Source organism: Amblyomma maculatum, chromosome 1 (genome assembly GCF_055883805.1).
Source record: "Amblyomma maculatum isolate TAMU_Amacu chromosome 1, ASM5588380v1, whole genome shotgun sequence".
Classification (NCBI taxonomy): Eukaryota; Metazoa; Arthropoda; class Arachnida; order Ixodida; family Ixodidae; genus Amblyomma; species Amblyomma maculatum.
The window spans coordinates 128,521,381-128,593,469 of NC_139344.1; the positions used below are offsets into that span (position 1 = coordinate 128,521,381).

The 72,089-nt window shown below is 46.4% G+C and overlaps 1 protein-coding gene across 1 annotated transcript; it reads left to right on the forward strand.

The window, feature by feature from the left end:
* The first annotated feature begins 30,139 nt into the window (after nucleotides 1–30,139).
* Nucleotides 30,140–59,461, forward strand: Pfdn1 (prefoldin subunit 1). The gene is made up of 4 exons (XM_084588978.1): nucleotides 30,140–30,275; nucleotides 30,444–30,610; nucleotides 33,682–33,766; nucleotides 59,067–59,461. Exons 1-4 carry the CDS (start codon nucleotides 30,240–30,242, stop codon nucleotides 59,151–59,153), a joined length of 375 nt encoding a protein of 124 aa, XP_084445104.1. The 5' UTR covers nucleotides 30,140–30,239; the 3' UTR covers nucleotides 59,154–59,461.
* Nucleotides 59,462–72,089: the final 12,628 nt, after the last annotated feature.

Here is a 72,089-nt window from a genome sequence, read left to right on the forward strand (position 1 = left end):
CGCGGGGGCATACTTTAGGGGGCGACACAGAACCAATCCAATAAATCAAATGGCACCAACCGGCAGCTATGCATGCGGTCCATGGAAGAAGAAAAAATGTCCATCCTCCATGCATGGTGTCGCCGCATAAGTTCGACAAGTTCGCCCACTGCACGCGTGTCGAACCTGGAAGGCGGAGAAGGGATCACATGTGTTGTTGTGCCGGTGAGGTTATCACACAGCAGCCCACCGTCAACAGGGTTGTGCCAAGGAGTTGGTTGCGTAGCGCTCGTCACCCGTTTCGCGAACGATGGCTATCAGCTCCCTGGCCGGTAGCGATGAATCCGAGTCGGCGCTGGTGAGATGAAGAAAAGGCTTTATACACTATTTACAGGCATTTACACAACGAGTTCGGCTCTGGGGCCGAAAGCTAACATAGCCATACGCGAATGTTCTCGCGCAGCGACGGCCGGGGAGATTCCGCCGCGTCCGCTCTCTCAGGAGGCGAACTGCTCCCGATGGACGCTAGTGACGAACTCACACACAGAGTCTGGAACGGAAGCACTTGAGTCTCCGTAACCGAGAACCGTTGGCGCTCAAATGGTCCAATCCGACGGCAGCACTTTCGCAGGGCCAATGGGAGAGCTTGCTGCGCTCTTGCTTCAAATATGCCGCGGGGCGAGAAGGGGTCCACCGCCAGGGCCACGGCGCCATGCTGTCTGGACGCTCAGCTCATGTTGAAACCAGTCGCTTCTCTCCCTTTGGCACGGCTCGCCTCCAGTGCACTGATGCTTTGCACAGAAGTATCCGGATTTTGTGAAGGAGGCGTTTGCCGGAGAAGTTTGGCGTCCGGCTGAATTTCTGTGCGGCTTTGGCCGGGCACAACAGTGTGCATGTGTGCGTGTGAATGACACCACGGTCAGGTCGAGGCGAAGAGGGTCGGATGAATTTTGTGGATTTATGAGGCAACATTTTGTGGCTTTACAGAAACTAAACAGGGAAGGGAAGATGACGGGATTTTATCCCCCTTCCATGGAAAGTGGACTACCTCAATCAACTCTCCCTCCACTCCACCGCACCCCTACTCTCAACTATACACGCCACCACAGGGTGACAAAGGCTTGTATCTTTCCCTTTCCTGCCTTGCTTCTACTGCAGAGTTAAGACAACGGACGGATATGGGGAAGGAAGTGAATTCTGAGGCCCCTTATAATGCTCTGTAAGGTTGGTTAAGCGAACCAGAAACCATGCCCGCTTGTACCGCTCGGTCGGGTCGGCGTGCGCGCGCGCGCGTGTGCGTGTGCGTGTGCGTGTGTGTGTGTGTGTGTGTGTGTGTGTGTGTGTGTGTGTGTGTGTGTGTGTGTGTGTGTGTGTGTGTGTGTGTGTGTGTGTGTGTGTGTGTGTGTGTGTGTGTGTGTGTGTGTGTGTGTGTGTGTGTGTGTGTGTGTGTGTGTGTGTGTGAGAGAGAGAGAGAGAGGGACCCAGAGTTTTCATGTCGAATGATCAAAAAATCACTATGGAGCTATTTATTGGACTGGCCTGCCCGGTGGCTTAGTGGTTAGGCCGGTGACTGCTGATCCCGAGGCCATGTGTTTGATCTCGGCTGGAGGCAGAAAACATGGCGTTCATGTACTGCGCGGTGTCGGTACACGTTAAGAACTTCTAGTGGCCGAAATTGTCATTGCCCTCCACAACGGCGTCCCCATAACCAGAGTCTCTTTGGGAAAGCCTTATCGTTGTCTTCAGCAAAAGTGTCACACTTTTGCGGCGGCTCTGATTGGTCAAGGCGGGATGACGTCATAGAGGACTAGACCAATCACAGAGCACCACCACAGTATGCGCGAATGCATGCCTTATATGGCCATATGTCAATCAATGATCAAATACTAATTAATTACTAATTAAATATTATTACTGATTTACTCAGCACTAATTACTAATTGCTAATCAGGTACTAATGAATGACTAAATAAATAATAATTACAAATTAGTAACAGTTAAGTAATCAATTCATTCATTACTAATCAATACCGCTTTTCCGGCGGCTGTGATCGGTCGAGACGGGATGACGTCATGGAGGACAGAGCACCACCACAGTATGCGCGAATAAGTGCCTTATATGGCCATGTGCCAATTAATGATCAATTACTAATTAATGACGCATACATGGATCACTGCCTTGTCGTGGCAGAGGGGCTTGCGAAACTCGATGAAGTCGTGAGCTCTGCTGTGTAGGGCCACCCAAGATAGACAGGTCACGGCAGAGAGTTCTGACAAAATGTGATTCACTGGAGAAGGTAATGGCAACCCACTCCAGTATTTCCTGCCAAGAAAACCCTATGGCCAGTCACAATACCATTATCGATATGGCGCCGGAAAATGAGCCCCCCAGGTTGGAAGGCGTCCCACATGTTACTGGGGATGAACAAAGGGCGATTCCTAGTAGCTCCAGGACGAATGAAGCGGCTGGGCTAAAGCCAAAAGGACGCTCAGTTGTGGATGTGTCGGGAAGCGACCGGAAAGTCCGATGTTGCAAGGAGATATATCACATAGCAACATGGAATGTAAGATCTATGACGCAAGGTAAACTGGATATCGTCAAGCGAGAAATGGACAGATTGAACATTGATATCTTGGGTATCAGCGAGCTCAAGTGGACCGGAATGGGAGAATTTAACTCCGGCGACCATTATGTCTTTTATTGTGGGCACGAATCCAAGAGAAGGAATGGGGTCGCTCTCATAGTAAACAGAAGAATGGGCAAAGCAGCGCTAGGGTACAACCCCAAAAACGACCGAATGATTTCACTTCGGATCCAAGGTCAGCCTTTCAACATAACAGTTATCCAAGTCTATGCACCGACCACTGCTGCTGAAGAAGCTGACGTTGAGAGATTTTATGCGGACCTACAATGCCTTTTAGACCGCACCCCATCATCAGACGTCGTTTTTCTCATAGGAGACTGGAATGCTAAGGTCGGGAGTGAAGAAATATCCGGAATTACAGGCAAGTTCGGTCTTGGTGAGCCAAATGAAGCTGGGCAGAGGCTAGTAGAGTTCTGTCAAGAAAACAACCTGACCATAGCGAATACTCATTTTCAACAGCACAAGAGGCGCCTGTACACATGGATTTCACCGGACGGTCTGTACAGGAATCAGATCGATTATATTATTTGCCGGCAGAGATGTGAAGCGCTATACAAGCAGTAAAAACAAGGCCTGGGGCCGATTGTGGCACCGATCATCAGCTTCTTGTTGCCAAAATTAAGCTTCGATTGAGGAAAACGCAGAAAACTAGAAGGCCTTTCAGGTATGATCTGGATCAGATTCCATTAGAATATGCTGTGGAAGTGAGCAATCGATTTCAAGAATTAGATCTAGAAGACAAAGAGCCCGAAGAGATGTGGACTGATGTTCGTGATATAATACAAGAAGTTGCTACTAAGGTAGTTCCAAAGCAAAAGGAAGCTTCTGTGCTAATTGCTGGGCGTGATAAAGGACAAACGAGGCAAGGACCTCACTGAAGCCTCAGAGATAAAGAAGAGGCGGCAGGAATACACAGAAGAACTGTACAAGAAGGACCCGGATGTGCAAACCCAACATAGGACGGTTGTGATTACTGATCTCGAGCCGGGCATCCTGAAGAGTGAAGTTGAATGGGCCTTAGCCAGCCTTGCTAAGAACAAAGCTAGCGGAATTGATGGTATTCCAGCTGAGTTGCTTCAAAACCTCAACCACGACGCTGTTAACACACTGCATACATTATGTCAAAAGATTTGGACAACCCTGCAGTGGCCACAGGATTGGAGGAGGTCAGTTTACATCCCCATTCCAAAGAAAGGCAGTGCCAAAGATTGTTCCAACTACCGCACGATCGCGCTTATTTCGCATGCTAGCAAGGTGATGTTAAAAATCCTGCAAGGTAGGCTGCAGCAGTATGTGGATCGGGAGCTTCCGGACGTGCAAGCTGGGTTTCGCAAGGGCAGAGGAACTAGAGACCAAATTGCCAACCTTCGCTGGATCATGGAAAAAGCAAGAGAGTTCCAGAAACCCATTTACTTCTGCTTTATTGATTATGCGAAAGCGTTTGACTGCGTAGATCACAGCAGATTGTGGCAAGCTCTCCAAGAGATGGGAGTTCCAATTCACCTCATCTGTCTCCTCAGGAACCTGTATGAAGGGCAAGAGGCCACAGTCAGAACTGGGCATGGTCTTACTGATTGGTTTCCGATTGAGAAAGGGGTGAGGCAAGGCTGCATACTGTCGCCCTGCCTATTTAACCTATATGCAGAGTGCAACATGAGGAAGGCCGGTCTGGACGAGTCTTCAGCTGGAGTGAAGATCGCTGGAAAACGCATCAACAACCTTAGCTATGCGGATGATACCACTTTAATGGCAGAAAGTGAAGTGGAACTCAAGAGACTTCTGATGCGCGTACAAGAAGAGAGTGAGAAGTTTGGGCTTAAACTGAACATTAAAAAGACGATCATGGCGTCTTGCCCTATCAAGTCCTGGAGCATCAATGGACAAGAAGTGGAAGCTGTGACAGATTTTCTGTTCTTGGGCGCCAAGATTACCTCGGAAGGAGACTGCAGCCATGAAATTAGGAGACGCCTGCTTCTGGGAAAGAGAGCAATGGTTAGCCTTGACCGCCCAGTAAAGAGCAGAGACATTAGTCTGCCAACCAAGATCCGTATAACCCGTGCTATGGTCTTTCCAGTTGTGATGTATGGATGCGAGAGTTGGACTGTGAAAAAGGCTGACCGCCGAAGAATTGACGCGTTTGAATTGTGGTGCTGGCGAAGACTTTTAAGAGTTCCTTGGACTGCCAGAAGATCAAATCAGTCGATATTGTCGACCATAAACCCTGACTGCTCATTGGAGGGTCAAATTCTAAAGTTAAAGCTCAGCTACTTTGGTCATCTGATGAGAAGAGAGGAGTCGCTGGAGAAAGATTTGATGTTGGGAAAGGTTGAGGGTCGCCGGAGAAGGGGTAGGCAGCGAACGCGATGGTTAGATGGCATTCTCGAGGCATTGCAGATGAAGCTATGTGATGTTAAAAAGATAGTGAGAGACCGGAAAGCGTGGCGTGACATGGTCCATAGGGTCACGAAGAGTCGGACACGACTGAACGCCTGAACTGAACTGAATTATTCATTTACATATTACTAATTAATGGCTAATTAATGCTAGTCAGTGACGGTTCCTTAAATTATTAATTAATTACTAATTAATACCGCGCACCCGGTAAACAGTAAATGTAGAGCAACTGCGAAGATACAAGGAGCGCAATCTCGTCGCTTCTAAGCAGAATTCGCTGAATAAGGCACTCGCAGAATGTGAGAGTAGTCGCTCGCTTTACTCGTAGCAGCATTCATCGCTACATGCAGAACAGTCATGTAGCAGAATGCAGCACTCAGGCTTTCGCCTTTCATCACTTTAGTCACCAGTGTCCTCGAATTTTGCTGTATACCCTGCTTTTGTAACAACATTTTCAGAAAAAGCTATTTTCTTTAACGACCATTAATTCCTTTTTACCGCAGCACAATAGCAGAATACAACTTCAAAAAAGAGCACAGTTGTTAACTATCGGCAATGGTTACCGTCGTGTGTGTTACTCCCCTGAACAGTAGACAATCAGTGTTTGATGTTTGAATACAGCAAACACACCAGAAGCATTGACATTCCTAGGGTTATAATTTGGTTGTGTGGTTAGCTTTTCTATTTAGATGACCAGAAAGGCTTTAACTGCGGACTACTTTTTGCTACGGAGAAATTGTGTGTGGCGGTTACTGCATACCTAAGTTGTATCCAACTACAGGGGTGGAAGCAAGCTCAAGCCTTTCGGAGCAGGCACGGGAGCAGCAATAGTCCGATTTCGGAGCATATTTGGAGATATTTGTGCATTATTTTGGAGCACTTTGGAGATGGTTACAGGATTAAATGCTACTAAGCGCATTTTTCCTCGTATCTAAAGAAAGCTCTATTTAATTTGGCCTCCAACAGAGCTGAAAAAAGGTTTGAATTAGCCTAAAGCTCGAATTATTTAATGGAATCAAAACAGATGCCGAAAACAGTTTGCATTACGGTAATCTGGCATGCATGACAACTGTCTGCATTTGAGATGAAACGCAAGCAAAAACGACAGTTATTCCCGGTTTCGTCAAGCACTTTGCTTTGGCCACGCACACGGTCGAGAAGGTTGAAGGACTGCTACAAAATCGCAAAAGCCTCCCTACCCTTTCATAGTGCTACTTGGTTGTATTGATACCTCTACACAGAGCAGTCCCTTCGCGTTTTGAGTATGTTTCACTGCAAAGCGCATGGTGAAGCACTGCGGCGAAGCACGCAATGCGGCGAAACTGCTCGTGATCAGCTGGAAGCAGAATGTGCACGCGCGCGCGGGACCTATGCGTTATGCGTCAGAACAGCCTGACGCCCTCCCAAAACAAAAATAAAAGGACAGTGACGCCCCGAGCAGCTTCCGATGTGCGCGCCCAATGGCGGTCGCGGGTTGGCATGAAGTCAAAGCGAATCCAAAACCGTGCGATTACGCGTTATTTAGGAAATGGCGAACTTGTGATCGTCGTCATACCTGCCACGGCACACAATGTACGCGGGAACAACAGTTACATGTCATTCGGGCTCGAGGAGGATGATCGCTGGCGGAGCGTGTCGTACCTCAACGTGTCGCCGGACGCCAGTGCGTTTGCAGCGCGATATCCACACTGTTGGACGCAGGCGAAGAGCTGCAATCGTCTTTCGCGCCGCGGCTAATCGCATTCGTTTTTAGCACATGTATCCCCTTTAAATGGGCATCGGTCACGACCGCGCTCCTAGTTCATTATCTGAACTTCCGAATTAACGAGGGTCGAAACAAAAAATTAAAGACCACTGCATAATCTGCATTGGAGTAATGTGAAAGCACGGATGCTTCTGTTGGTTGCTTCTGATTACCTTTAGTTGCTTAATTCACTTCTTGTTTAACCATTTCAGTCCTTGGTACTTTCAAATTGCGCGCCAATCCCTTCCTATGCCCTTTTTCGCCTCTACTTCCGGTTGCGTGACGTCACATCCCTGACGTCACCCTAATTGACTGCCTTAATTAACTATTTTAGCCTTTGGTACTTTCAAATTGTGCGCCAATCCCTTCCTATGCCCTTTTTTGGCTCGACTTCAGGTAGCGTGATGTCACATCCTTGACGTCACCTTAATTGACTTTAACTATTTTAGTATTTGATATATTCGAATGTAGAGCCAAGCCATTGGCTAATGAGACCATTTTCGCCTTTACTTTTATAATTTTTTCCTCTAATTAATTACCTACTTAGCTCATTGGTCTAATTAGTTTTTCGGGCACAACATTACGTCACCCTCTATCGACTGACACCACTCATTAGCCTCTGTCACTTCTCAATTACTCACAACTGCTGCGGACAAGATTTTGCGGACATGTTCTGCGGACGCGGTGTGCGGACGCAGTCTGCAGACAGAAATCTGTGAACATATCGAAGTAATGCTTTCGCATTAAAAACTTTAGTCCAAAAATTACATGGAAATTTATTCTGTATCCCACTTAGCAGAATTATGGTTCCAAGGACTTTTTCTCGAGCTCATGAAAGAAAAATAGACAAAAGACAGCTACTGTATTACCTGCTTAATATTAATTCAGAAAAGCTCGTGCCACCTGCCTTTCGCGAAAGCCGCGGCGATGACAAACACCTCGAGTAAACCAACTGTCGAGGATACCGATGCGACTGCATAATTTTGTATAGCGAGCACCCAGTGTTGCTCAACCGACGATAATAATCGGCTAAATTTGGCGTTGTACACTTGCGATGGTTAATTATCGTGTAAATTATCGTGGCGCAACAGGTCAGATTGGCACAGAATGGCTTGATTGTCCCAGCACTTCCGTACCTATGAAAATAAACGAAAAAGGACGTATTTGTTCTCAGACGCGTCGCGCCAAAACGAAAAAGGACGTATTTGTTCTCAGACGCGTCGCGCCATAAGCGTAGCACACCAAGCTCATCAGCAACAGAAGTAAAGGATGAAGTGCTCTGGTGCACACGACAGAACAAATTTACAAACTTCGAAATATTTGCTCAGTATTTTTTTTTTGCTTTCATTCAATTCCATGATCTTAAATCTTAGGATTTTTTGTTTAGTTGATAACTGATTTATTACACTAATTCGGTGTCTGCAGTACATTTGGCAGTCCCTGAACCCTGGTCTATCTCCCTTCGTGGGTATGTGCCAGTTATCAAGGTAGAAGAAGAAGAAGAATTACGACTAAGGACATCATCAGAACAGCCGCCTCAAAATCTCAAAATTTATTCAAATTGTTTAGCAACACTAATCCCTAATTAATAAGTTATTTGTAACAGTCTAAATCGGCATCATGAACTCTATTCTTGCACGTGCAATGAACTCTGGCCAGCCCCCACTGTATGTATGTGCCCTAAGCACCGAGGGAGAAGAAGCCACCAAGAGCGTTGGCCTGCAAGGCCTGCTGACGAGTTTTTCCCCACCGCGCGTAGTTACTACGTACGCTACTTGCGAGTGACAGCTACTGCGGTCCGTGGTCTTTCGGGAACGTCCAACTCTTATGTCGCTTCTTACGAGCCTCAGCCCCACCGATTACATGCACTGGACTTCGTTACTGCATGGAATGGTGAGATGCATGCTGCATGGAACGTCGTTCTCGGCGATGTGGTTGAACAGTCGCCATTTTCACCGCAAGTGATTCTCTCAGCAGACCTGCTGCTGTCTATCTTCGCTCGACATCTGCCTGTGTCGCATGTGCCTCTACTACTGCACACGTAACAGATGACCGTGCAGCACTGCAATGGCGGCAAAGGACGTCCTTCGTTCGATTTTCGGATTTCTTCGTATGGTTCTGACGATGCACGAGAAGGCAGCAAAGCAGACCGTGTGCAGCACAGCCACTTTGGCATTCGCCCTCTTCGCAAGTGCAGCTGGACTTTCTGTCTACGCTATGTACCTGCCTTTCCTCTGGCGGCCGCAGTGGTCACCGCTCTTTGGCTCAGTGATGTCTCCCACGCAAGCGCTCATCCTGCACGCCCCTGGATGGCTGACCGGACGCCCTGCGCGGTACCGTCTCGTCTTGGTCCATCCGCGTCATCTGTCCGTAATTTCGGATGGCCGTCTCTCAATCTCTCGTCAACACAGGGCTGGAGCATTTCAAGCGGTTTCTGATAGCGTACATTACCATGCCGTTGTTGTGCTTCCCATCCGTCAGAGTACCTTCGAACATGTACGGCACCATGTGCATCTGCCACCCCATCGCTTGGACGGCGCTGGAGATCACATCGAAATTCATTTTATAGGACCTCCTGGTGAACTACCTCAGCGCGTAGTCCTTCTAATAGAGACTGCAAACTAATGAACGTCTTCCCAGCCTGTCACCCACTGTCTTCTCGGTTTTGTTCTGTACATATGACCACAGTGATAGAAGTGTGAGGAGACTGGCTGCAATCCTGGCCCTGCCATGATTTTGACGCCATATATGGTGAAGCTGTATTTATACAAATACTAAGCTCAGTCACATTTCCCAGAGCACTAAGCTGCTACTAAGCTGATACGAAGCTGCTCATCCGCAGCAGCTTCAGCCAAAGAGTGTCATGAAAACCGTGGTACTTGCAGTACGCGGCCGAGGAAAGACAGCTGATTTGCAGTAAACTCTGCACCGTGAACCTGCGAGCGCATGTGAGGGGGACGTGATGGTGTGATGTTAGACTCTGCCGTGAAAAACAGTGACCAGATCAGTAATGACAAGCAGAAGACACAGACGTGAAACAATAAAGCTGCTTACGTAGCCAGACTGGTGTGGACCTTTGTGCTGGCTGCTACATGTGACCGACATGCTTCTGCTATCGTCAAGCTAGTGAGTTTCGCTGGGCCCGTAGAGCTGCCTACGAATCCATAAATGCAGAATGTGGCGGACGTTGCGCATTGAGTGAGTCTACCCAGCGTAGCCCACATTTTTAGCTCCCGTGCAAATACTAATATAAGCGACTGACGCGTGAGGCAGAGACGCGTACGATATATGCACAGATGACATCAAGAGGTCCACTCGCCTCTTTATATTGCCGCGAAACCTTCAAAACTGTATTTGTTTTTTGTTTTTTTGAACAGCCGCCGGCATGCGGCCTTATCACTGTGATTTTGGCACGCGTATCAATTCTGTTCTGCATCCCGTGTTTGTTCATACTCGTTGTCGCGATACGACGCGTTATCATTTTCTTTGTCACGAACGATGCGCCGAGATCTGTCTCGAAGATTCCGATCACTTGCGTATGTTTCTACAATGTTCCAGGTTGTGCTAGTATCAGTTTGCGACGTTGTTCTGAGCAACGTTGATGTGTGTGACGGGCATTCTTTGTTCGACATGCACGTTTGTTGCTATCGCCGCCGCCGAGTTGATTAGTTCTTTTGCGGGCGCAAGTCAGCCCAATAAAGAGTTTCTTCAGTGCAATCACCGACTCTTCATGTGTCATCGACCTTATCACCACCACGTGAGGTCTGGTGGAGGTGCTGCCCTTGATCCTTCAAGCGAAGACCTCAGCCTTGTTCTTGTCGCCCTGGAAAACCAGCCTACAGGTCATCGAGCCAGCCGCCGACACCAAGGCCTACAACCCGATCACGGTCTACTGCCTGACCCCGTTCGACTTCGGAAGGCATAAACTTTGGAAATGGCCCAGTCAACAGCACCAGTCGTCTTTGTGCAGCCCAGGGAGCCCCCGATCTTCCAAGGATTGTCCAGTGAAGATGCGGAAGACTGGATGGACCTTTTCGACCGTATGGCAGAATTCAACGGCTGGAACGACGCCGCGAAACTCAGGCAAGACTACTTTGTTCTTCAAGGACATGCCCGAGTTTGGTTCGAAAATCATGAGGCAGCTATGAAGGATTGGGATATTTTCAAGGAAGCGTTTTTGACTGCGTTTGCAAGCATCGTCCGAAAGGGAAAAGCCCAGGCCCTCCTTCAGTCAAGACTTCAACTCCCTAACGAGCCTGTCCTGGCGTACGTTGAGGAGATGAAGCGACTCTTTCGCCACGCCTATCCTAACATGACCATAGGTGAGAGAGTCAAATTTTTAATGCGAGGCGTTAAAGGATGCTTTTTGCAGGTCTTGTCCGAAATCCGCCAAAACCCGTGGCGGAATTTGAAACTGAAGCGTCTACCGTCGAGAAGACGTTGGAGACCCGGATGCGCCACTACGAGCGACCACCTCAACCGGACTACTCAAGCCACTACCCCAGCGCATCTGCAAGCGGGAATAATCTTCGGAACCTCATCCGGGAGATAGTACGAGAGGAGCTCCGCCGATTGCTGCCATCATCACAACAACCCCAGGTGGCGACGCTCGCGGACGTCGTACGTGAAGAAGTCCAGCAGGCACTGGGCGTTCCTCAAGCGACGACTCCGACGGCTCCAGTGCATGAATCAGCAGCGATTAACTATGCTGCTGCATTACGTCGTCCTGCACCCTAAAGGCTGGTTCACATGCAAGCGATTGAGCGAACTGAGCAGCGAGCGGCTGCGACAAGAGCGAAAAATTTCCAACGAGTTGGAACTACGTCGCTCTCGCCGCTCGAGCTGCTGCGAAAGCTCAGAACAGGTTTTTGCGTCGCCGCGGCAGAAATCGCTAGTGGTTTCGCTTGCATGCGAACCAGGCTTAACGCGACTTCTCAAGCCGACGCGACCTCCCATGCCGTCTTCGCTACCATCCTGCCCCCGAAAGCCGCCCATTGGCCAACGCCCGCCAAGTCTACCCCCCAGGAAATGCAACGCCTGGAGGACATTTAACAACCGACCGCTCTGCTTCCATTGTGGTGAGGAAGGACACATCTTCCGTCACTGCCCGTACAGGCGGATCGGCCTCCGCGATTTCGCTGTCGACACCCCACGACCCCGTCCTGGCGAGCGACCACAGGAAATCAACGACTTCCTGCGTAGCGGAGAGCACTCGTCGCCAAGGCGTCTGTTGCGCTCCCCATCGCCGTACAATGCACGATTTGCGTCGCCGGGCCGCGGTTACTTGCAAGGACGGTCTCCTAGCCCCCGTAGGGGAAACTAAAGGCAGCAACCTTTGGAGGTCAGGTTGCTCAACGGCGAAAAGACGAAGATCCTCCGCCGCCGACGACCACTAACGACGACGCAGCCTTTCATCGCCGCTCCACACGACGACATCGACGACAACACGACCAGAGTACAAGTCGACACCGCCGCCCAGCGAAATAACAACGGTATGCCCCGGCCATAACCTGAAGAAACGACGGAGCCGAGATTGGACACCAAGGCCCACGTACAATGCGAGGACACGAATAAGCGACCTTGAAGTTGATGTCGACGGTCGCAGAGTCACTGCCCTAGTAGACACTGGAGCTGACTTTTTAGTCATCAGTGGACCGTTAGCCTCTCACTTCAGGAAAGTTACCACCGCTTGGGATGGCCCGTTGATTCGCACCGCAGGTGGCAACCTGATTACTCCATAGGGACGATGCACTGCAAGAATAACCGTAAATGGGCGTACTTATTTATCCCACCAGCTTTGTGGTCTTGCAGAAGTGCACCCGAGACGTGATTTTAGGCGTGGACTTTCTAAATGAACATAGGGCTATCATCGACCTCCGATTCAAGCTCATCAAGCTCTCTGCAGACAAAGCCATACCTGCTACGACGACTTCGATGCAATACATCGCTCTAAACGTCCTCGGCGGAAAACTGACTGTGCCGCCCCGATCAAGCGTCGCAGTCAGCGTAGGTAGCGCAGACGTCGAAACCGCTGAAGGCATCGTCGAAGGAAATATCCAGTTGCTCTTGAAACGATCAAGAAGCATCGCGAAATTCCGGAGAGCACAAGCTCAGGTGCTGGTAACAAACTTCACCGAAGAATGCCGGCATCTCAGCAAGGGCACGACGATCGCTTTTCTCGACGAATTAGCGGGCCTCAAAGACGTATTCGCCCTCCACGACCAACCACTAGAAGATGCAACGGACCAATTCCGTCAGCCCACATTTGACATAAGCCCGGCATTGACCCACAGCAGGAAAGACCAGATTTGCAATGTTCTTCGAAGCTACAGGGAGTGCTTCTCGTCATCATCGAAGGTACGACAAACACCACTGGCCAAGCACCGCATTTTAACGGACGAACACGCCCAGCCTCTGCGGCCGCGAGAACGCCAGGCCATACGCGATCAAGTTGAGGAAATGCTGGGTGATGACGTAATCCATCCATCGAACAGCCCCTGAGTGACACCAGTCGTTTTGGCGAAGAAGAAAGACGGTACACTTCGCTTCTGCGTTGATTACCGCCGCTTGATTAGCATAGCTAAGAAGGATGTCTACCCGCCTCCCTGCATTGACGACACTCTCGACCGGCTCTGCAATGCAAGGTACTTCTCGTCGATGGTCCTGAAGAGTGGATATTGGTAAATTGAGGTCGGCGAAAGAGATCGCGAGAAGACCGCATTCATCACATCGGGCGGCCTTTTTGAGTTCAAGGTGACGCCATTTGACCTCTGCTCCGCACCAGCCACGTTTTAACGAGTAATGGACACAGTCCTGGCAGGCTTGAAGTGGCAAATTTGTTTGGTATATTTGGACGACGTTGTCTTCCTGTCAAACTTGGAAGACCACTTAAAACGACTGCAGACAGTGCTGGAAGCCATCAAGTCATCGGTACTAACGCTAAAAGCAGAGAAGTGCCACTTCACCTACGAAGAACTGCGGTTCCTAGGTCACATCGTTAGTAAGGATGGTGTTCGCCCAGACCCGGAGAAAACACCTGCGATCACACAATTCCCACCGCCTGTCGACAAGAAAGCTGTGCGCCGATTCCTTGGTTTGTGCGCTTATTATCAACGTTTTGTCAGAAACTTTTCGCGCATCGCCGAACCGTTGACGCAGCTTACAAAGGCTGACGTACCTTTTAAATGGGAAGTGCCTCAAGGAGAAGCTTTTGACGAACTCAAGCGCCGTCTACAGTGCCCTCCTGTACTTGGCCACTTTGATGAAAACGCCGAGACCGAAATTCACACCGACGCGAGCAGTGTGGGCCTAGGAGCCGTTCTCGTCCAGAAGAGTGCCGGACAGGAGAAAGTAGTCGCCTACGCTAGCAGGTCCCTCACAAAAGCCGAAGTCAATTACTCGACGACCGAGAAGGAGTGCCTCGCGAACATCTGGGCCACTTCTAAGTTGCGTCCATACCTGTAAGGCCGACCATTCAATGTTGTAAGTGACCATCACGCGCTCTGCTGGCTGGCTAGTTTGAAAGATCCCTCCGGCCGCCTTGCCAGATGGAGCCTACGACTTCAAGAATTTGACTTGACTGTAGTCTATAAGTCGGACCGGAAGCATTCCGACGCAGACTGCTTATCCCGCACTCCCGTCGACGCTCCCCCGAAGGACGATGACGACGACTCCTTTTTGGGACCGGTAAGCGCTAGCAGTTTCGCAGAACAACAGCGATCAGACCCTGAGCTGAAAGCACTAGCCGAATACCTAGAAGGAAAGACCACTTCCTCTCCTGGTATGCTCAGTCGACATTTATCATCGTTCGCGTTAAGCAATGGCCTCCTCGTTAAGAACAGCTTCGCACCCAACAAGACCGCGCAGCGTATGTAGTGCCTAAAAACCTCCGGCAGGAAATTCTGCAGGCGTTGCACGATGAGCCCACAGCAGGCCATCTCGGATTTGCGCGCACGTTGCATCGAATCCAGGATAAGTACTACTGGCCGCGACTGCCTGCCGAAGTTGCTCATATACGCGAAGACATATGTCGTGAGTGCCAATGACGCAAGACGCCACCTATCAGACTAGCAGGACTACTAAACCCGATTCCGCCCCCAGACCTGCCCTTTCAACAAATTGGAATGAATCTCCTCGGCCCCTTTCCGGCTTCGTCTATTTTGATCATCGTGGTCATGACTAACCCGTTACGCCAAAGTAAAAGCACTGCCCAATGGTACCGCGGCAGAAGTTGCCAAATTTTTTGTCGAACAAATTCTCTTGCGACACGGCGCCCCACAAGTGCTCATCACGGACAGGGGAACGGCGTTTACGGCAGAGTTGACGCAAGCCATCCTGGAATGCAGTCATACAAGCCATCGACGAACAACTGCGTGCCATCCCCAGACCAATGGCCTTACGGAGCGCCTGAACAAAACGATCGCGGACATGATCGCCATGTACGTCGACGCTGAACACAAGACCTGAGACGCTATCTTTCTGTACGTGATCTTCGCGTATAACACTGCAGTCCAGGAGACGACCAATGTGACCCCGTTCAAGCTTGTGTACGGCAGGGAGCCCACGACGACGCTCAGCGCAATGCTGCCGCACGTAACCAACGAGGATAACCATGACGTCGCCGCCTACCTGAAGCGCGGGATCCCGGCGACTCGCGCACCGACAGCCGACGATACAACTTACGACGACGCCACGCAGAGTACAATCCAGGAGACCAAGTGTGGGTTTGGACACCAATTCACTGTCGCGGACTAAGTGAAAAGTTATTGCGTCGATACTTTAGGCCGTAAAAAATCATTTGCCGCGTCGGACCACTGGACTATGAAGTCATTCCATATGGAATGTCAGCATCACAACGGCAACGCGCACGCCCAGAAATCGTACATGTTATAAGTCTGAAGCCTTATTACGCGCGTTAATGAATCCGTGGTGTTTAAACTTTGTAATGTTTCTATTTAAGTTGCTTTGTTTATTTTGGAACATCGAAGCGATGTTTTTTAAGGGGGGGGAGTAATGACGCGAAACCTTCAAAACCTTATTTGTTTTTTTGTTTTTAACAGCCGCCGGCATGCGGCCTTATCAGTGTGATTCTGGCACGCGTATCAATTCTGTATCCCGTGTTTGTTCATACTCGTTGTCGCGATAAGGCGCGTTATTTTCTTTGTCACGAACGATGCGCCGAGATCTGTCTCGAAGATCCCGATCACTTGCGTGTTTCCACAATGTTCCAGGTTGTGCTAGTACCAGTTTGCGACGTTATCTAGATTGTTCTGAGCAGCCTTTAAATTGAGCTTTGACGATCTGTGACGAGCATTCTTTGTTCGACGATCGACGAGCACGTTTGTTGCTATCGCCGCCGCCGAGTTGATTAGTTCTTTTGCGGGCGCAAGTCAGCCCAATAAATAGTTTCTTCAGTGCAATCACCGACTATTCATGTGTCATCGACCTTGTCACCACCACGTGACAATATACGAAGTACCACCATTCGCGCTCATCTAGAACCTGGGGCCCTATTCTCGACACACATCGCTGCCGTCCGGCGCCATTTTTTTTTCTCTGATTGGTTCTCAGAACAGTCACGTGTTTCAAAGTTGTGGCGCGAAATATCGGTGTGTCGAAATGGTTGTTGTTGTTGTTGTTGTTATGAACTTTATTTTTCCACCGATGTAGGCCCCCTACTTCCCGCCCCCGGCACGCAGGCCTATGGGACGGAGGCCGGGGCCTCCGCGACTAAAGACAGGCGAAGCGACAGTTTCTTCGCGGCTTCAGCCGCCAGGCGGACAGCTTGCTGCTGGTTGGCGGGGGACTCGCTCCGCAGTAGCAGTTCCCAGGCTTCTCCACTATTTATGTTTTCCTTGGCGCCAGGGGAATCAAGGCATTGCCAGATTATGTGATCCAGAGTACCCCTTTCTCCGCAGATTTCGCATTTATCGTCCGCCTTTTCCTCCACTTGCGTGTGGAAAAGCCAGACGAGACTTGGGAAATTCCCAGCTTGCAGGCGCCGCCAAGCGACGGCCTCCTTGTTAGCGTTCGGTCCGGTGGTGGCAGGGACCTTCTGGTAAGTCTGTAGTGTTCTAAAATTTCTTTATAAGTTTGCAGCCTCTCGTCCATCCCATCGCAATCAGGCGGCTCTACTGCTGCCCGGAAGTAGAGAGCTCGGGCTAGCTCGTGCGCCGCCTCGTTGCCGGGGACGGACTCGTGCGCGGGGGTCCAAATAATTCGAATCTTTCTTTCAAGTTTTCCTTTCTCTAAAATTTTGGCTGCCTCCGTCGAGACCCTCCCTTTTCCAAAGTTCCAGACAGCTGTTTTGCTGTCACTAATAACTATGCTGGCTTCCGTTCCAACGCAAGCGAGCGCTATTGCAACTTCTTCAGCCGTGTCTACATTTCGGCTTCTAACGGACGCGGCGGCGGCGGGCACGCCGCGGCCGTTGACGACCACAGCCACCGCCGCCCCCGACTTCCCGCTAGCCGCGTCCACGTAGGCGACCTCCCCCGGCTTCATTTTCCCCGCTTTCTTTGCGAGAGTCTCGGCCCTCTTTTGTCTCCTCTCCTTGTTGTACGTAGGGTGCATGTTTTTAGGTGGGGGGGGGGGGGGGGGCACTATTATATATTCGCGACACTCTCGTGGAAAGTCTACTTTGTGGCTTGTTCCTCTATCTGACTGCAGTCCCACCCAGCCGAGGATGGTTCTGCCCGTGGTGGTTCTGCTCAATCTTTCTAGTTGCGCCATGCGCACAGCCTCCGCTAGTTCCGTCCAATTGTTGTGCACCCCCATTTCGAGGAGGCGTTCAGTCGAGGTCGAGATGGGTAGTCCCAGAGCCCTCTTCGCGCATCGTCTGATGAGTGCGTCTATTCTCTGCTTTTCGTCTGATCTAATGTTTAGGAATGGTGTGGCGTAACATATGCGGCTAGTGATGTAAGCCTGCATTAGTTTCAGGAGGCTTCGTTCCTTAAGGCCCCGACCCTTGTGTGCGATTCTCCTGAACATACCCGTGACTTGCGTTGCGCACTCGTTCAGTTTCTTTACCGTTGTATCGTTGTACCCATCTGCTTGTAGAAACAGCCCCAAGATCCTAATTTGTTCGACTTTTGGCACTATTTGGCCGTCTACTGTTACGCTGATGTTTATCTGGCGTTTACACCTTAGCGCCTTCGGGTTGTAGATAAACAGTTCCGATTTTTGTGGAGAGCACGAGAGGCCCTTTTCGGTCATGTAGGACACCACGGTGTCCGCCGCCGCTTGCAAGCGCTCCTCGATGCTCGCGTCACTCCCCTGGGTGACCCACAGGTTGACGTCGTCCGCGTACATGCTGAATTTCAAGTTTTCCACTTTCCTCAGTTCTGCCGGGAGGTTTCGCATGTCAACATTAAAGAGGAACGGGGACAGCGCCGAACCCTGCGGCTTACCCCTGCTTCCTAGTTTGGCGGTGGAGGATTCAATGTCCTGAAACTTTATCTTTACCGTTCTACCCGACAGGAAGTCTTTTACGTAGTCGTACGTTTTCTTTCGGACCCCCAATTCTTGGAGGCCAGAAAGAATTGCCGCGTGTTTTACGTTATCGAACGCCTTTGTCAGGTCTAGACCTAGTAGTACCCTCGCGTCCCTGGTTTCGCTTTCTATGATGTCGTGTCTCAAGCGGAGCATTACGTCCTGTGTGCACAGGCCGGGCCGGAACCCAACCATTTCGTGCGGCCACAGGTCGTTAAGCTCCATGAAACGCGTTAGTCGCGTTTGGAATACCCGCTCCATCAATTTCCCTATACAGGATGTTAGAGAGATTGGTCGTAAGTTCTCTAGTTTAGGGGGTTTGCCTGGCTTCGGTATCAAAATTACGTTTGCCGTCTTCCACTTGCAAGAGTGGAAGCGTGGGCGAGTTGGTGATGGTTCGATTGGTGCATAGCGCTAAAAAGACAAGGACACAGCGAGACACACAGGACACATAGCGCCCGTCCTGTGTCTCGCTGTGTCCTTGTCTTTTTAGCGCTATGCACCAATCGTCTTCCACTGTTGTGGGAGGCGGCCTCTGTCCCATACGATTCTCATGTGTCGAAATGGGTTTTTGCGGTGACGTAAAAATGACGTGAGCGTGAAAATGAATTTTTAGCAGCGGTATTCATGATGCATGGAGGGTGTATATAAGTAACTGTGGAAGGAAAACAGAGGTATATATGATAGAAAGGGAAGCACTTACGCTTGCATTACGAACGGGCTGAAATGAACCGCCCACTGTCAAGAGCCGACTCCTGAAATCTGATTGGCTGACGTTGTATGGCGGGAAATACGTCATGCATAAACATTTAATGATGACGTCAAAATGACGTTTCATTACGTAAAGGATGTTCTGCCACTGCTGTAAATGGCCTAGGTTGGGCGCCGCATTGTAAACCGCTTGAGGCGGCCACGAAAAAAACTTTGCGAATTCGACGTGCCGTGTAGGCGGCTGTTAGCTCACCGCAGTTTGGTACAGAGTTTAGTGGTTGGTGAAGTAAGCTGACACATCTTGTTGTAATTGCAGAAAGCACTGAAACTACATTATCAGCTGCGTCATCTTTTAGAGGATTAATAATGACGCAGATTTGCAGCCGCACGAGGGTCGTACCTACCCTCCCGTTGCAAATGCTTTGCGCTCTCATAAAGAAACCATCGATCCGCGCCGTCGTTGCCAAGCGCAGCAATGCGCCGCAACTGAAGCGCTTGACCTGCGCGAGACGAGGCATTTCAGAGAGCTACAGAAGGGGACCCAGTCAAAAAAAGTCAATGGGTCCAATTGGGAATTTCCCAATTGAAATGAATGGGTCAAAAACCAATTGTGTTTTCGCCACCCATTGGGCCTGGCCATTTGATATGAATTGGTGCTCCCAATTGAAAATAATAGGTCACCCATGAAGACCAAATGGTTCATCGAACTCAAATGGCATACCCATTGAGCCCAAACGGTTTGAACTCACATAGCTGAAAAAAAAAAAGGAATGGAAATGCAATTTCAATGTTTTGTGTCCAGAAGTTATAGGGGAGCGACTTCTATACAAGTGGAATGAAATACAATTCTTTACAGAAATCATATATGAGACAAGCAAGCATTACACACACGGAACTAATACAGATTCAATGTATATGTCCACAGGTTGCAGACTTATATACTCCATTCTTTGAACAGTGCTGCTGGGACCAGTGACACATTTTTGTTATTCAGAGTTAACTTATTTAATTATGCCTGCACTTAGAGTGAACATTATATAATCAATTAATAAGATTAAGCGGCATATACTTTTTATAAGGACTTAAATTTTTCACTGTTGTCTCTTAATAGAGGTATGTATATCTGTGCACATCTCAGTCAAGGATATCACTGACTTGACTTTCCCAATTGGGAATGTTTGCTTAGAACCAATGGGAAGCCCAATTCGTTTCAAATGGGCGTCCCAATTGGGAGCGAAGGAATCCCAATTGGGACTGAAGTAACCCATTGGGCTTCCCAATGGGTTTATTCAATCCCAATTGGGACCCCCAAATGGTTTCTTCATTCCCAATTGGGAGTCATGAAACCAACTGGGCGTCCCAATTGGGAGTGAGGAAACCAACTGGGCTTCCCAATTGGGAGTGGAGAAACCATTTGGGTTGGACAGTACCCATTGGACAAACCATTTGGGATTGGCAGAACCAATTCAATCTGACTGGTCTTCCCAATTGGACCCATTGATTTTAAGTTGGGCGAGTTGTAGGTTGTTCAGGATGGTTTCGTGGGCGCTTTTTAACACAGACAAAAAAAAAAGGCACCAGTTCTGTGTTTTCTTCCCTTTGTCTCTGCGTTAAACAGCATCTACCAAACCATCATGAATTTCAGAGAGCACCGCGATGCTTTCTAATTATCTGTCTGATCGGTTCGTGAGTGCAACCTGAGGGGTCATATGATTCGATGGTTGTGCAGGAACTTCGCGCGACAGGCAGCGAGGGATCACCAAAGACTTTCTTTAACGTTGGGCCTAAACAGTGCCTTTTTTGCCTTACACTATGCACTCACTGCAATATTAATGAGTTGAACAGCCTTTCCACTATGGGCAAAGCAAGCAAAAATACTCACAGCTTCTATTTTAATAAAGGAATGTATGTTTCATGTATATGGCACATGTTTACTTGCCACATGTGATGTGTTTTATATATAAAGTTTTCTTTTAATATGCATGCGGGCTCACCATTTGCTTATTTTTTAGAAAAAAAAATAAGTACTCCGGAGCACGTTATGACGGTACGCTCTAATCATATGATGTAGTTGAGTGACATTTTGTGTTGATTCCTTTTTTTAATACAACCTGAAAATAATCTCCCTTTATTATTTGCATTTCACTGTTTCGACTGCAAGGAATACGCGCGCGCGGCGCCGCCCTAGATTCATACTATGATTTCCTCAGTCATCTTTCGCTTTCTTTCCTTATTGGATCCGTTTATCCCCCTCTGCACGTGTACGGTAACCGGAGAATCGCCTAATTAACCTTCCTGCTATTCTGTTTCTATTTTTCGGTCATCTTTTTGTGTTTCGCTGAGCTTATCGCACGCCAGCGCATGAAAATTTAACCGACTAGGTGTCAGACCCAGCGTATGCCTTTCACTTCGTGTGTTGTGTGTGTGTGGAAGACTCTCTCTCTCTCTCCCTCCATCTCTCTCTCTGCGCTGCTTTCCGTGCTCTAAACAACTCATGCCGACACAATATGTTAGAAACTTAAGCAGACTTGGTGACCTGACGCTAGCTGGTCATAAAGTGGCTTTTCGAAAAAGGTGGGTAGCACAGCCAGTACCTAACAGTAATTGATACTTTGAGACTGCTATCGTTGCCCTCAGAGATGGACATTACCGGCTGCGCCGGCGCCTCTTCATCAGTGCTGGAGCAACTTTGAAAATCTGTCGATTCCTTCTGTTTACGACCAAGTCCTTAAACGTTTTAGTCCCTGCATTTGAAAACCGCTAAGTGAATGTGGGAGGTCATCGGTGCCAATGAACAGCAATGCTACTTTCCGCTCCCATGTTGCACCAACCCACTGCGAATATTCCATTGCCGTTCGTGCTCTTCAGCTGAAACTCGCGCAGCCTTACCGTGCGTAGCTGATGCCGAATGTTCGACCGCAAGTATCTCATGAGCATGACACACTAATACCGCAACGCTACAACATACTTCACTCGCCTCACTGCAACCTGAGGCTTCCGAATCACGGAATGCACTGCAGAGTATCGGTTCCTGCAGGAGCACCGTCATTTTTCATACTTGGCGCTAATATATAGAGCAGACGACAACGCGCTTTTTTTTCTGTCACTTTATTTCTGTTTTTCTTCAGAATGCGTAACCCGATTGTGTGCTTACGTAACCTGGCACCGTCCTGATGCACACGTCACGCGTACGTCACAATTTGAACAAAATGGCGAATTGCCGAGAATAGGACCGGCCTCTTCCGCTTGCTTCCTTGCGAAAGTAGCTCAAGCGCTACATGGCGTTGTGCAGCATGCAAGGTACAAGTGAATGACTAAAATTATTGCTCGCTCATTGCATTCCACATTAACGTTTGTTTTTACGTTTTAGCCCTCTTTGTTATTCCTGACTTATTTTTTTTTTTTCAGCCTACTTCGTCTTCTATCGTGTATTTCAGGCAGTACAAATTGAATAAACGGAGTCTGGTTATTGTGACATATCGCTTGTGTATTTGTCATGACGCTGGGGCTAGCTCGACCCGGTCTTCCCTTAGTAGCGTGTTGAGACTTCGGGTATTCAGAAGACTGATGATTCCAAATTTGTAAAACGAAAACAAGCAAGTTTAACTGCCCTAGAAAACTTATTTACGTGGTGAAAAAAAAAAAAAGTTCGAACATCAAAATGGCAAGTTAATAGTTCATCAAGACAAGCATCCGGATGAGCTGTTCACCCAATGCCCAGGGCGTCATCGCCATTAAATTCCCTCACGTCCACTCCCTCTGATGACGCTAACCCAGCTAACCAATCAAATTCAAGGCACATCCCTCAGATATCGGCAGCCAGTCACAACACATCACTGCACAGATCGCTATGCACAGTCTGGTCGAGTATTGTTCTAGGGGTGGGGTCCTTTGTTTGGTAGGCTGTGGGAACGGCGAAGAGGCAACAAGATCCCCTTCTTTCGAAAATAGCTGCCATGGGAGTTCAAGCTGGTTCTTCTCCTGAAATAACTGGCTGCAACATTGAAACTAGCGTGGAAAGACAAAGAGCAGTTACAGAAGGCAACCGACGGGAGAACACGCTAGCAGCGCCGGCTCCCATGCAACATCGGCGTGCTTCCCTCTTTTCCATGCGGCATAATGGATGCTTATGATCGTTCTGGTCCCCGTGATCATTTCCTCGCAAACGGCTGCAGTCCGTTCATTAAGAAAGTCCGAATTTCGCCGAGTAGGGTCAACCGTCGAACTAAGCTGTTGAAGACGCCTCGGACACGAGCAAATGTAATGTCATTCGAATCGAATGGCATTAAAATAAAATTTCATTATTCGGACACTACACGAGCACATGACATTCGCCATCTAGTAAGTTCGGGAAACTTTCGTATTCGATCTCAAACCAAGCGTATACTCTAGATATCAGATATACAGCAGAGACAAGCAGCGCGAAAAACAAAATGTGCGCACTACCAAATTTAACAGTTCTATTTCTCGAGTGTTGGTAAAAAAAAAAAAATAATAAATCGCATTGCAGGCTGCCGTGGGATGCCGTTCGTCACAGTAGCGCGGCCCTGTCATGGCTGCGAATGTTAACTATTTTGGGCTTTGTGCCTCTTGCTGGCCGCTTCTTGCGTTTATCTCGGAAGTATTTAAAGCTGAAAATGAGCACTTGACCCATTGAATGTCATTTGCATGTCTCCGTGCGTCCCGCAACATGTCCATTCTCCGCCGTGTTTGCCATATTGTTTGATTACATTTGTCAGATTATAGTGTATTCTAGTACACTGTAGTCAGATTCATTTATGACTTTGTACTTGGCTTGGCTTTTGATGGTTAAAGCAGTTAAAGCGTTGGTCGGCAGTTAAAGCATTGGTATTAGTTTTAATGGTTTTAATCAGCTTTAAAACGCCACACAATGATTTCAAATATCTTCTATGCGCGCACTGATGTCTTCTACCTGTGGTAATTTTTCCCCTCTTTGTGCTTCCATTCCCCGCCGGGGTGGTGCAGTGGTAAGACTAGTAAGACGTCCGACTACTGTGCCGGAGTTCCCGGGTGCGAACCCGACTACTGCGGCTGCGTTTCGATGGAGGCGAAACTAAGTGGCGTCTGTGTGCTGTGCGATGTCAGCGCACGTTAAAGATTCCCAGGTGGTCGAAATTACTCCGTAGCCCTCCACTACGGCTCCCCTTTCTCTCTTTCCACTTTCACTCCCACCTTCTCCCTTTCCTTACGGCGCGGTTCAGGTGTCCACAGAGCAAGTGTGACAGATACTGCTCCTTTCCCTTCTGTGAACCAATTATTATTATTATTATTATTATTATTATTATTATTATTATTATTATTATTATTATTATTATTATTATTATTATTATTGTGCTGCCATCACTTGCGAATGATATTATAAACCATTGGGGTAGATGTCAATGGTCGATGCATCGAATGCCATTTGATTCAAATGAGTGTTGCTAGGCGCGTACGCATGCATACGCCGCGCGCCAGCTGCCTTGGAAAGAAAGACAGGAAGGGTGGGGAGAGTAAGCTAAGGGCCTCCAAACGAACGTCGTTCCTAGGGTGGTACAAAGGAAAGGCCTCTGCCACTGTGCGCACACCTAAACCACGCCATAGGGGAAAGGAGGAAGGAGGGAAGAAGAAAGAGAGATAGAGCTGCCGTAACGTGGATCGGACTCCGGAATAATTCGACCACCTGGGAACTTTAACCTGCACTGACATCACACATACCATCAGCACCCGCGCTGGAAGCCTAGATGCAAACGCGCTGTTCTTAGGGTGGTGCCAATTGAAACAGAGTGGCACCACCAAGCTCCCTCAAACGAGTGCCCATAGCCACTGAGCCACCGCGGCGGGGTAGGAGAGCATGGTGATTGCGGCCCGATAGTACCGGCGTCGTTATGGACCACTGGACCCTGTTTCTGTAACAGTCACGAAAGAAAAATACGGCCCGGCCGAACCTTGTGTCAGTTTTTATTTATTTATTTTTAACAATACTGCAGTGTCATTACTCCAAGCAGGAGTTAGCACAAAGAAAATTACACCATAAAATATTCATTTGAACTTGTTTGAAGAATACAAGAAAAGTTAAGGACAAATTTGACTTGTTTAGAATAATTCATGCATTATTGATTTATTTGAATAGTCGAATAGGAGGATTCGCGGTTCAGGTGTGCACATAAACAAGTGTGACAGATACTGCACCTTTTCCTACCTGTGAACCAATTATTATTACTATTATTATTATTATTATATTATTGGGTTCACCATTTCTCATTTTCGAATATTCGCACACCCTTTTTGCACCATATACAGGCACAAATCGGCAACATTCTACAGATGACAAGATTGTTGTTTATTCTTATAGAATATATCTATGCAAAAAAACATTTTGATTAACCCGCACACATTAAGAAGTGGTGAGAGAAAAATATACCGGGTACTTTAGTGAAAAATTTAAAAAATTGCAAGATAGAAGTCTGAAAATATATTCCGAAAAACACTTTCAGTTGTTTCGAATATAGATTACTTTTCTCATTAATAACCTATATATTAATTAAAAGTAACTAATTACTTTAGTTAGCAACTCTAGGTTGTTAGTTTGAAGCCGTGGATAGACTATATGTTATATATCAGTTTTTTTGTCAGCGAACAAAGCAGAAGAAACTGAAGGAATGGTGTTGCACCTTTTTTGGCTGACTCCTGAATCAAGTAGCACCGAAAATTATAGCAATGTTATGACATTGTTGTACGAGTTTCAGTAACGTTAACAATAAAATGTGACTGTAGGCTGCATTATGAACATACGTTTAATATTAAAAGCAGACATTGTTCTAGTAATAGTGTGTTCCAAATGTTGTTACGTTGCCCCATCAGTGACAATGTCTCAATCATTACAGTTCCTAGATTAAAAATGTCCTTCACTTAGCTATACTTTGCAATAAATTCCTTGGTTTATGCCTGTCATAATTTGCTTGTAAAGTGGAAACTTTTTGTTAAAGAATGTAACTTACTACTCATTCACAACTATCATTCATGGGACCACATGTGAAAATTAAGATTCATGGGTTATTGAACTGGAAACCATGCTTTTCCTGCAGGTTTGGTTTGGTTTATAGCAAAGGAAATGTGCAGTGTCTGTCATACTTCCTGGTGGACATCTGAACCGCCCACTGTAATGGATGGATGGAGGATAAAAGCGAAATAAGAAAGGGGTGCAGTAGTAGAGGGCTTCGGAATAATTTCAATCAACAGGGGATATTTAACGTGCACTAATATCACACAAAACCTGGACACCTTTGTTTCCCTCCTCCATCGACATGCGGCCGCCGCGGTTCGGTTTGAGCTCAGGTACTCTGGCTTAGTAGCTAGCCGAGCGTCTTAATGAACACTCAGCCACCACGGCAAGTAACTTTTACAGCTAGAAACTTTCTAGTTAAACGCCAGCTGCAATCTCATTCCTTTATAGCTGCAAAACAGTAGTCAATTTGGAAATTCAACAGAGAAAGTGTTTTCTAGCCTAAAAGTTACCCTTGATGACAGTCTGCCAAGTGTCCATTTTCATCTTGGAATCCCTAAATAACTGTAGATGCTGGTTTCCATAGTATCTGTTCACAAGTGAATGAACTACATGCAGAACTGTGTCATTGTCATGGCTGGTTGGTGAGTGAGAAAGCTATAAAATATGTCCAGTAGTACTCTCTGCTGGACGAGTTGGTTCGTATCACTGTTGGAAGTTCATGTAGCACAACAGGAAAGACAAAGGATAACAGACAAACAGGAGCACTTGTCTCATTCATCTACTGCCCTTATCCTTTCACACCTCTAGCACTCTAAAAAGGTTTTAAAGTATTTTTTGGTTTTGTACTCATGCTTTCCTTGCCTTTTTTCTTGCAGTACTATATGCAGTACGTTAATTTAGCAATATGCTCATATTTTAATCTTGGCATGAAACAGTAGAATGTTAACAGCATGTGTCCCCCTTTGTGTGCTTGCTGATGCGTATTTCCTTTTCATCTTCCACCTTTTATTATTCAATTTCAGCTTATTTTTCAGTTTTTTCAGTTCCCCTTTAAACAAAGAACCGGGGCTGAAAGCTGTATTGAACAGCTTGATGAGAGCCCTAGCACCTAGGCAAAATGTGGCAATGCTGCAAACTCAAAGGACATATCAGCCTTTACAAAACGTCCCTTAGCATCACAGTGCACCATATACAATGAAATGAACAAAATGCAACTCTCTTGCACATGAAAAGAGAAGTAACATATTTTGTACTACACATTGCACTAGAAAGCAGTATTGATCACAGGAATAATTTTTCACAACAGAAACACTTAACAGGCTTGGTAGGTTGATGACTCGAGTCAAAGCATCCCGTTATCAATCTATTTAATGAAGCAAGCAAAGTATAACATAAAGATTGTGTATTCTGTGTCCCCGAAGAGTAGGGATTTACCATTTTACTCAACGTCATGTTTGTCAGGCAGAATTTTCCTGTAGCTTCTTATAGCTTTGCAAGAGATATTATTACATTGTTATTGATTTTTAAAAAGGTTTTGTAGTGCATGATCAATAATTATATATAAATAAAACAGAGGAAGATTATTGTAGTTCAAAAACAAGTTAAAGCACTATATAGTAGGATGACTGGAGCACATCAGACTACCCTCTTTTGCAGTAAATGTAATTTGAACAAGTACAGCAGATAATAGAGAAACTGCAAACGCTAAGCCATTAATGGATTATACAAAAAATTTCAACCTTTGCCAGCAACATATACCTCGTTTTGTTTATATAGTGCCAACAATTATTATGATATCTTTGATGCAAGGCACTCCACATGCTCATTCCAAGTCAAGATCTCGGAAAACATCATACCAAGCACTAGTTTACACAGCCAACCATTCAGTAAGTTCCGTTCCCCATGTATGGTAATACTTCCAAATTGTTAGTTTTCTCTTGGTACATATGAACATCCTTCGATTTATTTGAAGTAATTCTCAAACGACAGCCTTTACACAAAGACAATCAGTTCAGAACTAAATTCGTATTGCTCAATGTGGATTCATTATCTTCTTTCATAAAGATGCGTATTGCAATCAGCATGAGAAACCAATCACTTCCCTACTGCACAATGCACACTACCATTCACTTAAATGATGAATAAAGTGGCCCAAGAATACTGCTGTTTGTGGCACACCCTTAAACAGCTTGTTCTGAAGATCTGTACCATCAAAATATCAATATATATACTGCACCATATTTTCCTAATATGATTTAAGTAGTTCTAAAGCTGTCAGACACGTACATATTTCTTTAACTTTGAAACAATAGTTTTAGGATCAATGAAATCAAATGCTTTAAAAAAGTCTAAATATGTCTCCAGCCCCATTTTCTCCTTTATTGCTAAAGGCTCCTATAATATATGATTTATTTTTGTGTTGCGAGAGCAGTCTCTATTGAATGGCAGCTTATAGAAGCTATGCTGAAAGTTATGAAACAAATAATGCCTTGTGAAACATTACATAATTCTAGAGTGTACCATTTTTTAAATACATACCTTTGGAAGATGAGAAGAATCGAGATTGTACTATAGTTGGCGAGATTGTTTCATTCTCCATGTTCGAAAACAAGTGTAACGTGGACAATTTGCATCTACTTCGGGAATATAGTACTGTTTGTTGTACACATATGCGATGATAGCTATAGGATATTTTATACCAATTAGAGCATGACATCGTGATCTTCAGAATTACAATTTTTAATGTGAAAAAGAAACATGGAGTGACCAGTGATATTTCCTAGTGCATGAATGCATGCATGGCGTCACGTCACATATGCAATCAACATAATTGTCATCTATGAGTATTGTAAAACATTTATTAGTCTGATAAACGAAATCTATGAAAGGCATCTGCGCGTGAATTAAGCTCCATATGCAGCAGCTGTCCTTTATATCTAATTTGATTTATGTTGTTTACTGCCTTTTTTTTATATATATACTTGTATTGCATGCATGATAATGGAAATCATACACAGATATTATCAAGTAGAGCAGCGACAAAAAAAAAAGAAAGAAAAAAAAAGCCCTGTATGAACTAAAAAAACTACTCCCTTCGAACTTCACAGCTTTCCCGCTCCGAGAAGGAAGACTTGGGTTCGACCACTGTCCACCCTCCGGTCGAAAATATTTTCTTCCCCGGTGACTGTGAGACTTCGCCCCTATTAGAACGCAAGGCAGCAAAATGTTTTTGAAAAGAATAACTAATAACGCAGTTACATCCACCGCAATCACCCGATTCTGTCATGCTTCTCTCCTTCCGTTCCCTCGCAAAGGTTTTTCATTCTCCTGCCCGAGGTCGTCTAGCCTCTGCAAGACGAATTCCCCTTCCTCCTCCGCGTTTGGCGGGAGGTGGGGCGTGGCACTCCGCGTCCGCGTGCGCGAAAGAAAAGAAATAAAAAAACGACCGAGAGAGCGCGCGCCGCTGGATTCAGTCTGGCCGTGGCGAAGGAAAAGCGCGCAGCAAGCGATAGACACTCATCCCTCTCCCGTCAGTCAGCGAGACGAACCAATGGATGCCGTTCGCGACACGTACGTCATTACTGTGGCTCGGGGCTCCACGTGCCAGCGCAGGAAACGGGGAAGGTGGCTTCCCGAAGGAGAACATGAAAGAGCTTTGAATTGTATTTTCGATGCTTTGTGGCGCGCATGCACAGACTATCTCCGGTACCTGATGGAAACACTGGGCTCCTTTGCTTAAAAGGGCCTTCTCTGGACAGTGGCCCTTTAATACCTCGGCGGCCAGAAGAAACGCAAGCTTAATTGGCGCTCGTGTATTACGCGATGTCAGTGAAGAACCCAAATTAAGTGGTCTAAATTATCTCTGCGCCCTTCCTTACCGCAGTAAAAAAGAAAAAAAAAAAGGACTGCAAAATTATTTATAATTGTATTCCTTTCCTCGTCTGTTTCGGTTTCATTTCAACCGCCGAGCGCTGGCTATGAGCTATGACGCTCGCTCAAGGCTCGGTCGCATAAGCGGTAAAAAAAAATCGCGGTATAATCACTCTTTGTCATTACACTGCTAAATCCAGTGCCCCTGTCCCAAGCAGCTAGCTCGCCCTCTCTGCCGCCTTCTACCAACACCATTTTTTACTCACAAAAATAATGTAATCGTCCCTCGACCGCGCTCTGGTGGCCTCGAGCTTCCGAGAAATTCTTGTAGCAGACGATGTAGTCTTCGCAACCCTCGGCTGGTTTGCAGAACCGCATCGCCAACTGCATTAGCAAAATGGCTGCGACTCCAGTTGACATGGAGCTAAAAAAGGTAGGGAATTAAATCCAATTTTTCCTGAAATTCTGGCACTTCTTTTGGCAAGAGATCACATTATAACTCAAATTATTGCCACGCAGTTACTCAGCTCACTAAAACGTAGGAAATTTCTCGAGATTGTTTGCTTGTGTCGAGTGGGCCGGAACCATGTGTCATTCGCAGGCTTTTCAAGAGCTGCAGATGAAAATGATCGACACAACGAGGCGTCTGCGGATAGCCGACATGCAGATCGAGACTCTCAGGAAGTCGGTCAGGTACTCCTATTGCACAGGCGAAGTGATCTCCGAGGCCCCACCCGGGACAAAAATGTATCAAGCTGTCGGAAGAATGTAGGTGTGCCTTTATGTGTTTTTAAGCACCTCGTGAGATGGTGCTTTTCTTTGCGGCGTATGTATGGGTGCAGTCAATGGTGGTCACCTGTGTAAGCTTACCATTGTAATTGTACACACTTAATTGGTAACCCGGAAAAAAGAAATAATCTTAGATGCTCCAAATCAATTTGTGCAACACGCCTTGTCTCCGCACTGTGAGTACCGTTGTGGCGAGAGTAACGAGCATGTAAAGAAGAAAAAGGGCAGACCGCACGAAAGTGCATTGCACCATTACTTTTATGATCTGAAACCGAATCCCAGCTTGTGGCTAGAAATTTAGCATCTTGTACCCTTTGCACGGTCTCCTGTTTGGATTGCCAGCCTATCATCACCTCTTCAAGGTACACGGGTAATCAGCTCAGTTCTTGCATCTTGAGAGAGCTGACCGAGTGTGAGAGAAATGTGTTATAAAAAACACTCGCTGAGTGCCCGCTTGATCAATGTTTGTGCAAAAATACTATAATGGGGGCAGATGAGCTCAGGAGAAGAGACGCAGGCATGGAACACCTGGAGTGTGCTTGTATCATGGCTTTATGACTTTAGTATCAATTTTTACCATAAAAATTTTGCACTAGTTTCATACAAAAGTACAAAATTTGTAACTTCTTTTGTGTTAAGATTTCTTGACTTGGCACTGTTCCATTAAAATATTAGGTCAAGTTGAAACTGTGGCTGGTTTTGTGACATTTTTATGGTATGCCTTGCAGCCATGATGGTGTCATACCGAAGGTTATATTGTAAAAGTTCAGCTTGCTCACGTGGCGGCAAGCAATAACCTTGTATCTGTGGCACATTTATGACACCAAAATGGCATTGCCAGATATGCCACTTACCCAACGGGCCAGTGCTACTTGCAGTGCGCAAATTGTAGTCTCCACTCAAGTTCTGAATGCTCATTTCATTGTGCCTCGCTGCAAGCTGACTGGGAAGGGAAGCGTCACTTTGAAGAAGTGGAGCGGGAGCACCAGCCAGCAGCATGTGTTTTCCACCTCTCGAGCTTCCCTCAGAACAGTCTGATTTAATTACTTTCCTGTGCTGTTGTCACATTAGTCAATGGGCACAGATGGTAGCATCACAATCCTGGTTTAGTTGGCTTGTGATGCTACCATGGTCCTTGCACAGTTAACAGGATATTAGTACTTGTTTAAAATGTGCTTGTTTAATACCCGTGTCACACGAGCAAGCAAAAACTCTTTCACCTAAGCGGTCTTTTATCGAGTTTAAAGACTATAATTCGAAAGAAGTTGCGTAGCAGACACTGGCGCTGGCAATCTCTTTTTAGCGTTTCCTACCGAGGACGCTATCGAAAGCTTGGCACTAGATCTTGAAACAAAACCACTCAGAATAAACCGACTTATCGAAACGTATAAATCAAATACATGTGTTATTTCACTTTGTGTATAGTAAATTTATCTACAGTATGTCCACAAACGTTAAATTGAAGAAGATGGCGCGCATACGCATCAGCGGTTTGCGTCACCACGTGATATCCTGAACTGGTTACGAGAGTGCTGCAGAAAAACTACATTATTGTGTCTAGTTAACCCTCTGCAAAGCATAAAACTCTTATTTATTATGTGTAAACGCGACATGAAAATTCGCTTTTGCTCTGTTTATTTATTAAAATTATTATCATTGGTGTCCACTGGGCTGGAGGGTACTCCTTTCTAGCTGTAAAAGAGATCGGCTATCTCTGCTTACAGAAAAGACCGCTTCTGGAAAGGCGATTAACTCTGTCGTGTGTTTGCGGATGAAACTCTTTTTGGGAAGGTGTCTTTTTATTCAAGTGCCTTTACAATGCCCGTATGACACGGGTATAACATGATGGTAAATAGCAATGCAGCCATGCTCTGAGCCTGTCCACTGCAGACTTGCTGGCTTGCATTGCACGAGACAAAGTGCAGGGTGTCTGTAAACAGTACGATTATGTATACACTAGGATTGCAGAGAGGCATTCTTGGCTCATCAATGTGGGAAGCTGAATAAGCTGGTAATATGTTGTGGAATGGCAGCTCATTAGAGTGCAGCATGGCTTTCGTGTGCCTTGCATTTACTTTGCATGTTTGGTCTTTTGCTGTGCCATTTCACAATTTGTTTTTTACCTCCATTCCACATTCACTGCATTGGCATTCATAATCTGAGCTTGCTGATTGCTTTCCTGCTAGTCTGTCCCAAGTCATCTGAGGTGATAACCCTACCGTATTGCTTCTCCGATGTAGAGGGCTGCATTATTGCTGCAGTGGGAACAGTTTTAAGTGTGCATGCCGAGATTTCATACTGTACTGCTGCCAGGCATGGAAGCTTTAGTTAAGGTATAACTTTTGGAACTTTGTGCACACACAGTAGCTCTGTATGGTATGTGGCTTCCATTAGCCAGAGGTTGCTCTTCCCTGAGATCAGATGACCAGCCTGTCGCAAGCATCTCGTGCAACCTTCATTGTCATTGGATGGGACGCGTGGCTGTAAAAGGCTGTCAAACCCATTGAAATCCATTGTGGATGCTCAGTATGCATGTGTGACTGTGTGTCAGATGGTGAAAGGAAACTGAACAGTGAGACTGAGACTCCCCTTGAGTCCTAATTTGGTTTCCTTTGCCTTTCTATGCCCATCTTCTACACCTCGCTCGACCCTGTGTGTTTAATAGGCAGTGTTACAGTGGGTGGATACCTGGATCACACCATGTGAAAGGGAAACAGGAAGGGGGGAAAATTGACAGAGGTAAAAAAAAGGAGTAACATCTATCGCTTGCCCTATGCTAAAAGTCACACACTGTAGTGCAAAATGTCACTGCTATCTATTTTCGCATGTGTAGGTTTCAGTGTAGCGAAGATCTGCTTTCCTTTCTTTTTTGGCAAGAAATGGGTGCTAAAGAAAGCATGCAGATTGGAATGATGTTTTTTGGAGGAGCTTAGGGAATGTTTTGTGTTGCAGCGGTCACACTACGGTACTCCCAGTACTCCAAACTTCTTGACTGAGTGTTGCCAGCAATTATGCGAACATCAATTTCATTACTTTATTCATTGTTGCAGGTTCGTGGCAGCCGATTTTGATGAAGTCATGGGCCTTTTAGATGAGCAGATGACGACCTGCAATGAAAAGATCAAGAGCCTTGAGGTAGGTTGAAGCGTACTAACTTGTTGACATCAGCATAATTGCTAAGTTATTGAAAAATGTCGCAAGGTTTTGTTTGTTTTTGGCTTCTGTGAGGGATACGTAACTTGCCTGAAAGGGATGCACTTAATTTTGCAGAATAAAGACAGGTATTCAGAATCTTCACAGTTTTTGCTTTAGACACCCCCTAGTGTAAGTTTTAATACAAAACTGATGGTATTTTTTCTTGGCACCTGATAGGTGGAGAATGTGGTGTAAATTTGGTGAGCCCTGACTGAATGCTGAGCTGGGTTTACAGAATGTTAAAGGTCCACGGAAATGGCCCCCAAGAAGGCACTGACAAACGTGTTGAGTGTGTAGAATACATCCTTTTGAGCCTTAACGCAAAGTAAACAAAGCCAGCGATTTATTATTAATTTTTAAAAACAGCGTTTTTTGAAATTCGCGGGCAGAGAGAATGTCGCTTGGCAGTGTTGCATGGAACTATTTCTTTGACCCGTGACGTCACGGGTAAGTTGACTGGCAAGGCTTGCTAGAAGCTGCCATTCGCTGCGGCCACTGCAGCCATAACGTCACGGACACACTTCCAGTAGCTGCGAAAGTCGTCTGCTCGTGCGCTGCTCGAACAACTCTGTGCGGGCTGTTACACAGCTCGCCGCCCTTATCGGTTAGATGGCCATTGCCCATTAAGTACAAGAACCGAAGCGGCGCAGGGATCGGCAGAACGAAGCTGCATTTACAAATATCTTATTTATATAGCGTAGTTTCAGGAGTACCGGAGTGTTGTCCGACGAGGCGTCAACAGCACGGTCAAGCACCGCACGATGGCAGCACCTCCTCGACCGCCGTAAACACCGCCGCTGTGGCCCCTCCTCCCGCATACCGTTCGCGAACGACACGGCGGATCGTTAGCACCGATGTCCGAAATAAAGCATGCTAAAATTGGTTGGCGTATGGAATACTGAGCCGAATATCAAGTATGAAGCCCTCGTGAGGATCGCTGACCAGCAGCAAATTGCTGGTAAGAGCGATAGCCGTGATACAAGCTAGTTTCTGCTCAAGCCAGCTGCCGCTGGTGCATTTCGGCTGATCCGATCTGCTCGTACTAGCTATGCGTCGGCAGAGTTAATCCTATAATTATTTTACTATGGCAGGAAATGATTCGCTATAAGGCGCTATAAGGGTTTCATAAGTAGACGATTTACGACAGCGTTGATCATGTTCCAAAGCGTCAACCGCCGCGGCTTCGAAGCGAAACAATTTAGGCCTAGCGACGACTAGGGACGGTCACGGACGGCGCAGTCGTTCGCCGCGCTCGCGCGCCCCACCCCCGCGGTAATTGTGTAATGTACCTCAGCCTGCTCGCGGCATCCCGTGCTGCAAGCGTTGCAAACTCGTGTACTTTCATAGCTAAGGCCGCGCATTTTGTGACGTTCTGCTCAGTAACAAGTCGTTCAAACGATACTGCAGGCACGACAAGGCTTCAGTACGCAGTCGTAGCGCTGTCGGCCGTAATCGAAGACGTCGGGCGGCACCATAATCTATACATCGATCTTTAAACGTGATACAGTGGGCAAATTAATAACTTTGTGAAGCAGACCCGCTCGTACGTTTCGCGCACTCGGGCGCCGACGAGTAGCTTCCGTCAACAGACGCCGTCATAACCTCGGTTAACGACGCAAACCGAGGTCGTCAAGCTCGGTTTGCGATAACCGCGGTTAGTGGTGTAACCATGGTTTGGTCCGCCGTGTAACATAGGGTAACCACGGGTTCGCGGTTACACTAACCGTCACTGTGCGAACTGGCGAACTCAGGCGTGTGCGAGCGAGGACGGGTTGACGCGAGTACGCCAGCGAGTGAGCGCACGGCAACCGGAAGTTTGTCGAAGTGACGTATGTCTGGGCGGAGCTTTGAACTTGCTTGTATTCTTTATTTTTTTATGGCTCCCTTCGGCGTACGAGTTGAGAGGGAAAATTGGAAGGGTCATTTTTAATCGCCGATATCTCTGGTGTTGCAGAAGCTAGATCGAAAATTTTTGCGGGAGAATGATGGTTGGTTCAATAACTAACAGTGTTATGGCGTTGTTTATCCTCCTTGGTGACCCCTTTCAGGGGACCTTTAATCTGCATGTACGATTCAGTAACTCCCACACGCACGCAGTTATATAAATGAGGTGGTGTCAGAAAGTCAAGACAAGTTTTGTGACATGCCAACTGTGGGTAGCACAAGGCTGCATGCAGTGCTACAGGAATCGCCAGCCTTCATAAGTCCCCCCTCTCTCCCTCTCTCTCCTCCCACACACACAGTGACTTAGTAGTTAGGGTGCTCAACTTAGAAAGCCGAGCGACTCTGATTCATTCGTGGCGGCCACATTTCTATGGAGGAAAAGGAGTAGGTTCCTGTGTACCATACTATGTTAGTGCACGTTAAAAAATGTAGGTGATAAAAATTATCTAGTGTTTCTGCAATTTTTCTTATAACTTAGTCACTTTGGGATGTTAGACTAATAAACCTTAAGTCAATGCATCAGAAAACACCATCTTGTGTACATCAGGAGCTCTGCATTTGTTGCTGACTTAGCTTGCACTGACATCACAGCAGCCACCTTGCTGATGAACCAAAAGCATTGGAAGACGATGCACATTTCTGTGTTCTACTTATCGAAACCTGTCCTACCCCGCTGCAGTGGATGAGTGGTTAGGGCACTTGACGGCTGATCTGGAGGACACTGGTTCGAGCCTGGCTGCGGCAGCCGCTTTTCGATGGCGGCAAAATGCACGGTTTCCACATACTATTAGAACCCCAAGTGGTTAAAATTTTCCGGATAGACATTGTTGCTTATTATGTTAAAACCCTATGAACCAAACCAAATCTGTTTTGGCTTCCACTGCCAAAGCTATGTTTGGTTCAAGTAACCGTGGCGTCGGGTGCAAGCTATATGTTCTGACCATGTGCACTACCACTTCTGCGGTTTTACCTTCGCATGCGAGTTCATAGTCCAAAACGTCATCTCACTTCCGCAGCCATCCTAACCGCGGGATTTAGCTTTTGCAGGTTTTAACCTCTTCCCAAAGACATGCCTCCCAACTCTTCTGAATTCTAATTGGCTTTTAGGAAAAAAAAGGCACAGTATCTGTCACACTTCTCCATGGACACCTGAAGGGAAGGGATGAAAGTGGGATTGAAAGTTAAAAAGTAAAAGAAGTGCTGTAGTGGATGGCTGTGGAATAATTTCAATCCTGAAATTGCTCTATAGCCATCCACTACGGCACTTCTTTCACTTTTTACATTTTCAATCCCACTTTCTTCCCTTCTCTTCAGGTGTCACCTGGGGATCTGCAACTCTTTCATTATCGCGAGAAAATGGCTGTTTTTCATAGATCCAGGAATATATTATTTGCCAGTGCAAATAATACTGCAGCACTCATTGCAGCATACAAAAATGTATATAATGGAATACTCTTTCCAAAAAAATCAGTTACAAAGCAAACAATTTACTAGAGAACACACAAAAAATCAGCAAATTGCCATTTTTATTGTGAGTTGATAAAAATGAGATAGAGAAGGCACTATATCTACAGACGCATTATTAACAAAGAAAATATAGAATATACATTTTGAAAATCAATGACCCAGGAGCACTGTGTAAAAAATAAACTATCTGTACAATGCCGTTCTTCAGCTACGTAAAAGAAAAACTGCAGGTGAAAACAGCCTTAGTTCTCATGCCATGCGGTGAAGCAGTTCCTGGTTTTTCGTGAGGCAGCAAACCAAAACTTCTGAAATCTGGCTGTAAAGGGCGGGTATACATATTGGACATGTGGCAGACCTTCAAAAATGTGTTTTAGTAGAACCACCCGGACTCAGAGTCAAAGCTCACCAGTGAATAGCTGGGGCCATTTTCGTGTCAATATCACCACTCAACACCGTCAGATTACAAAGTCAACAAAATGATTCGATATTTGACTTGTTGGAAGTTTCTTCATCATAAAAAGTTGATGTAAATGCTACATTACCACGAGTGGCAGGATTTTTTTATTCAAGCGCAGCCGCCATGCCCTCTTTCGCAACAACCCATGCACATTAGTTCTCAAAAAGATCCATAAAAAATCATAACATCGCCGAAGTGGGAAACTAATTCGTCAAGTGCACTGCCTAGACTAACCACTGGGAGCGAGCGCTAGGTGAACGAGACGCTATTCCAACATGTCGAAATCGGCAATTTAAAGCATCGATGACCGGTGTCAGATTTCAATAGGCATGGTAACGAAAGAGTTAACATGCACTGTCAGCGCACCGCATATGAATGCCATTCTTTTTTTTTTTTTTTTTTTGCCTCCATTCAAATGCAGTCAGCGGCGGTCGGATTCGAATTCGTGTACTCTGGAATAGTTGTCGGGCGTCTTAACCACTGTGCACCGTGGTGGGGCATTAGAATTTTTCTAAATTGTATGAATTCGGACCTGTATTATGATTCTATTAATCTTGCATTTAGTTTTATGGGAAAGGTTTATTTGTGAAAAAGTTTGTAATTCTGTCAAAAGGGCAGAGTTACTGGCTGTATCTTGTTCAACCATTGAAAGGACAACAATGTGTATCAACATAAATTAGTTTGGGCAGAAAAAGAGAAATATAACAACAATATTGCCCAGCCCACACCGCATGGAGCAAAACGAGCTTAATATCAATAATAATGCTTAATTAATATCAAAATTGGGATGGCTGTCAGCAGCTACAATGTTCTGATTAATTCCATCGTCTTATCCAAGGAGCAACAGATAAATATCCACAACTTTATAGCTGCCCGAAAGGCTGTAGAAGTATTGGTATTACTCTATGCCTGTCGCCATGTTTATTTCTTTTGCTACAAAACATAGCAAAGACGAATTCAGCCTTTCGAGTAGGCCTCACTCTGCTTTTTTACATGATCAGCTACCTTGTCTGACGCAGTATGATTTCAGTACTTCATAGTATAGCAGCTTTGCAGTCTGCTGGCATGCTCGAAGTCTAGTGTTTTTGAAACCTTGCACTTGAAATTTACAGTGCTTCATTTGTCAAAAAAAGAAAAACAAAGGAGGTGGGACCTGTTTAGCTTAGGCACTGCATGTACCTTTAGTGGGAATTTTCACATGGCAGTGCTAACGTCAAGGTCTGCATCTCTTCTCAAGGTCATGTGTGCTGATGGGAAAACATCGAGCAAACTTTACAAAGACTATTTTGAAGCAGGCAGAGCTGGCAAAGCATCACGCTTACTATTTTTTTACCACCGCAAAGGAAATCTTGACAGAGATTGATGAGATTGAGACTATGAGGGTTCAAAATTCATTTTTGCAGTGGTTTTGCAAACATAAACCACTTCAAACTGGAAAAAAAAAAAAAAAAATGTGCAGCTGTATTAGATATTTGAAGGCATTTTTTCCCCATATTCGTATACGATTCATATTAAACAATTTTAATATTTGCACACCCTTTACTAATTTTTTAAAGTGCTACATTACCTTCTCCACACAGTGTGTGCTGTGAACGGTATGGCATGTGTACCATTGCTTGACGCTGCTCGGGAGGGGGCTTAGAGTGCATATTTAAAAAAGTGTGCCTTTAGTGGCGAATGTGCTTTTACAGCATATTACATCTTCTATTTGTCGTTTTCTCTCTATGCCAATAAGATGAATTGCTCCAGTTTTATTAGGCTAATTGGCTTGTTACTGATGACCTTTTATATTGGTCTGACAGAACTACTCATAGTCAATTCTTTTTGCTAATACTGATTATCCGTACTCTGTGATTAACCCCGATATGAAAACCAACAGTAGTCTTTCTTACTGTTGCACTAAAGGTCTCATAAAGCTTGTACATTGCAGTTAGGGGTTGGTCTTTTCGCTTAAGCTAATAAAAAGTAGGCCTGTTGTGTTTCTTAAATTCAGCTTTAACCGATAAAGGTCCGTATTCTTGGCGTGCAAGGCATAGCTAGCAGGCTGTGAGTAGGAGCTATGCTCACTCAGGTTAGGAGATTAAAGGGGCTGATACACCAAAATTTGAGGCTTTCCTGTATGCAAGGGCACTCAACAGTCAAGTGTTGGGCACAACAAATGTGTGAAATAAATTTTAATTGGCTTGCAAAGAGAGCCTAAAAACTTGTTCTCGTGATCGAGACGCATCGCTGTTGACGTCACTGTGTTGGGAGCGCAACAAAAGTTCTAGTGATGTCATACCACAGTAAAGTGACATACGAAGAGCAGCAAGCCTGGGCAAGCCTACAAAACCTAGAAAGCAGCTGACACATCAGCGAGCCTTATTGGCCGTGCACCATCGCTCATTTGCTAGTTTTTCTCAGCGTATTGCCGAACTCGCCAAGCATGCTGGCATTGTGCAAAGTGCTTCGCATTGTCATGCCAAGCTGTAAAGGAGACATTCAGCCTGGGTCAAGCTTGAGTGTTGAAGGCATCCGGACTTTGCTCATACAGTGACCACCATGCCTTTGTACTGGTACTAGCGTGCGCTGGACTTCTGCCCAGCAGATTCTGAGATCCAGTAAATTTCCTTAGGTTCCCTTAGTCCGACGCTTAAAGCACTTACTGGATAGACTTTGTTTGGGCTATTGGCCAGAACTACTAGACTTGGGAGAAGTTGAGCATGCTCCGCTTGATGCACTTCAGCTCAGACTCATGCCAGACTGTTGATCTTACCCTCTCTTCAACTTCATTGTTGTTGACGACCTCTGGCATGGCATTTGCCTCTTCTTTCTGCTGCCTAGCTGATCAAATATGAGATGATTGTCAGGGTTGTGAATAGAGCCGCGCTCTTCATCGTCCTCGCTGCTGCCGTAAAAAATTAAAAAATCAGAGTCAACGTCCTCATTGGAGTCGGATGAAGATGGTTTATAGTTGGAATCCTAGCTGTTGCAGCTAACCATTCCCCTTTTTGTCGTTGCTTGTTTGCCTGCAATTGGACATCACAAGTGTGCGAGAGCAGATGGTGCAGCAGTATGTGTGTCACATATTTGTGAGCCCACATTCCAGGCTGAATTGTCAAGCTTCCTATACAGTGGCTGTCCGACTCGGCATCCCGAAACCAAAAATTGTTCACAGAAATAATGAAATATTAAATTACTCACTGTACATATAAATCTTCGAGCATGAATCATGTTCCTGAGTAATAAGAAATATTATAAACAAGGAACCGGCAAACCATAATATTGGTGTCTCCACCCCTTTAACAACATAGGGAAGCGAGGCATGATGCTGTGGTGGAAACTGTTGAATAAGTAGTACTTGACTTTTAAATACTGCATCACTAGTTTACTAGCCTCTGCATACCAGGAAACAACCTGTCCTTTCTGCCTTCTAGATAAGCATTATTTGTTCACTGCCATCGCCATATCAGAGCACTTAATCAGTTATTTAGGTTTGTCAACTGAATGCAAGTCAGTGACATGAAACCATGTACGGGTTTTGTGAAAAAGTACCATGACCTGACTACCGTGATGATTGAGTGGCAGTGTCATTGCAGATTACATGGTGCCTTGTTCTGTTTCCAGTGTGACAACCTAAGGATAACAAACAAGTAGGATCCTACAAGTAGCAGCCTATACTCCGTTTCATACATCAGGTGCAACGCAGCGACAGCTACGCAGGTAGTCCGCATGAAAACAAAAGGGGGCGTATCACTACGCGTTCATTATGTGGCCGAGTGGTTCCTGCTGAAACGGGCTCTATTCCGAGCACACACGTTTGCAATAACTTGCTTCGCATGCCTAGACATCTTCGCAATGCGGATCTTATAGAAAAAATGCGCACCGAAGAACCATTTTCTCAAAAAGAGATTCGCAGCGCGGAGGGCACAGTCAGCGCCATCTAGTGACACAGCTGGCAAGGTTACGGGGCAGCAAAAATGCGACACGAACGAAAACGACATAAAGAACAATCAAATTCACTGAATCTGATCCTTTCTCCCTAAAAAAGGTGCTCTTTATTAAATTTATGGCAAATGTAAGATGTATTATGCTTGCAGACAAAATAAGTATTATTTCCTCGCGTAAAGAGTAGGCACTATTTTTCATAGCGGATTCGGAGAGCGCAAACAAAAGCTGTAGCTTTGGCAGTGTTGCATGTGTTGCACATGATGTATGAAACGGAGTATAGGTCTTGAAGAAAACTTGTGAGCGAATCCTCTGCCCGAGGGATGCGCACGACAAATACACTGCGGGCCGTGTAACAATCATCTTTAATCTCACAGGGGGCCGTCCAAGGCGGTGCGGGGTCGTCGTACGGGAGGGCAGGGGGTCGTCTCCGTGGAGAAGCGCCAGGAACGTAGAAGCAGGAACGAAGAGCAGGAGCGAAGAGCGCGAGACGACGGCGCGTGCCTTCCTTTATAGCCCCCTCGCGCGGGACCGGTTATTCCCGAACGAGCGGGGAGAGGGAAACAGGCAGCGCGCAGGGAGCATTGGGAAGTGGCGCGGCTTTCGAATGCGCGGCGCGCCACGGGCCCTACAGATATGTGGCGCAGGGCCCCACATCTTCTCCCCCCTCAGCGTCCGACCCGGGCTTCGCCAACAGCCGAGCCATGTCCATGTCTGAGCCCGGGTCGGCGTAAAATATGAAGGCTTGTCGCCTGGCTCTGGCGGGATGCCATCTCAGCTGGTCCGTGGGACGGGAGAAGCAGCAGGCATGGCGGGACTGTTCCGGCTGGCCCCTCTCTGGCAGCGGCCACATCCTCGAGGTCACAGCGCAGCTGGGCTCGGCCACGGATACGCCTGGCAGCGGCCCTGAGCTGCTACTCTACATTGCTGACCCCTTTCCACGTGGCGCCGTGCTGGATGCACTGGGGTACCCCTTTGCAGCAGGCGTTTCCGCCCCGGGCACACCTGGCTTCCTGAGGCCTGTACTCCAGGCCTGGGCAACGGGCTCCAATCCAGACTCGTTGAAGACGGCCAGCATGGCCGCACTGGTCACAATGATGGGCCATAAACCACTACAAACTAGGGGGTACCCCCTGTTTAAGTGGCCCCTCCTTGAACCATGCGCTGGGTGCGGTTTCCCGCCCCAGCGACGGTGGTTCATCTGGCTGCTGCAAAATCTTATCAGAATGCATTCTGAAAGAAGCAAAGACGTTAGACAAAGTAGTGCACTACCTTGGCCTTAGATTATAGCGTCGGTTGTGAACCGGGTTGCTACCTGTACGGCTTACTTTGGGGGAGATTGCTGCATCGCTTTGAGCTTTCCCCGCTTCGCAGTTATCGTCCTTGTGAAGGTGGTAAGCTTTCAAGTCTGTGATGTGCACCGGACCAGCGGTTTCACCGCTCGCCAACAACCGCAGCTGGTAGGTGAGTGGCGTGGTCCGTGCCGTAACTTCGAACGGTCCAACCCACTTATGCTCTAGCGACGCGGCGAAACCATGCGCTGCGTTACTAAGCGGGTGCGTTCTTTTCAGTACCAAGTCGTCCGTGTTGAAAACGACGTGACGACGACCTTTGTTGTACTGATCCGCTTGCTCCATGCGCGCGACATCGAGGTTTTCACGAGCCGCGCGCTACGCTGCCTCAAGGCGCTCACGGAGCTTTGCCGCATACTGCGTAAGCGGAGGGGGCGCAGGCCCCGCCGCGTCAAGTAGGGCGTTCTCTAGCGGAAAAGCGATCTCTTTCCCAAAATTCAAGTAAGCAGGTGTCATACCCACCGACCTGTTCACGGTTGTTCTAGTGGCGAAAGCCAGTTCGGACAGCCGTGCGTCCCAATCTCTATGCTGCTCGGTCGTCGCAACCAGCATACTCTTAACATTCCGATTCACTCCCTCGGTTATGTTGCTCTGAGCGGGGTAGGGACTCGTTTTCCTGTGGCGGATTTGAAGCGCCCGACAGGAATCAACAAAGGCTTTGCTTGTGAAATATGAAGCATTGTCTGTTATCAGGTCGGAAGGGAGACTGAAACGATTGAATGTCTCGAACAGTTTCTCCCAAATCCGTTCTGACACAAGCTTCCTAAGGGGGAAAACATCAACCCACTTGGAATAATGGTCCGTTATTACCAGGATATATTGGTGTCCGCGCGCGGAGCGAGGGAGGGGTCCCATGATATCGCACGCGACCACTTGCCACGGATAGTTGCTAACTACCGGCTTCATCATGCCAGCGGGTTTCCCCGCCCGAGGCTTGGCTACCTGGCAAACAGGACATGTACGGGCATAACCCAGCACATCCTTTCTCATACCTGGCCAGGTCGCGACACGGCATAACTTGTTGTAAGTCTTACTGCCGCTGCCATGGCCTGCCAGCGCTGAGTCATGAAAGTACCGGAGAAATCGTTTCCGCAACTTCCTCGGGACCACGACTCGGAAGGGGGATGCAATCGCCTCTTCCTCGTCAAGTTGGGGGATGTAGCGGAGCAGTAAGCCATCATCGCCCAGCAGATACGCGTCGTACTTGCTCTCAGCGTTTCCGGTGCAAGCTGCACTACTCGCAAGTTCTGTCAGCACCCGCTGGCATAGACCGTCTGCTTTCTGGGCCTCAATTAGCTCTTCCCTACTGACCGCTACTCCCCAATACAGATTTCTCTCTGCCTCGCTTCTTGGCAGGCGAGTAGTCGCCGCCACCAGCTGCTGCGCCTTCTCCCTCTCGCAGCACAGCGCGGAGCCTCTGTCCACTTCCTTTCTCTCTTTAACTACGCAGGGCGCGACACTCGCGTCCGCCCTTTCCTCCTCTTCACTAGCGGCGACGCCGCTTTCAGCAATGCTGGTCTGCGCCTCTTCTGCGCTTCTGCCATCCTTCAACGGTGCGCGCGATAAAGCATTGGCCACCTTATTCATGCTTCCGCGGCGGTACTCAATGGCGTACGCGTAACGTTGCAACGTCAGCGCCCATCTCGCAAGTCTGCCTGCAGGGTTTTTCAGCCTCTTTAACCACGAAAGTGCCTGGTGATCTGTCTGCACGGTGAAAACCGCTCCGTCTAGGTACAGGGGGGGGTCAAAAAATCCCAGGCCGCTCCGAACTGCCGCGGAGCAACTGCTCTCTGCTATCGCGGCGCTGTTATCGCACGCATGCCTCGCCGCGCTCGGGTTGCCAGGGTATGCTGTGAAAGGGGGTGAGGCCTCCCTCTTTTTCGCTCTCCTCGATAACGAAGATGGTAAAAAGATAGTGCGGCGTGCGCCTTTGTGTTTCGCTCTTCGCTCTTCGAGTACGGCTGTGATGCAGCGCTTCGCGGAGCAGGCGGCTGTTTGCCCAAAAGAAAGCTCAATGCTAGCGGCTATAAAATTTAGCGTCTGCTTCATCCTACTTTTCTGTTTACGATATCTTGCGTTTGCTTTCACATAAGCTCTTTTGTGGCTCATTGAGCCAATACTTTGGCTTTTCATGGACTATAGGACTGGTATTGTTGTTTTATGTTCTTATTTTCTCGTTATTTACTACATTCAAATTGTACCGGAGGTCGCATAGTTGGATTGCATGTCCAACTGGTTTTAGTGCTCCGTTACTTCGAGGTTGCTGTCGCAATTCTTGTATTATAGAATGAGTTTAGTGCTTCAGCGCAAATAAAGCAAATGAATTCGCTTGTGTCTGCGCAGTTAGGACGTGTCGCGGATGGTTCTGTGGGTATTTCTTGCATTGCTATCCGGTTTATATGTCTGGCCCTAGCACTCATCCGCCCGTACTGAAATGCCGAGAAGAAGAGTATTTTACTATTATGCCAGAAATAAAGCGCTAACGTCTAGATTTAAAACAAGCTGTCATATAACCAGTAAAATTTGTTCAGATTAACCGAGTTGCTCGTACGCCGTTCCCTCGAAATCAGGTGCCGCGCTTTTCTTAGAGCCACTGATATAAAGCGTTAACTCCGGAGAGGTATAAAGATAGAATGTGGGATTGCCTACTTGAGCCAGGATGTGTTTTCGGTTGGCGTTGCCCCCAGTTTTGTCCCCATCTCGGCGTTCAAGCTTGTTGCATTCGGCTCAGCAATGGGAGGGACTCATATCGCACTTTGACAGCAATACGTGTCTCTACAGTACACGCGCTGCTGCCCAGTCAGAGAACTTTAGTAGCGAGAGCTACATTGGCCACCGTCTCGCCATTTCGCCGGGCATGTCCGATGAGCGAAGAAAAAAGAATAAGACGTCGTGGGAGGGGGTAGGTGGCAGCTGACATGGCCAAGCGCTTGCTGGACGTAGAGCTTCCTGACATTACGTTAGGCAAAGGTGCCAACTCGGGCCTCTCCTTTCATATGGGAGGATGATATTACAATCAGCCTGCCAAGACCCCTTCATTCACATTATCCCTAGGCTACGCAGGCAACTTAATACGGCTTGGTTAAAGTGGGGCTGTATACGTTGATTGGTAGCTTACGTTATCGCGCCATCGCGAAGGTGGGAGTGAAAAGAGAAAGAGGTGCCGTATTGGAGGGTTTCGGACCACCGCGCGATAGAGGCTTTCGCCTCATCGCGCTTTAGTGGCAAAAAGTTCCCTCTGCAAAAAATAATGTCCTGTTAAAGTGCGGTGTGTCCCTCCAATTGCTAGAATGTAGGCACAAGCCCACATTCTATCTTTATACCAATCCGAAGTTAACGATGTATAACGGTGCTTCTAAGAGAAACGCGGCACCTGATTTCGAGGGAAGGGCATACGAGCATTTCGTTTAAACTCAACAAATTTGACTGGTCATATGACGGCTTGTCCTAAAACCTAGACGTTAGCGCTTGTTTTCTGGCATAATAGTAGAATACTCCTATTCTCGGTATCTTCAGTATGGGCGGATGAGTGCTAGGGCCCGAGATGTAAACATGAAAGCTGCATAATATTAATAGCAAAGCGTGAAGTACCCACAGAACCATCCGCGACACGTCCTAACTGCGCAGACACAAGCGAATTCATTTGCTTTACCTGCGCTGAAGCACTTAACTCATTCAATAATACAAGACTTGCGACAACAACCTCGAAGTAAGGAGCATAAAAAACCAGTTGGACATGCAATCTAACTATGCGTCCTCCGGTGCGATTTTAATGTAGTAAATTCCGAGAACATAAAGCAACAGTACCAGTCCTATATCCCATGGAAAGCCAAAGTACTGGCTCAGAGAGCCGCAAAAGAGCTTATCTGAAAGTAAACGCAAGATATCGTAAGCAGAAAAGTAGGATGAAGCAGACGCTAAATTTTATAGCCGCTAGCATTGCGCTTTCTTTTGGGCAAACAGCCGCCTGCTCCGCGAAGCGCTGCATCACAGCCGTGCTCGAAGAGCGAAACGTAAAGGCGCACTCCGCACTATCTATTTGTCATCTTCGTTATCGAGGAGAGCGAAAAGAGGGAGGCCTCACCCCCTCTCACAGTATACCCTGGCAACCCGAGCGCGGCGAGGCATGCGTGCGATAACAGCGCCGCGATAACGGCGAGCAGCTGCTCCGCGACAGTTCGGAGCGGCCTGGGATTTTTTTACCCCCCCTGTACATGTCGAACTTTGACAATGCGAACATTATCGCCAGGCATTCCTTTTCGATCACGGAGCAATTCCGCTCCGCCGATGTGAGCGTGCGGCTAGTGAACGCGACAGGGCGCAGCTTGCCCTCGTGTTCCTGCAACAAAACAGCTCCTACACCGGCATCACTAGCATCTGTCTGCACGACAAACTGCTTGTTCAGGTCGGGGAGGCACAAACTAGCGGTATTCGCTATCGCGCGAGCCAAGGCAACAAAAGCGTCGTTCTGTTCCTTGCCCCAGACCCACTTCGAGCCTTTCCACAACAGCTGGTTCAACGGCCTAGCGAGCTCTGAACAACTAGGGATGTATAGTCTGTAGAAGGCAACCATTCCCAAAAACCTCTGCAAGCTTTTCACGTCCGGCGGGCAGGGGTAGTTCAGGATTGCCTGCAGTTTGTCATCGTTTGGTCTCAAAGTGCCATCATCAACCACAAATCCCAAAAGGTTCACTCTCTTTGATGCCAACTGCACTTTCTTTGGGTTGATCGTTATACCCGCACGTCTCATTCTATCAAAAACGGAATTCAGGTGAATGAGATGCTCTTCAAACGACTGTGAGAATATCATGACGTCGTCGAGGTACGCCATCGCGTAGTTGAACCTTGCATCGCCCAGCACGATGTCCATCAATCGCATGAACATGATCGGAGTATCAGACAAACCAAACGGGAGTTGAGTAAATTCGAAGAGCCCACGGTGACAGGTGAATGCGGTTTTCTGAATGTCACCTTCCGCCACCTCAATCTGCAGGTACCCTCTGCTTGCATCCAGGACTGTGAAGAACCTTGCGTTCCCTAACGCGTACATCACAGCCTCGATCGACTGGAAAGGGTACGCAACCGTAGGCGTCAGTGAGTTGAGCTTTCGATAATCAACACACAGCCTGACCGAACCATCTTTCTTTGGCGCTAGAACCGCTGGGGACGCCCAGGGACTTTGTGAGGTTCTCACCGCGCCGGTATCAATCATCTCGTCAAGGGCGCTGTCGAGAAGCTGTCTCTTATGCGCGTTAACGGCCGCGGGTTACATCTGAAAAGGCGCGCATCACCCGTTTCGATCTCGTGCTGAAGCAAGTCGGTTCTGCCTGGTTTCTCTGTGAAGCAATCCGAAAATGGGACTAAAGTCTCCACGAGCCTTCGGCGCTGACTACCGGTTCCTGAGAAGGACGCAATAATTGCTTCTAATGGGCTACCATTCAGTGTCGCGGGGGAGCCGTCTGCCACACAAGCGTGGATGCTAGCTCGCTGGGCGACGCATTCCTGTTTGGGTGCGCTAACAAAGGGAATGAGAGGGGTGAAGGGGCTGTAGTGATAGCCGTTCTCCTCCACGTCAAGCACAATGCCTTCGCTCGAAAGAAAATCTCTTCCCAGAATAACTGGTATGGCTAAGCCGGGCAGATAGACGAAGCGATGCCTCCGCTTCCTGCCGTCAAAATGCAGGACCAGACGTACCGCTCCCTCCGCTTTTGCCGTCCTTGCTGCTAAGCTCAAAGGGGTTTCGGCTGGCCTGACACGGATGTTACATCTACGGCAGGCCTCGAACACATCATCACCGACCAGTGACAGAGTTGAGCCCGTGTCAACGAGTGCCGAGTAGCTTTGACCAGCTAACCGCACTAGCATAAAAGGGCTCGAGCGCGACAACATTCCTTGCGCTCTACAGGCGAGGGGGACAAAAGCCTCTGCGCCCCCGGGGCGGTCACCCGGTGACGCGGCGTGGGAGTACATTTCCCATTTTCCGCCATGGCTACCACGAAATTCTCCCGCCGACGGCGACAGGCTGGTGTTACCAATTATGGCCGCCAGCGGTCCGCGTTTCCCTGCATACGCCTTGCTTGACAATCTCGTGCCACGTGGCACGGCTGGTTGCAATTCCAGCAAAGCCGATCGTTCACCTGCCGCGCGGTCGGGGGATGCCGCGTTCCACGAAGCGGTTGGGGACGTCTTTCCCCTCTTTCCGCGCCTATGCGGACGTCGCTGGTGAGCCCAGCTCGACACCTCTGCTCGAACGCGTACGGGTCAAGAGCGCGAGGAATAGCGGAGCCTTCCGCTGGCCTTTCCTGCCCTACCGTCATTACGGCTGCGCCTCTGGCGCGCGGTGCGGAGTCTTGGCCTCCGGCCCAGGCGCATCGCGGCTCTAGCGATTCGGCTGGCCTGGGGGGTGGCTGGTAGCGCAATTCAGCGAGTAAATCCGCCTGTACTACCTTCACTTCCTGTGCTAGGGCCTCGTGGTTTGCAAAACCACGTCTCCGCAAATACGGCTTGAAGCCCGGATGGCATTGCCTGATCACGCGCACGACCTGTTCAAGATCGGTTGCCGTGGGATCTGCCCTCTTGTAGAGCTCCTGCATTGCGCGTACATACTCGAGGAGGCTCTCCTCTGGGTGCTGTGTGTGCAACGCTAGCTCCTCTAGCATCCGGCGTTCGTAATCGGGCGGCAAGAACTCGGCGTGGAAGTGATCTGTGAAGTCTGCCATCGACTGGAAGGCCGGCTGACAGCGTCTCCATCGCGCCACGCTCTCAACAAGTGCCACGGGGATTACCTGCACTAGCACCACGTCGTCTGGGGAACCCAGTGCCCTCTGATAATCCTCGAGTTTTTGCAAGAACTCGTGGACTGACTTCACGTCCGTGTAGCCGGAAAAGGAGCGAACCTCTACATCTATCCGCGGACTCGGGACTGTCGCCGCAGCTGTGGCTTGGTTGGCGCTAGCCACCGAACTGAGCTGACGGGTGAACACCGACAACATTTCGTTCATCTGCGTCATCAGGGCGGCCGCATCGGTAACCTGCCTAGACTCTACTGCATCCCTCACCTCACTTCCGGACGCACTGGCGTCCGAAGCGGCGGCCCTATCTGGCACGTCTTTTCTCGGAGGCATTGCACTCAACAACTAAGGCCAGCCGGGAGCCGCAGAACTGCTGCACGCGCACGACTACCACCTAGCCCGCGTCAGAAGGCTATTCACAAAGGCTAAACACTAAACACTTCATAAAACTAACATATGCATAAAAACAAAATTAAAACACAAACCGCCGGACACTTAAAAACACTCACATAACCCAAAACAAAATTAAAACACTGTACAAGCACCACTATACTACACTCCGCCTCATATGCACTCACGCTAGCCCTAAACTCAAAATGGCGTCGCGCCTATCAATGCAAAGGACCGGCCCGTCGTGTTGCCGTGCGCTGCCACGTCGGCAGAGAAATCGTCCACATGGGTGCTAATTCAGCCCCACATTGGGCGCCAGTTGTGGGCGATTTCTCTGCCCGAGGGATGCGCACGACAAATACACAGCGGGCCGTGTAACAATCATTTTTAATCTCACATGGGGTCGTCCAAGGCGGTGCGGGGTCGTCTCCGTGGAGAAACGCCAGGAGCGAAGAGCGCGAGATGGCGGTGTGTGCTTTCCTTTATAGCCCCCTTGCACGGGACCAGTTATCCCCGAATGAGCGGGGAAAGGGAAACAGGCAGCGCGCAGGGAGCATTGGGAAGTGGCGCGGCCTTCGAATGCGCGGCGCGCCACGGGCCCTACAGATATGTGGCGCAGGGCCCCACAAACTGCCAATTGCATTTTTGTCTGTCATGTATATTATTTTATTTGTGTTGCTTTTTTAATGGTGATAGGAATTTCACAAGCAACCCTCATGTGCTACCATTTGCTTAGTAAGTGCTGTAAAAATCTTTATGCTCAATTTTCGGAGCCCTCCAGTACACTGTCTCTCATAGCCTTACTGCTTTGGGACGTTAAACCCAACAAATCAAAACCAAAACCAAACAAAAATGCATAGTTGCGAGGTGACTTTTGATTATGTAGGATTGCTACGCTAAATAACTGAGCAAGTCAGTCATCCACTCATCTGTAATAATGTTCGCTTGGAAAAAAAAAAAAGGAAGGTACCTGTGTTCTGAAATAAATGCCCCCCCCCCAAAAAAAGATTCAGCTGAATTCTCAAAAAATAAACCAAGAAGTCATCCAATGTTCTAATTATTGTATTAGGCCTATACAAGCTTACACTAACATTTTTGACAGAAGTCTTGTTCTGCCATTTGTTATCAAATGTTGTTCACAAGCTGCATCAGTAATACATTTTCTCAGTTGAGGGCTGAAATGCACCATGCTTCAGCATTCTAACTCTTTAAATGTTTTTTTCATAATGGAAATAGAAAAATTTACAGTCTTCAGGTGCAAGTGCAGAAATGTCACAGTGCTTCTGCTCCTGCGTCGACTGCACCATTCTTCCGGACGAGAATTATTGCACCATTCCATTAAAAATGAACAAACTATGTCAAAGTGCGTCCCAATTGTGGTAATGTCAGGCTATCTAGGTGAGCTTAGAAAGAGGATGCACTTGTCACTATTTACGCTAGTCATATTTAGCACCTTGGTTTGCAAAAATTAAAAGTTATTGCAAGCGAGAAATTTTGTTAGCATTTATCACTAGAATTTTGGTTGGTCTCCGTCACATGTTCATGTGTACCCTTTGATATAACACAATCATCGAAGTGTTTGGGAAAAATGTGCTGCCAAAAGTGATATGCTTATGGAAAATTCGAGTGGGAGAGCAGGCACACTTGAGAGCACTTCGAAAGTGCTCTCAGACAAGCGGGCGCCCTCCAGTGGGAGAGCAGGAGTAGAATCACCGACTTCCAATGGTAGAGAAGGAGGGCTTTTCCTCTGCTGAGAGCGCCCGAGTGCACTCCCGGCTGCTCCCTCGTCTATAACAAGAGTAGAGGAAGTAGCATGGCATAAAGCGTCATATCCGCACCATCTTCTTCTTTTTTCTTTTTCTTTTTTTTTTTTTCTCCTCTCGAGTCTGCGACGCTCAAAATGGCGGCTTCAAAGCGTCGGCGCTCGGCAAGCGTAAAGCATTGCTCAGGTGCTGTATGCATGTTTGAGAGTCGCGAAAGGGCCAAAGCAGGCAGATCGCCACGCTGTGCGAACAAAGGCATACAAAACAGGCGGTTCTACACGGAGCGTTAGCTTCTCCTCCGGTTGCAACTGCCGCCGCTGCGGGCAGACGGATAATGCTGGGGAGAGAAGTGTGGTCATATGGTTGTGGTGCTCTGCTCTCGACACGTAGAGAGCGTTCCCGTGGGAGGACAGTTACACCCTCGCTCGGCGTGCTCCTGTACTGCTCTGTACTGCTCGGCACCTCTGCTCTAGTCCCCCCAACCAAATGCACCATTAGTCTTCAATGCATATTTAGTCAAGCTTGTGTACTGTGCCATTGCGTGGACATTATTGCGCTACTACCTGAATGCTGCAGTAAAACTTGAGGTTGCTGGAAGTGTATTCAAGTAATCTCGAGATTAGTGGCAGTGCTGAACCTGCATGGCGTTCAGTGGCATAGAGTTTTCGAGGTTGTTACCAAACTCTTCCAAATTACCTTGTCAACAGTGCACTGGCTGTTCAGATAATTTGGTGCAAATAGCATTGCAAATTATGGGGCCTCAAAAGAATTCCTAATTGACTGGGATTCCGAATAAGCCTGTTGAAATATTTTATCTTTTTGTATGTGGCAGCCTCTGTGCCTCATCTCGGGAACAAATGGTTATGTAACATCCTTTGACTAGTACCAATCTCTGCATTACCGCCCATTTGTCAAGCACTGTAATCTTGAGATTTACAGTAGAACCTCACTGTCACATTTCACACGTGATCACTGAAAAAAACACATGATATCAGGGGTGGAAGCAGGCTCGAGCATTTTGGAGCATCTCAGGGAGCAGTAATAATACCATTCTGGAGAGGCTTTGGAGCAATAAAATGATAATGTTGAAGCATGTTCTTAGGATGAACAATTTTAATAATTGCAAATTTCTATTCCTGACATACTTTTAAAAAAATTCATTTTGATTCCTTTTTATTCAACATTCAATGCTGTGCTGATTACACACGCTTCTCTAACAAGGCACGACTAATAGCCAAAATATGTACAAATGTTTAAAATAACCCCAGCTGACCTGAGCAACTATTTGGAATAGTCTAGCAGCAGACAGAATGCTTGCTTCTACATTTCATTACTGAACATCAAGTTTGACTAAAAGCCTCTGGCTATTTTGACTTGATAAATTCAAATATGGAATCTACCACTTCGATTCGCTCAAGCACCCCCTCCGGTTTTGAGTTCACATCAGTGAGCCGCACATTTCCTCTTCCTATCTCGTGTATATTTTTGTGATCCAATGCCTGTGCCAATAAATTTCTGAGCACTGGTCAGTAGTGTCTTCAGGGAGGACAGACAACCCTGAAGGGGTAACCTTTTCTTCCTTAGCTTATTTGCTTCACTCCCTTCTGCCAGTGGCTCCTCATGTTTTTGTTTGAGTGGCACTGTGACTCCCTTGATTTCAACACATTGGCTTTAAGCCCTGTATGGCTTTTCAGCATGCTTGAGAACATTTCTAATGATTGGCACCTTTATGACATCACCTGCGTAATGCTTCAGGTATGCCTTCGTAGGCTTGATGCGCTTATTATTAACAAAGAGGCAATAGGGTGAAGTTCCTAGCTGCTTGTTTTCATAGCAAAAGCATGAGAACAACTAGCGTAGCTCTTTCCAGGCAGACAAGTTTCCCAGCAGCTCGTGGTAGTTTGCACTCACTGCTCTTGCTTCTCTCACCACCGGAGATCCAAAGGACTGGGAAAAGCTATGTCAAGTGAACAAAATAATTTTTTCACAGTTAATTCCCTGCCGTGCTTGTGGCTTGTTTTAAATTTACTTGCGAACAAATATTTATTATGCTCCACTCTTTTCTAGTTAAAAAAAATGTTATTTGTATTATCCTCAGTGCAATATGCGTTGTCATACTTTTGCCACCAGTGTGCTGCCATCATTACAATTATGGCGGCTCCTATATCATCGACGCGCAACTGACAGCATGCCACCAACCTGTTGTGTTTCTCGTGATCGCTTGATCAGATTGGATCGGATCACAATTTTTTGTAAGTAATGCCATTAAAGGCCTACTATTCAACACAAACCCACGCTCTGTAAAATTTGATGGCAAAACATTGAGGCAGCCAGGCATTTGGAGAAGTTTGGGAGCAGGATGGAGCAGGGAAAGCAGTGTAGAGCTGGATAGAGTACATGAAGCAGCCTGTAATAGCCAGGCACATTGAAAAAAACAAAGAAGCTGAAGGAGGGACGAGAGCAAACATTTATTTCAATCATAGTGTGTGAAAAAGTTACATGCTGTTATCAGCTACTTTCCTTTTTCTCCACTGACATGCTACCAGTAGTTCACGGAGCTTGTGCTTTTCTGCTTTTCTCATTTGAATCGCCACGCTGCTCTACTTAGTGTCATGTTGTAATGCTTGCTCTCAGTTGCGTCCATCTTGTAGGCCATGCAGAAACTGGTTTTAATTTCCACAAATATTGAAACAGATAATTTCAGTACATTTGAAATACTTTAATACCCAATAATGCATAGAGCCAATTTTATTACTCTATACACCTTAAATATAAGAAAAAATTTGCAAGTTGCATAGGGGGAGCATCAGATGTTGGGAAGGAAAAAGTTAACTACTTATATTGAAAATTTTGAAGGGTAGCAATGATCACATCGTGGTAGTCTAAATCTGCACTTTCTTCAGGAAAACATCAGGAAGCTTCAGGAAGCTTTCTCTAACAGGAAGAGCAGATTTGTTGTCTTGGCTACATTTAGATGTCTTTTTTTGTTTTGGTGACACTGAACCATGCTCTTCTGCCATTTCAAAGGTCAGAATTTTTACTGAAGTGGTTGGTGAGTACATGAAAGAGAACTTAAAGAAAGTAGCTTGACGGGCAAGCCATGTCTAGATATAGAGCACAGTTGCCCTGAGCTGCTTAAAAATGCAGATTCTGCTGCTTTAAAGTGCCCTAAGGGAGTTCTATAGACCCTATGCAAAATTGCTGCCATCTATTGGACCTTCAGCGAATCGCGCTACGCGACGCCACGTTGAAGGGTTGAGTGAGTAGGCTGCGCTTACGGCTGCTGCCGTCGCACTAGCTGCGTCTGCTTTGTGCTGTGGTTTCCGTGCTATTTGTTCACATTCAGAGCAAAAAAATGGCGGAATAACAGACGATCGACTTGTTCACGCTGCCTACATTCCAATTTTACTTCATGAAGCGATACTGCACTGCCAAAACTTCTTGCGAACGGTGGCATCAGCGTAGCTACGAACGGCAAAACTTTCGTTGTTGCTCTGGTGCATTCCTTAATACACTGCTCAAATAGGCATCCATGAAAGGGCAAAACATATTGATATTGCTTCCGGATGTAAAACATGTCTGCGATGTCATTACGCTGCGTCAGCCGCCGCAGGATGTCCAGCACGGGCAAGGCTCAACTTATTGTTACTGCGCCCGGTGCTTGGCCATGGTCATTGTCGTTCCGTATAGTATATTGTACGGATACACGTACATGAAGGCGCTTAAGGTTGTTTCTTTTTTTTTTTTTTTAATATAGGACTGATGCCTAATAAATACTGCCCCGGAGTACTGCCGCGGAGGCGGGTACTCTATCCCGATGGGCCTTCACAATTCCCAGTACATCGCACACTACTGTTCTCATCCCCTGTCTGAACGTTTAGCCGCTCATGTATCTTGTTAGCGTATAAACAACGATATAGTAGATCCCATATTCTATACATTATTGGCTAAACCCCCCAACCACGTTAATTTGCCGGTGAAATGTGACAGGTCAACGATGTGATTCCATGCGCGCTGATCCTCCTCAGATATGTAGCCCCTGTTGCCGTCCTATTTCATGAAAATAAATATATGTTGGCAGATACTGCTGTCTGCGAAGTCACATCCCAGAGGTCTGCCTTATACCCAGACACATCAAGCTCCTTCATGGACGCATATTCGAGCAGTGCTTTGAGTAATGCGCAGTTTTTGCAGCAAAGTCATTCTCCTCTCCAATGCCGCTTTTGTTTTCTTCTCCTTTTCATTTTTTTTTGTTGTCCATGTCATGGACGAGCTTAGTACTAAGACAGGCACCAACTATTGGAGCCTATTCAGAGTCTGTGCAAGTTTCTAGCATTTGAGAAAATCAGTTTTTTTTTTATATGTTTCGGGAGGGGGGCGAATGAGGTTTTAGTGGCTTTCTTTGCTTATGTAGATTTTGAGTGAAAACAATTAATAGCACTACATTCTCGTGCAGTATTCGACACTAGCGATATTCTTCTTAAAATCATTTTATAAAAACATAGCAAACTTAACGGGCTGTCTAGCGTTGAATGGCGGTTTTCTTTTTATACGGACGAACTTCGGTAATATGAATCTTACGGGGTCACATCCGAACAATCGTATCATCAAAACGAAAGAAAATAAGTGTGCAAAAGCGTGAGAAAGGCAGTCGTGCAGATCTGTTTACGTCCGAGAAAGTTTATTACGCTCGCGCGGTCACAGTTCGTCACTCGCGGCGCGCACAGCATGACAGGCGATCGTGATGTCGGGGACGTGAGGGCAGCGTACCTCTACAGACTTCTCGCGGCACGTACAGCACGACAAGAGATGGCGACGCACCGGTCGCGCAGTGCAGCAGATTGCTCGCGATGCGTACAGCGCAACTAGCCGACGCGAAGTCTACAATGTGCGCCGCCGACTACTCACGGCTGCTGCAAACTTTTCGCGGCATGGAAAATGATCGCGGTCCTGGCGATGTGCGGTCCGTGCACCTCCACATACTCTCACGGCGTGTACAGCACGACAGGAGATAGCAACATGCGGGCGATCGCAAAGCCAGCGATATGCGGTCTGTGCGCGCCCACTTGGTATGCCGCTGCCAGCTACTGCGGTTGCGACGTCTGCAGTTTGTGAGCCACGCGCCGCTGAAAGCTTTTCGTGGCGTGAGCCCGAGAATCGCGACGTTGACGAAGTGTGGACCACGCATCAGCACAAACTGCTAGTGATGCATACACACAGCGTGGCTGACGATCACAGATTCAACAATGTGCGGGCAGTGCGTAGTGCTCAAGGTTGTAGTCACAGTTTGTATCATCCGTCGTGGCATGGGAAAGTGTTTGAAACATCCGAAACTTTGCACATTGTACACAATGTACTCTGGCCTAGGAATTTCGCGAATTCGTATTGTCCCGAAATTCGTACCACCCGAATTTGTATCACCGAGAGTTTACTGTAGCTGCCGAACATGATTTGCAAAGTCCGAATTTATGGGGAGTGCAGTCAGTTAACACCTGGAAAAACATCAATGTCATCATTGCGGAGCTGTGATGCATGGCATTCTTTTTTTGTGGGGGGGCCATATAGCTAAATAACAAACATTATTTGCCAGCAGCAATTCAGGGAAGTAGTAGAATGTACCGAGCAATGGATGTGGTACATACATTTATAGGGCTGGTTATTTTTAGACAAAATAAAGTTGGAAGATGTCTGCGCTCATCCTTGTTTCTACTGCGATAGCCGCAGTAGCAAACCTCGCTGCTCAGCGCGGTAAGGCTCGCTACAGACGATATTGCTCTGTGGGTGGTGGCGAATGGTTGAGTTTCAATCCCTACCTCATTACACCATTTTGATGGCATGCCACGAAGGTTAAACGAAAAAAAACAGCATTATTCAGCAATATTAATGGGGAAAAAAAAAAAAGAACTGGTGTGGTCCTAATTAAGGCGTAACGTAGCTCCTTTTCGATTCACCTCACATAACTCGCAGAGAAAAAATCTCGCATTAATAAAAAAAAAATAGTAAACAGCGCGGTGACCGCTATCACTTTAGCAACAACAATAATGCGAACTCGTGCTAGACGAGAACAGCTATAGGGTAGAGGTAGTTGCTGCCACGTATACTTTGAGTCATACCTTTTGCAAGTCGTGTTCTGGAGACGTATCTCAGCAACTGAAGCCTGAACGGAGTCGACTATATTCTATTTATCGATGAATCGAATGCGTAGACGTTAGATATTGCGCTGGAGTTTAAGAGAACATTCTGGCGCCTTTGAAGTGCCAAAACGTTTTTTATCTGGATATCTGGCCGTATACATACGGGCAAAATCTGTTGACAGTTTGTATGCATGAAACCGTAAAAGCTGGGATGAGTTGGCGCAACAGGGAAATCAGAAACAACACTCTTGCAGATCTTTAACGTGAAAAGGTGATGCGCAGTTCATCTACAGACAAATTAAACACACCGTGGACGATATATCTGCCTTAGCACAGACTTGCAATCTTCCAAAGCACGCTAAATAAGATACCATTTTACAATTCAGGCACGCCATTGATCGAAAATGCGCCTAGCGCGACAACCACTCGAGAGCAGATTAACACAAGCCTCATCTTCTACACTCTTATTTCGGTTTTGCATACAACAAGGGACGCAACAGTATGTCTGCATTATCGGCGACAACGAGCATTAATGAAGCCGGCCACGCAAACCTCTAGTATGCCGCTTGCAGCTCCTCAATTCAGCTACCCTTAAACATGGCGGAAACGCGCGCGGCAGCTGAAAGATGGCAGCAATTTTGAATAAGGTTTATAACTGCTGGAACATGCATTTCTTGGGTGCTCCAAGAATTGCTCTAAATCACGGTTTGGGGGTGGCGCCACTGAATGTCATTTGCTTGTGTGATTATGAAACTCTTATGAATTTTGTCTAGGTAATGTGGCGTCAGAAAAATCTGACCCCCTCAACATGCTTCACCCATATTTTCCCTGCCTCAGCTGGGCTTGTATTTCGTATCAAATGTTAATGTATTGAAAAGCATGTACTTGTTAATATTCTCGGGACTGTCACTTTTTTGTGTTGTACTCGTTGTTGCTTGTTTGTTCAGTGACCTATCCTGACATGTTTGTTTCAAAGTGACTAAATGAGAGGCCTGCTCTTTCTTTTTAATTTCAGAACAACAAGGCCTATTTGGAAAAAAGTCTCAAGGAGTCTGAGAATAACCTTAGGGAAATGATTGTTCAAAAGCAGAGCATGCACTGACATGGACGTGAGTTTGTATACTTAACATGCAGCAGTTACTATTTATGCTACGGAATGAAATATCACCACATCTGGTATCTGGAATCATTTAAAGGATGGGCAGTGAAGATGTGGAGCACATAAGACTTAGACTGGTTGTCTGTTGTGAATGCTGGGGAAGAACTTTTTAAGGACTCATCTTGTTTGAAGAAAGTTGAAGCCTTTCCCGTGGTTACATTGTTTTAGAGTAAGCGGTCTTAATATCATCATTTTTGTACATTGTGAATTAGCCTTGAATTTATTAATAAACATTTGGTTGGAAGCTGGAATGCATTTATGTCTGACTAAAGGTTTTTATGCCAGCATCTTTGCCTGGCTTGACTGCTATCATTTACAATGGTATAGCTCTACAATACCCCGATACCGTTGAATGTAGGTTTTTTTTATTCTGCATTTTCACTTGTAAGGGCAAGCATAATTATCCGCTCAACTTTAGCAGTGGCATCTTTGATTATGAACAAAACGTTGTGGGCTAGTTGGTTCATCGCAAGGGGGAAACAGCGCAAGCAAAACACGGACAAAAAGGGAGGACGAGACACACACAGCGCTGACTTACAACTGAACAAAGATAAAGAATTGCAGTTCTTATCGAGAGCTGGATGATCTGTGTTTACCTGTATGTTTTCTGATGGCGTTGACTGTTCCCAACCAGGTTGTTGTTGTATCCCTTGATGCTACTGTATATTTACTGACGTGTCTGAAATAAACATTCAGTTGTAAGTCAGCACTGTGTGTGTCTCGTCCTCCCTTTTTGTCCGTGTTTAGCTTGCGCTGTTTCCCCCTTGTATCTTTGATTAATAGGTTTTAACTGAGACCTTTGTTCCGAGGAAAAACCAGGCCCTTGCATCAAAGAAATGCAATTGCTTTTTCAGACTAGCAGGGCACGTTGTTAATCCGGTCCTTGCATTTGCGTGGAAGCCGTGATTATAAAAAGCATCGCAAAATACATGCCTGAGAAGTCTTGATGATTGGAATGGCGGTTTAACCATTCAGTAAGGTACAGTTGTGGGGAACAGTTGTGGAGGAATAAATTATTTGCCCATTGGCACCACGTACCAAACAGGAAGTAGAGCAGCAAAGGATAAAATTGTGGAAAATAAGAGCATAATGTGCCAGCGTTTTTTCCACTGCCTAAACACTTTTTTTTGGCTACTCTGTATGGTGCTGAGCATAGATGTAGTAGGAGAAAATGACATTTGTATACATTTATACTTGCAGTATTGTTTAATATTCATGCCAATAGTTTCTGTGGTGGCAGCTTGAATACTGAACTAGAGGACCCGGGTTCGAACTCGATGGAAGCGAAATGCAAAGTGTCTGTATACAATGCAGTGTCAGTGTGCATTAACCCCAGGTGGTCGAAATTATCCAGAGCCTCCTTTTATGGTGTCCCTCATAGCTTGAGCCACTTTGATGTCAAACCTCATAAACCTAACCCATCTCTGCCAATTAAAACTTGAATGCAGTATTGTTGCAATACTGCTCTCCCTCATTGAGAGCTGTTCACACATTCCCTACATCATTTAATGAATAGCACTTAGTGCAGTTTTTCTGAGTAGTATTTCAGGACTCTCATCTTGCATGCACAAAATTGACTTGTGACTTTTTTTATTATTATTATTATTATTATTCAATGAGTTTGCCATCAGGCATAGTGAAAAGGGAGCGGGGAGTAGGAGGAAACTAGAAGGAAGAATGCAAACAGATCTCCCTTAAATAATCGCACAGGTTGCTTAAACTGATTGTTCAGCGTCCACTTGGCTTGTGACATTTACGTGCCTACAAAGGCAATGCAGGCTTCATGCAGGATTAGGGGCTACGTTTAGATACGTTGTGCGAAGAGTGAGCTGTAGAATGAATGCATCACACATCAAGGATACAGCCACTATCTTGAATCATTTCAGTGCCGCTATCCGTGACTGTCTACATTTCTACTTTATTCATTTTCCCAGCTTTGAGGGTGCTTTCGTTTTAAGTTTCTTAGTGAAGTTTTGGCATTGGAGTGTAAGCATTAAATAATTGAAGTACCATACCTTTTTTTTTTTTTTTAAGGTAGGCATTTATGCTTGCAACGTGACCACAATGGTTTTTTAGATGAAAAGGGAAAATGCACCATTCATTTAATATTCAGTACTTCACACTTTTTTCAATAATTACAGCCATGCCTCTTGCAGTAAGTAATTACACTATAACCAAAACTTTTTTAGTGCTTCAAATCAACTCTAAAAGCTTCTGCTGTGCAGTGATACAGCTGTGGGCTTATGCCTGAGCTAAAGGCCATGAGCATGAATTTTTTGTATGCACTTTTGATGATGTGAGATACAAATGTAGTTCAGTTTGAGGCCCAGCTTTGTAACCTTCGGCCTAAATAAGGCCTTTTCTTGGCAACAAAGACGAAACTATGTATTGCACGGTGACAAAAGGACATTGTTTTACAGCTTTGCTGAGTATGATTGAATTATTGTTTCACTTGTCAGTGTTGAACAATGCTCATCTTTATGCACTAGGGCTCACAGCTCCAAAATATATTTCCACTGTTATATTGAGTACTGTAAGTTCTGATAAAGCACCCAGAATTTTTCAAGATCACGACATGAATTTGTGCCCTGCCAGAGTGGCGCAGTGGTTAGGGCGCTCTACTACTGTGCCCAAGGATGCGGGATCGAATCTTGGTCTGGGCGGCCACTTTTCTATGGAGGCAAAAAGTAAGGCGCCCATTGGCTGTGCGATGTCAGTGCACTTTAAAAAACCATAGGTGGATAAAATTTCTGGAGCCCTCCACTACGGCGTCTCTCATAGCCTGAGTCGCTTTGGGACGGTGAAGCTCACAAAAAAAAAAAAAAAAAAAAAAAAAAACGAATTTGTTACTTACTCTTGGCTCTCTTTGATTCTTTGATGCAAAAATGGACGCTAGTTTACTCATACTCTAGGAGCAGTTTATTCACTGCCTTTAAGATTATATGACTTCTTTTTAATGTTGGCCAGTAGTAATTCCTTCAGTGAAAGTGCTTGGACTGCTTCATTTTGTATTAGTTTGCAGTCCTGTAAGACATGATTTGACTTTAGCATTTGGCCTTGATAGCCATGTAGAACCTTACTCATTCCTCGTGCTGATGCTGTTGCTATTTTTGGAATCAAAATTGCCTATATGTGTTTTAAGTCCCATTGGTCAGCTTTTACAGCAATATTTATGTAGAGGACATCTGCCATGCTAGGCGATATTTCCATCATATAGTATGTTCCAGCTTTAAACTCTCGTGATCGCCTGCCCGACAATGCGAAAGCTTTCTAGGTACAGTCAAATCTCGATATAACGAATCCCGCGGGACCGCAAAAAATAATTAGTTATATTGAAATATTGTTGTAATGAAAAATCTGCGATTATAAGCCAGTGGTCAAACCTAGGTATGAAAATGACGTACCTTGGCAGTAGTCACATGTATAGACAAGCAAAGCCTCAAGTAAAAATGTTGCACTGACTCCAAAGCTGATTTATTTGAAGAAATCAATTATTTTCTTCTGCCGCGTGCAGCAAACACGACCGTGCACTACATTACACCACTACAGCACATACACTTTCCACTTTCCGGAACACCTCATCGCATGCGGGATTGTACAAACTGATGAAATTACGGACTTTGCCCATGTGCAAAAAAAAAAACAAAAAAAAAAAACAGTTCGCTATGACCTCATCTTCAACGCTCCCTGAAGTTTGAAAATCTTGTCTCGGTCTTTCAATATGATCGCGGCAGTCGATGGGGCAATGCTTGCTGTCTGTAGAGGCCGAATCGCTTTTTCCCTGTGTCAGTTTCTTGCAGTGAAAGCAGCTGCGTTCATATCTTCATGGCACTTCGCTGGCTAATATCATCGCCAATCTCGCACAAACTTCTCAATAAGAAAATCTGCAGCGAAAAAAAAAAAAAAGAAATGCCGTCCCGCACGCACGAACAACCGACCCACGCACTGCACACAGCACAGGCAGCTAGGCCTGCTGGCTACTGCTCCTCCATGGTAATAAACCATAGCTTCATGGTGGCGCTGGGAGCTGGTCCTAAATGTCCTGATGATGATAGCTACAGCCCACGGACCATACACACAGAAATGGCGGTTTCTGTTTCACGCGAGTGTTGCAAGCTGCGGCGCTGTTAATTTTAGCCGAATTCGTAATACTGATGTTCCAAAATTATAGAAGAAATAAAATACGTTCGTTATTCTGAAACATACGCTATTTTGAAATTCGTAATTCTGAAATAGTTTTACATTGAAAACACGGCAAATCTACCGGGGATTCATAAAAATTTGTTAATTTGAAAAATTCGTTATTGTGGTGTTCGTAGTAACGAGATTTCACTGTAGTTGACAGGGTATGTGCTCTCGGGAATGTGCCCTTTATGGTCATGTAATACAAATGGGCTTGAGCTATGCAGACTACGGAATCCAGTCATCATTGGTGTAGAAAGGAAGTATCATCAGTTCTTTTTTGTTGCCAGAGACATGCCAGAGACATTAAGAAGCCTGGTAGTTTTTTCTAGGTGACACTCTCCCCTTTTGTAATATGCTGCTGCTAAAAAAAATGAACAAGGCATTAGTGAAGCATTCTTGGAACTGGCTAAACGTGTTCAACATTTTTAGCAACTTCTCTCAATTCTTCAGCCTTTGTGGGGTGACCAGTCTTGTGCAGACAAATATGCTTGATTACTTGCAGCCTGCTTGGTTAATTAACCTATCTTGTTAAACTTGGAGGAAGCTGCTATATAGTTTGAGTTTCATTAGGCAGTGCTGATATGTCTTGGGGGCTTATTTCCAGGAGGTGTTCTTAGCCTCTACGTTCACTATTTTGTTGTGCATTCATATGCATGTGTGAGAATTTCTGAAGCCCTGAATGCACTTGCACATCATCTGTGATTTCTTAATAAATCACATGGTTATTGACTTTCGGGGTGATTTTTTTTCTTGTAGAAGCTATCTGCTTGGATCGACGTTGCCTTGCTAGCATAGCTATTGCTGTTGGCCACTGCTTGAGTTAATGTACCCAAACGTGCATTATGGGAATGGCTTGCGATCCATTGTTACAACATTAAGTAGTTAAAATGAGTGGTGATGTGATGATTTCCACAAAGGTTTTCTCTATATTTATGTTTGTTTCTGGTGCATAATTGGATGGTTTATTGTTGTTTTATTATACATAGCTTGTTCTACAACATTCTGTCGTGACTGAAATTCACTTAGCATTTCTTAGCATTCAAAGATTGTGATAGCTTTGCCTTTTTAAGAAATTCTCATATCCTGAATATGCTGGTGGCTCCAGTATGCCTGGAAGTTTCTCACCAGTAATAGCTCTTTTAAAGCTCGCAGTAGCTACTGAGCTTAAAACATTGACATTTCTCTTGAAGGCCAAGGATTACCATTTCTATACTTCAGAATTTATTTACATCCTGTATATTACGTTAGAGCATGCGGATCCTTGTTGCATCTTTCTTGTCTTAACATATGGCAAGCCAGATACAAATTTTATTGTCCTAGTTGGTATTCCAGGATTTTGGAACCTGCATGCAAGTTAGAATTTTGTCTTTTCAAAATTATTTTGTTCCTTTAGTCCTTCTCTTAGCTCTCAAAAGTTTTAAAGTTATATTCTGTGACCTGTTTTCAAGGTTACCACTTTTGAGAGCCTTACTGTCAGGCATTGTTTTTCAAAGATATGTCTGATGTATTGTGAAATAATGGAGCTGTTGTGCTGGCTCAGTGTTCCTGCCAAAAACATTCTTTGGCTGTCACAACTAGAATGAGAAAGTATACACTAAGGCATATTGTTGGTTAGGCCATGTTCGCACTTGTGAGTTACAGAAGTCGCATGTCTTCTTTCGGTTTTGTAATCTTTAGTGGTGCAAAATGAGTCTTCTGGCATCTGACGTTAGTAGTATGTCATACAGTAATATTTGATTGATTATGGTCAGAAACAGTTGCTGTGTTGTACTGTAAAAAATAGTCTCCTTGCAGAAAGCTTAATTTGAACACTTATTTATTTGGCATCTGTCACATTTTTTATAGCAAAACAAAAATGTGCTGATGCAGTTGCATAATTGGAAAACCACATTGGGATAAGATGGTAAGGAATTGGTAACACTAGTTCCAACTGGTCTCAATTATCTTTTTGTGTGACTGGATTGCCATATGCATTGGTTGTCACTGGCATATGAACCTTTCGTGTTGAAAGAAAAATAGTGATTCCATTTTGCTTCTGTGTGGTGAGATGTATGGTAGTCATCACAATGTGCTTGTGACTCGCATAATGGCCACTGGAATGTTATGGAACTTTTACTTTTTTTCTCATTGAATTAAAGTTGCATTTGCTTTTCACAACTATGGTTGATTAAAGTCGCTGTCAGAACTTAGTGCATGTACTTTCTTTTCCAAAAGTACCCAGGCAGTGGGGTTTACTTTTCGGTCATACATTGGACTTCCTACTCCACTTTTGAGGACAAATGTCTTGAAAGGTGAGGACAGTGGTTCTATTTACCTTACATGAATTCAGAGCTTAAGGAGGTACTATGAGTTCTCTGCTGAACCTCTTAAGAAACAAATCCTGATTCTTCATTACTTTTGGTTAAGAGACAGTTCTGGGTCTTGTTGACTGTCATGTGAATGCATAAAGAGCTGTAACAAGGAAAACGAAAAGAATATTACTCATCATTAGAAAGATATAGATACGGAAGAGTCCGGTCTGCTAATTGTGTAGGTTGCATTTCAGATTCCTTGTGCTCTGCTCTTTCAGTGTGTCTTTCTGATGCAGCTCGTTGCCTCATATGTTATTGTTTTAGAGTGTAGTAAGCTAAATGGGCTTCTAGCTTGCACATGTGCATGTTGAGAATGGCACACACAGTGTTCCTTATGATTGGAATATTGTGACCGTTGAGAAGTTTTAACCAATCATTTGTGCTTCTCAACCTGCTCTCCCCTAGCCTCTCCTACAGCATTTTGTCATTTTCTTGTGGTTTTACAAACTTCATGGCTGCTGTAAATAAACAGTTGCATACAAAATGATGCTGGATATTTATTTCTTGGTTAATAATGATTGGAGTTGATCAGGTCTGCTAGAATAATCAGTATAATAGAAAACAACCAAATTATTACACCAGCTTTTACAGCTGTTTCTTGAAGAATGAAACATGTGGCACTACAGCTATTAAGTTCTGCCTTGGTATGCACTTAAAATCTCTACTTGTAGACTCCACGAGAGAGCAGCGAAGGTCACACAAGTTCACTGTGGGGAGGGGATGATACACTTCATGCTTTTAAAAGCACTGTACACCAGTGATCTTTAATTTGCGACATTTTTAATTTTTTTTACACTGTTGACTACTAAACGTGACTACCGCTTCTCCTTCCTCACCCCCCCCCCCCCCCCCCCCCCCCCCCCCCTCCAACCTCCAGCTCCCCGTCCCTCGAGAAATTTAGATGCCCATTCTAATTTCAATTCTTAAAAAAACCCTTGTGGACATGAAGGAAAGAAGCCAACTGTCGGCGAGGCCAAGGAAAGCGTTGGGGATGGTACTTTATGCCTTTTTTTTTTTTTAATGTTTTACTTGGATAATCACAGAAATTAGTAATGTAATCTGTTTAGGGGAAAGTTAATTAAACACAAAGTAGAAGAAAAAACAATGTGCCGATGGTGGGAACCGAACCCACGACCTCCGAATATCGCGTCCGGTGCTCTTCCAACTGAGCTACATCAGCCGCTGTCCCCCCTGCTACTTGCTTGGGTATTTAAGTTGTCTGTATACGAACCTTGAGAGTGTTCACCAGCGCCACCCTCAACCATAGCGGCGGACGTGGAACGTCCTTTCTTACCGCCAGCGTCACGTAGAATGTGATCAAGAGCGAGGGCGAATGCTGTGCTAGAACCCTCTTACGCTACCTATGGCTTCAAGACTGCCAGAATTGAGACCCCCGTAAGCTACAAACAGATCAGTTAAGGGGAAATGAGGGTGCTTGTTATAATACATGAAGGAAAGAAGCCAACAGTCGATGAGGCCAAGGAAAAAGTTGGAAGAGCACCGGACGCGATATTCGTAGGTCGTGGGTTCGGTTCCCACTGTCGGCACGTTGTTTTTTCTTATACTTTGTGTTTAATTATCTTTCCCCTAAACAGATTACATTACTAATTTCTGTAATTATCCAAGTAAAACATTAAAAAAAAAGAAAAAAAAAGACATAAAGTACCATCCCCAACGCTTTCCTTGGCCTCGCCGACTGTTGGCTTCTTTCCCTCATGTATTATAACGAGCACCCTCATTTCCCCTTAATTGATCCCCTAGTGGACATGCCACTTGTGCAAATAGTATGCAAATGTCTCCGCTCAAGTCATCACGGGGCAGCATTGTGTCAAATGGGTGTCCAAGCCAGTAGTGTTATTGCCCTGTGTCAGCAGAAAGCACACGAAATGGCTGTTTTGTGTTGGTGTCCTACTGTCAAAATTCTGAGTTTGCGGTGCACTGGAAAAGTTGAGCCAGTTGATCAATTGGCATGCTTCACTTTGCAGGAAAAAAATTATCACTGTACAATTAATTTGTCTGAAATGTAAATGATTTCGCTGTGGTCCAGTAAAGCAAGCTTTTGGGCTAGTTGGTTGCATTCTTGGACCATATCTGCAGCACGAGAAATCACATAAGGAAGGAACACACAACACATGGACGAATGCTTCATTCAAATGTTTGCCCTTGTGTGCTCCTTCTTTTTGACGTTGTGTTTCATGCATTCCAGTTACATGTTTAGAACAGTGTGATCAGCTACAACCTTCCAAAAGTAACTGAACAGTTGCAGGACAGTAATTGATTACCATTATATTATTTTTCCTCCAACATTTATTTGTAGGACTTTCGAATGACAGCTCTCTGGGTGTTGTCACATTGCTTGTGGGGCTGTTGTGTGCACTTGGCAGTAGCACAGTAGAAGTGGCAGCGGAGTTGGCTTGCAACAGCCCAATGAGGGGGCATTTCAACCACGATGTAAGAATATTTAGGGAATGACACTGATTGCCCGCCGCGGCGGAGAGCGTGCACATATAGTGTTCGCCCTCTAGTACATGCACCGAATGCAGCAGCATGGGGGAAGTGTGTTACAGTGTCCATTCGTTTGTGGAGCGACACATGTTGCTAAGCGGCGTGGCCTACTTTTGGTGTCATTTTACTGTTTTTTGGTGTTTTGCACAGCCAGAGTGCATCACAGGGGGTGTATGTTAGGTTCTGAGTTTTCACATTGTGGCAGCACTGTGCACGAACAAAAACTGCTATAACTAGCTTTTTCTGTCACGGTTTACGACAAGCCACGGTAATTGTTGTGCAAGCTCGCATGGTAGCGCGGGCAGATGCCACAGAAGGTAGTCGCGACCTGCGTGTTTGGTGTCTGTTATTTGTTGGTTGTTGTCACACACCTTAAAAGTCTGGCCAGGTCCAGAAGCCAACCAGATGCTATTATCTGTAAAAAGGTGGTTTGTACCCAACTGCAGTTCGGACTACCAGATTTATCCAGATCAAGTGTCACTTTTTAAAGCTCCATCGTACCCTGCTCGCCTAGAAATGTGGCGATGGGCAATCCTCAGAGTAAATAGGATATCGCAACAGAGCGACCATATCGGTGTGAAACATGTTCTCGAACATATACAGTAGAACCCCACTGTTGCGTTCCAGGGTGCTGCGTTTACCCGCTGCTGCGTTCTTATGATTGAGTCCCAGCATGGCTCACATAGTGTTCAATGCATTAGAAACCCCGCTGTTACGTCGTAACTTTGGGCACGTTCCCGGATCATACGTCGCGAACAGGCACGCCTGAGTAATAAGCAGTGACGGCCATGTTTACTTTTCAGGCCAATTTACTTGACCTGACTTGGCCTGGCTTGGCCTGTCATTGCTGGCGTGTCTACAGAAGGCGCTCGGGCAGGCGGCGTCATCACCATCAGCAGCAGTCACGCCTTTTTTTTGCATCATTTTTACCTCTCATTGTGCCATTTTTTATTCTCCCGTGCTACTTCCTTTGTGTGGTTGGTGCTTGCGCGGCTGACTTCGTGCTTCGGACTCCTTCCACATGTCATTGCATCGTTTTGCACCTCCGGCTAGGAACCATTTCGTGTGTATATTCCTGTTGTGGGATACGCAAGAAGTGAATTGGTACCGTGGTTGTTGCATGCACGTCCAGCGTGCTCAATCGCCCACCTGACGCCGTGCCAACCCTTTCACGCTGCAACGTAAATCGCTGTGGGTTAGCGGCTGCCTCGTTCTGCCGCAGAGGGGGAACTTGTTACAGTGATGGAATCAAGAAAGCGCAAAGCGTTCTCCTTGGAGGAAAAGTTGAACATTCTTTGCACCGTGGATGCCAACCCGACGCGGAAGCGGATGTGCATCGCAAAAGATCTTCTCGCGCCATTCACCTTGAACTTCATTGTTTCGAAAAGAAACGAGATCGAAGGAAACGCCCGGTCATTCGACATCAAAAGCAAGCAAGCCTGCAGTGCGGGGCACATGCAGCTTGATGAGGCTGTTTACACATGGTTCAAGCAAGCCAGAGCTGCAGGTGTGAATTTTGATGGCACCATTTTGCGCGAAAAAGCGCTAGAGATTGCAAACAAGCTTGGGATCGACGATTTCAGTGTGCGTTAAACGGTCGGACCAACTGCTTTAAGAGAAGGCACAGCCATCAAAGACGCTGAGCTTTAAAGGCGAGGCTTGTCACGGCGGGAAAAGCAACAAAGAACGCCTCACCATGTTGTGTTGCAACTCGGACGACTCCGAGATGATAAAGCCGTGGGTCATCGGAAAATTTCGAAGCCCACGGTGCCTGAAAAAATCCGGTACCTGCCCTGCCACTACAAGAACAACAGCAAAGCCTGGATGATGTGCAATATTTTTGAGGAGTTCTTGTCCTACATGGACTCGAAAATGGGCAGTCAGGGAAGAAAGGTTGTTCTTTTTTTAGACAACTGCTCCACGCACCCTAAGGACACTACACCGCTGCGGAACGTCAAGGTGGTGTACTTTCCGGCCAACAGAACAAGCTACCTTCAACCCTTGGATGCTGGCATCATAAAAAATGTCAAGCATTTTTACAGAAAGTGCATAGTGAAGCGATCCCTGGCCTCTGTGGATCGCGGGCAGTAGCCGACTGGCATTACAGTTCTTGATGTCATGCACTATTTGGCTACGGCATGGAGCGCTGTCACTGTCGCAATGGTCAAAAACTGTTTTGCGAAGTGTTTCGGCGACACAGACTGCGCAGCAGAACCTGCAAGTACCAAGGACTGCAAACTCGACAAGGCCATGGAAGCACTTGGCGCCTACGGGATCGTGTACAGCGATTATGTTTCTGTAGATGACTCCGTTGTCACCTGCGAGATAACCATTGACCAGATCGTGGCCGAGTGTGTCGACGCACGCAACAGTGGCGACGAAGAGGAGGAGGTTGAACTGCTGCCTGAACCCACCTTCACTTCGGCTGTAGCGGCATTAGACCTTCTCAGAAGGTACGTTTGCGACGACCGCAAGAGCCACATGGCACTGCAAGTATTGGAAAAACGAGTTGTGCTCACGGGACGCGAGAAAATGCGACAGACAATGCTGCACGACTTTCTTAAGCATTAGCATGGTAATAAACATGTGTTCACTTGCCCACTACTGTCATATTTCAATTTGTCCTTCTTCCCGGCTCTTACGTTTCCCGGCTCTTACGTTTTTTTTTGTTGTTGTTGTTTTTTTACGGTCCCGTGAAAATTGTATCAGCGAGGTTCTACTGTAATATCAAAATCGTTCTGCACAGAGTTCAATGGCAATATACTTTTAAATTTACCCAAGGTAAAACTGCTGCTGTCGGCGTGTGCTGTGTCAAGTATTTTTCCTGTGTGTCCGAGATATCTGACTAAACAAACAGGGAAGTTCAAAAGGGCCTCCTAGAAAACGATGGTTTGCAGACACATGTGCCAAGCAGCCAAGCAAGCAGCCTGCACCCGCCACTGTTATACTCTCCTTGAGGGAGTACTTATAATAAATATATAACAATATAATGTATCAAAATATAATAAAAATTATGGCTATTGTAATAAAAAAGGCTACTTGTAATAAATATGTTTGTTCCACAGAATAGCTATCTGGGGTGCAGTTGAACAAAAGATATGAATTTTGAAAAGCGACACATGGGCATGAGCATTAAAGGACTCCGCATTAAAAGGATCAAAATTAGATCACATGAGATTCTTCATAGCACGCAGCCACCTTTTGCATCATTTCGCGGCAGATGCAGCTTGACTCAGCAGTCGAGCTCCCTGATCACTAATCATACCTGCCAACCCTTCCGATTTGCCCGGAATACTGCCGAATTTTGGCCGAACTTTTTGATTGCACGATCATTGCCCTAAATCTTCCGATAAGTGGTATCTGCCTGCGTAAGAAGGCTGTGTCGGTTTGGACTGGTGGCGGCGTGGTAGTCGATCATTCCTTCTAGGTGGCGAATTCGGCAGCGGCATGCAGCCGCAGTAGATGTAGGAGCTTTGCTGGCCTCACCTTCAATCTCGACTGAAGGGTGGCCTCTTAGTGCACTTGGCGATGAAGGGTTGTTTCTGTGGCTTTGCCCAAACGCCGTGCGATTTGATCCTCCTGTGTTGCACTCGGCTGCATCTCATTTCACCGAACTGCGCTAGCCTGTTGATGGCATAATAGCTCATCGTTCGGAACCATCACAACCAACAACTGTCGCGGAGTAAAGGGGCTAATAATGGTTTCACATTAAACTAAAATGGCGCGCCGATGACGCCGACAAAAAACGGTGGCGGCGCCTCGCCAATTAGTTTGCGTCGACCAGCTGCGGAGGCGTAGCGAGATCACCCAGAGGTGGCGTGCAGACATCTCTAGGGCT

Excerpts from the sequence above, each read along its gene's own strand:
- Pfdn1 (XM_084588978.1), top strand. The coding sequence starts at position 30,240 with ATGGCTGCGACTCCAGTTGACATGGAGCTAAAAAAG. Across the intron at positions 30,276-30,443 it reads TTGACATGGAGCTAAAAAAG|GCTTTTCAAGAGCTGCAGAT; the intron begins GTAGGGAATTAA and ends TGTCATTCGCAG. Across the intron at positions 30,611-33,681 it reads TATCAAGCTGTCGGAAGAAT|GTTCGTGGCAGCCGATTTTG; the intron begins GTAGGTGTGCCT and ends TCATTGTTGCAG.